The sequence below is a fragment of the Lycorma delicatula genome, chromosome 12 (assembly GCF_047948215.1).
Source record: "Lycorma delicatula isolate Av1 chromosome 12, ASM4794821v1, whole genome shotgun sequence".
Taxonomy (NCBI): Eukaryota; Metazoa; Arthropoda; class Insecta; order Hemiptera; family Fulgoridae; genus Lycorma; species Lycorma delicatula.
In genome coordinates, this window is record NC_134466.1 from 61,662,458 (window position 1) to 61,734,546 (window position 72,089).

The window sequence follows — 72,089 nt, forward strand, 5'->3', positions numbered from 1 at the left end:
GAGGAAAGTTTTGATAAAGAACCTCTTTAGTACTTTTTTCTACGAATAAAACTAAGGGAGCTAGCTAACGGGAGACTTTAAATAAAATAGTTTTAAAATCGCGCTACAGCTATCATACACATGTATCATAGCTCGAGGACACACAATAAATAAACTTTCATAACTCGATTTCTATTAGAGATAATCAAAAAATTCTAAAAGATACGGATTCACAAGACTGAAGGCTATAAATTAGCAAACTTTTCAAAGTATTTTTACTTTCTTATTGCCCGATTATCCGGATCTGCTGTAAAAATTTGTAATTTGTTGATAAAACGGCTAAAACAATAAAAAAGTTGCCAAAAATGAAAAAGTCAAAATAGCATTCTTTTCTTGAGCTTGCTACCTACTCGTTCCTTAAGGTATATCTCTAAATCTTATTTAATTGTACATTTACCAACATTAGAAAATTGATTTTTTTGTAGAAACAGCATGTTTCGGTACCTTGGTTAACCCTCAAAACCGCATTATTAATTCTGTTTTTTTTTTTAATTATTATTATTATTTTTCTGTCTACGAAGTTGATTAAAAAGATCTGTATTCATTAATTTTTTATAACAATTCGATTGTAGCGCCTTTTTCATGTATTTATGAAGTTTATTAATATTTAATTTCTAAAACTTATTGAAAAATTAAAGGGTACTTTTTCGTTTTACGGTCCCCCACTTTTTTTTTGTATTTTTTCACGTAAAAATTACTTAATGTAACATATATTTAATAATCCTACTCTATTAAAGGACATTTGTATGTGTCTGTCTGTGTGTGCATCCTCCTTAGCTTAGCACCGGAATGTACCGATCACTAGCGGAAATTCCCGATTCGTTAGTACATGTCTCGTGGTGGTTAGGTGTATACTTGTGATATTATAAATCGATATATATATCGAAGTATTGGTCAAATTTATTACTTTTTAAAAGGATCCGAAGTTTTGGACTGAAATCGCAAATATCTCGAAAACAGTCGGAAGAAGCGTTTTGAACATTTTTTTCGATCCCCTCACTCGTCAAATTATAATACAGGGTTATCATAAAAGAACGGTGCGGTTTCAGTAATTCATAGGAAGATTGTAGGGAAATTTCTAGATGTTATATTGGTATCCCTGAAAGCCTCCAACCCAAAAGTTTGTTTATCAGCAGTTATAACCACAACGTCAATTCTTGTATTCTTGTTGCGGTGAGTTTAGTAAGTTACTATGTTCTCTGTTAAAGACAAAGCAAAGTGTGTTTTATTGATGGCTGAATTAACATCCGTAATTTTAGTTCAATTCGAAGAAACTGGATCGGTTAAGAAACAGAAATCAACCGGCAGACGAAGTGTACCAGACGAAACGGTTGAACTGATTAGACAATCGGCAAATAGAAGTACTGGGAAGTCCATCCCCCGTCGAAGCGTCGAATTAGGTATTCCAAAATCAACAGTTCACAAAGTTTTACATAAAAAACTGAAATTACACGCTTATAAAATCCAGATACTGCAGGAATTGAAACCCGATGATGGTGTAAAACGTTACAATTTCGCTGTTGAAATGTGGGACAGAATAAGTGAAAACGAATCATTTTTAGATGATATAATTTTTACAGACGAAGCTACATTCCATGTAAATGGATGTCTGACACAATTCACGAATATGGGGCTTTGAAAACCCAAACACAATTATTGAAAAACAACGCGATTCGCCTAAAGTTAATGTTTAGTGTGGTGTGATGAAAAATTGTGTAATAGGGCCTTTGTTCTTTGCTGAAAAAACAATTAATGGAGTTGCGTATCTTGACATGTTAACTGATTATCGCTTTCCTCAGCCGGATGAACACGAAAACATTCATCGACTTCATTTCCAATAAGATGGTGCTCCCCTGCACTTCAATGCATCGGTCACGGACATTTTGAACGAAAAATTTGGAGATCGATGGATAGGCCGGCAAGGACCCGTACTTTGGCCTCCAAGGAGTCCAGACCTGACCCCTTGCGATTTTTTCTTGTGAAGGTACATCAAAAGCGTTGTTTGTACACAAAAAATTCGCGACCTAAACCACTTAAAAATCAGGATTAATGAAGCAATGACAACCATTAACGATGAAATGTTAACTAATGTTTGGAGAGAAGTTGAGTATCTTTTGGGCATTTATCGAGCGACTAAGGGCGCACATATTGAAATTTATTAATTATGTAAAAATATGTTTGAGACGACAAATTTGAAAAATAAAAAACATAAACTGTAAGTAATTCTGTTTTAATTTAAACCATGTTCAAAACCGCACCATTCTTTTGTGATAACTCTGTATTTCTAAGTGCCCCTGCGGCGCCGTTCGGAAATTTGAGAGCGGGTGCGATGTGGTGCCAACGTAATATCTCCGCAACCGCTAATCCGATTTTCACGATTCAAGTGGCATTTGTATCATCAATAGGTCAAGCGCTAACTGTTTAATGAATTGGGTATACTCTTGATCGACCGGATCTTGATTATCCAGAAATTAGATTGTTTAGCTCTATATTTTGTTTGCACTCACCCACCGTAAAAGTTATCGATCTGATCTTTCGCTAAATACGCTCAAACCTGTACAACAGCGCAGCTGTAAAGTACTTTAAAGACTAAAAATATAAAATAAAAAATTTATTGAAAACACTTTTTAAAAACCACTCTTATATTAAATTCACTAAAAAGTAGAAGATAAAAAATGTGTAAAACCAATTTTTAAAACACTACTCTTAAATTAAAGGCACTAAAATGTAAAAAATAATTTTAGGACGGTATCTCAGAATGGATTTGATAAGCTTTGATGGTGATATGTAAGATTATGTGAAAGTCATAGCTTCAAATTAAAAATTTGATGTTTTTGCCAATTTCTTTATATGCGTGATAAATGGCCTAAGAGTGGGGTGCGGCAGTACTCCTCACTGCACAGTGCTTCTGGAAAACGTTCAAGAAAAGTATTAATAGTGTGACAGTTATCAGACAGCAACAAGCAGGCTCAAAACCGAAAGTGCACCACTTATTGCATATAAAAACCTATATGACGAGTACGGCCTGACACCTGTAGATGTAGCGTCACTTAAAACCTATCAAGATTCTTTCGACCACCTGCCGCAAGCCAAATATAACTTAAAATATTATCATCTGCCAAAACACGCCATGAATGATTTGGCGCTCCAAATCATTCATGAAGATTATACCGAACAGGATAATCTCTATGTTAATTTTATTTCGAGGCAAGATGGTTATCACGCGGGAAATGTTTTCAACGTGTTTTTTTTTTTAATTGAGAGATAAGATCGTCATTTTTCTAGAAGAGGAAAACCAACCGGAAGCCGAGAAGTTTCTTGATGGTTTATTTGTGATGGAATTGAACTACTTGGTCGACGTATTCGAGAAATTTAATAGCTTTTATCTTTAATTCCAAAGAGCAAATACCCGTATGCTGGATACGAGTGATAAAGTTAATTACAACGATCCGTTACAACCGTCTTTAGCAGAACATTCAGACCAGGATTCATTTTGTTGGAAGCCAGAGCTTCTCTGTGGATCATGAAATTTGTGTCTCCACACACCGTGGAGAGTTTTGTTTCAGAAGTGCTTGTATACTTTGGAATCTTCTAGACATTGAACGAGCACCATCGGTTCATATTCTGATGGAATTTTTCCACTCTATATTTGCCTCGTTTATAAAATTACTTAAAATAGCAAATAATGCGAGTTCAGTTGCTTCGAGTTCTATTGGTTTGCAGAAAAGTAGTTCTTTTTCTGCTGACATACCATCACAAAATCGAACATAGGCATTGAAATGAACATTCTTATTGCTATCCGTTGCCTCATCTAGCTGAATTGAAAATAATTTGTCACACAATTTCCCGAAAAGCTGATTTCAAACATCTTCAGCTATACCACCGATTCGACGGGCAACAGTATCATTTGATAGAGGTATGGACTACAATTATTTTGCAAAAATATCTCGAAACATAGTTTCTACAATCTCAATTGCAGTTGGCAAAATAAGCTCTTCACCAATGGTCTGAGGCTTTTTACATGTGGCTATTTTGTATGTAACTTTGTAACAGGCAAGTAAAGCTTTTTCATTCACAAACTTTTTTAAAAATAATGCTTGCTTTTCATATGATTTTAATTTTAATTCGAAGAATTCTCGGGGTTTGTTAAAGTAGTCACTATGACGCGTTACCAAAAGTCATTTAACTTTATTATGTAGTTCAAGTTTATTATATAGTTTATTAGATTTCATGCTGTTTGCTGCCAAAAGGTTTGGGCAAATGACACGCAGGGACCTTTCTTTTTCATTTACTTCATTTCACTATCGTCTAATGCTCGCTTAAAAATTTATCCACGATTCTGTATAAATCGACTGTCGTTTATATTTAACCGTAAATTGTAATTAACACACAAATTATGTAATAAACATTCACGATAGATTCGATAGCGATAGAAGGATCGACTCGAATGAGACTGGAAGGAATAGAACGAGGTGAAGCATTTATACACACGTTTACGCAAACGTTTCAGAATGTCCGAGACAAATCGGTACTTCTCGCAAAGCCGCAAGAATGTCCGATATGGAGGACGTAAGACAGAAAGCAATAGAGAGGCATAGATTCTGATTTTGTCAGTGCAGCGAATCGGTGTTGCCAAATATCAATAAATTTTATCATTGGTAATTTGTAAGGTTCGTAATTAAGGTAGTAGTTGTTGCTTTAAGGTCAAAATACATTAGTATTGTATACATTTTTATTGATTTTGAGGGGGGGGCGCGATAAAAATTATGATTGAAAATTGGGTAGGCAAATACTGAAAGGTTGAGAAACGCTGCTTTAACTAAAGACTTTAAAGGCTTAAAGGTTTTAAATTAAATCGAACTAATTGTACAACTTTATTTTATTTGTAAGCGGATGTAAAGATGAAATTCTTCTATTTTATTGGTTGTGAAATACCGTAATATAGACAAACCATAAAAACATTACAAAATGTTACAGAAGCGTTGTAATATATCATCGTAAAAAACCAAATTTTTTAACAATGTCATACAATAAACAGGAATAACATTGTCAAAGGACTCCATAAACAGACGAGTTAATAAAAACAGGAATACAAATTTATCATCCAGAAATATGAACTACTAAAAATAAAAAACGAAACAGTTAGCAATATTATAGTTATCTAACTATAAATCTGTATGTTTAGATCTGCGCGCACACGTTTGTGTGTGTGTGTGTGTGTGTGTGTGTGTGTGTGTGTGTGTAATGTAAATAATTGAGGTGGGAGTGTAAAAGAATTCTATCAAAGCTGAACAACTAAATTTTAACGAAAACTCAAGCCAAAATCTAATCGATATATAACCCAATGACGTAATATTACATTTTTAGTTTTTATTTGGGTTTTAGTTTTGCATCTGTCGGAATCAGTGGCGCCTCATAGCTAAAAATAGTGGGGGTTCTGCTCCAGAATATATTTTCTGGGCCTTTTCAAGGCCTAGTTTAAAGTTTTTTGTAAAATAAAAGAACAGAAAAAAATGAATCAAATTTATTACCTGGAACCAGGTTAAATTTCTATTTCTACACTTTACCATATTCAAGAATATGGTAAACGGATTTTAAGCACATAATTCTTAACCGGATTCGGTTTAACCGAATAAATAATAAAATGTCAATACAGTTAACATGTTTTAGTATTATTAGATAATAAAATGACCGGCTAAAAACTATAGTCTATAGTTCAGCCGTTGAGCGGCTACGATGGAAAAAAACATAAATAAATATATACATTACACTCATTTTTGGGTAGTCGTGTAATAAAATCAATAGAAAAAAAGATTCTTTTTCACAGGCTACAATATTTTGCCGGGTAATGAAAGAAAAACCACAATTATATTAATTATTCGTAAAGTAATTAAGGTAAAAAGATGTAATTAAAGGAATAAATATGGTAAATGGGAACGTGAAGAAGTATTATAAATGTTTGAAGCGAAGCAATAGAACAAGAAGAAGAAGAAATTTAATAAATGTAGAGAGAAGTTTAGAAAAAAAAATGTGAAGTGTTTGAAATGGTAGTAAAAATAAAAAAGTAAAAGAAAAAATTTCAACGTAAACAAAAAGAGCAATTTTTAAAGTCGGTCTCTTACACTTACTGTTGTTATTTTATTGATTGTAATTGTGTGTGGTTTTGTTTTTGTTTTTAGTGTGTAACTCCTTACTATAACTATAAAAAAAGCATGCACTCTTTTAGTTTATTGACTACACAGAAAGAAAAATATACTGAACTATAAGGTACTTTAAGACATTAAAAAAAACGTAGGTTCTAAATATTTTTTTATACGTTCAAAACTCGTCAGTTAATTTATTTTTTCTTCTTGTATTTACACCCTTATATTTTATACCCTTAATTATATAAGAGTTAATATTTAAAAATTAAAATAATAATAAAAGTTTCAGAAATAGGAGAGAAGTAACAAAGATGCCGATAAATAGAACAGAATTTTATTAAAAATAACTCTAGAGAATTTTTAGTTTTTATTTTTGAAAATTTTCATTTTTAACCCGATCAGTACAAACTTTAAAAATTAATAATGAACAAAACGAAAATTTAAGAAAATTAGCCAATTATTTCGAAAAGAAAAATATTAAATTACTTTGAACCCAAAAAAAACCTTTAATTATATTAAAAATAACGCAAAAAACTTAAAATTCGCAACCTCTAAATTTAAAAGAAATCATTAAAATCTTTAAAGAATAACAAAAGTTGTGGAGAAGTTTATATAGTAACAAAAATGCTACGCCATGAATTAGCCTTTGAATTGGAAACCATTCTAAAAGAAATCTGGAAAAAAGATAAAAACCAGACAGAATGGAAAAAGGGTTTAATAAATCCAGTCCATAAAAAAGTAAATATAATCTCTTTAAAGTAAAGGGATCTCGCTTCATTTTATATCAGTTCCGTATAAGATTCTGTCCAAATCCTTGCTAATTAGAGTACAGCCGATAACAGATAAAGAGAGAGGCGAATGCCATGGAGGATTTAGACCCAAAAGAAGTTTCGGGGAACAAATGTTTAATTTAAAACAAATTTTACAGTACCAGAAAATTAAAAACCCAAAATTAATACGATATTTATAGATTTTTCAAAAATTCTACGATTCCGTACATTGCAAATCTTTATTTAAAATACTGAAAGAATTTAAAATAGACACAAAAACAATTAACATTAAAAAAAGAAACATATACAAATACAAAATCTAAAGTTAAATTTCTAGGAGATCTTTCTAAACAGTTTGAAATAAATCCAGGTGTCAGAAAAGGAGACGGACTTCCGAACCTCATTAACTGCACTTTGATAAAAGTAATTACAGAATGGAAGAAAGGACTCGAAAACTAAATGTTCCAGAAAATGTTAAAACGATAAGTAGACTTTATGGGCAACCTGTATATATGCTCCTGTATCTTTTCTTTTTCCTGTTTAGCCTCCGGGAATTACCGTTCAGGAGGATGATATGTATGAGTGTAAATGAAGTGTAGTCTTGTACAGTCTCAGTTCGACCGTTCCTGAGATGTGTGGTTAATTGAAACCCAACCACCAAAGAACGCCGGTATCCACGATCTAGTATTCAAATCCGTGTTAAAATAATTGACTTTACTAGGACTTGAACGCTGGAACTCTCGACTTCCAAATCAGCTGATTTGGGAAGACGCGTTCACCACGAGACCAACCCGGTCTCAGAATCAACAAAGTTCATTGTATGATTGACCGTTAAAAAAAAGTATTTTTTCGTCCTGTAAACAACTGTACAATTTTCAAGTCTTGTACTTTCAATTAAAATTTACTTCTTAAAATGGAAGGAAATAGTTTCTTTTGAAAGAATTTTTCAAAATTTTGAAACATAACCAACCCAACTTTATATTAAGTTAAGTACATGCGTATATACTTATGTTACCATTTTAAAAAACATTTCCTTTTCCCAGAAAATTGAAAAAATTTATTGCATATAAGGTAAAGTCGATAGATGGGTGGAATATATTGAAGAGTTATACGGAGGAAATGAATTAGAAAATGGTTTTATAGAGGAAGAAGAGGAAGTTGAGGAGGATAAAATGGGAGAAACAATACTGAGATCTGAATTTAAGAGAGCATTAAAATATTTAAATGGCAGAAAGGCTCCTGGAATAGACGGAATACCTGTAGAATTACTGCGCAGTGCAGGTGAGGAAGCGATTGATAGATTATACAAACTGGTGTGTAATATTTATGAAAAAGGGGAATTTCCGTCAGACTTCAAAAAAAGTGTTATAGTTATGATACCAAAGAAAGCAGGGGCAGATAAATGTGAAGAATATAGAACAATTAGTTTAACTAGTCATGCATCAAAAATCTTAACTAGAATTTTATACAGAAGAATTGAGAGGAGAGTGGAAGAAGTGTTAGGAGAAGACCAATTTGTTTTCAGGAAAAGTATAGGGACAAGGGAAGCAATTTTAGGCCTCAGATTAATAGTAGAAGTAAGATTAAAGAAAAACAAACCAACATACTTGGCGTTTATAGACCTAGAAAAGGCTTTCGATAACGTAGATTGGAATAAAATGTTCAGCATTTTAAAAAAATTAGGGTTCAAATACAGAGATAGAAGAACAATTGCTAACATGTACAGGAACCAAACTGCAACAATAACAATTGAAGAACATAAGAAAGAAGCCCTAATAAGAAAGGGAGTCCGACAAGGATGTTCCCTATCTCCGTTACTTTTTAATCTTTACATGGAACTAGCAGTTAATGATGTTAAAGAACAATTTAGATTCGGAGTAACGGTACAAGGTGAAAAGATAAAGATGCTACGATTTGCTGATGATATAGTAATTCTAGCCGGGAGTAAAAAGGATTTAGAAGAAACAATGAACGGCATAGATGAAGTCCTACGCAAGAACTATCGCATGAAAATAAACAAGAACAAAATAAAAGTAATGAAATGTAGTAGAAATAACAAAGATGGACCACTGAATGTGAAAATAGGAGGAGAAAAGATTATGGAGGTAGAAGAATTTTGTTATTTGGGAAGTAAAATTACTAAAGATGGACGAAGCAGGAGCGATATAAAATGCACAAGCTAAACGAGCCTTCAGTAAGAAATATAATTTGTTTACATCAAAAATTAATTTAAATGTCAGGAAAAGATTTTTGAAAGTGTATGTTTGGAGTGTCGCTTTATATGGAAGTGAAACTTGGACAATCGGAGTATCTGAGAAGAAAAGATTAGAAGCTTTTGAAATGCGGTGCTATAGGGGAATGTTAAAAATCAGATGGGTGGATAAAGTGACAAATGAAGAGGTATTGCGGCAAATAGATGAAGGAAGAAGCATTTGGAAAAATATAGTTAAAAGAAGAGACAGACATATAGGCCACATTCTAAGGCATCCTGGAATAGTCGCTTTAATATTGGAAGGACAGGTAGAAGGGAAAAATTGTGTAGGCAGGCCACGTTTGGAGTATGTAAAACAAATTGTTGGGGATGTAGGATGTAGAGGGTATACTGAAATGAAACGACTAGCACTAGATAGGGAATCTTGGAGAGCTGCATCAAACCAGTCAAATGACTGAAGACAAAAAAAAAAAAAAAAAAAAAAATTGCATTGTTTTCAATTAATTTTTTTATGTATTTCTGAGCGTAGTAGTAGTGCAAATGGTCCCCAAAAAAATGCTTTGGGGGTGGGAGAACCGATGAAAGTTTAAAAATATCGATTTTTGAGTTATTACAGATTACAAATAGGTATTACAGTAGGATTTCATAATAATTCACCCTCATCTCCAAAACAAAATGATTGGTTACACATTTTTCAGTGGAATTATTTAACTCTTTCATTTAACATAGTATACGTGGAAAAATCAAAAAAATTTCTTGGGAATTAATTTTGGGGTTGGGGGAGCCAATGAAAATGAAAAATATCGATTTTTTTCTTTTTGAAATATTTTTCATGTATAATTTTTTTTAAATCTTGTATAATACATAATCATTTAAAATTTTTCCGGATAAATAATCAATGCCAGGAAAGTATTACAATTATTTTTGGCTTGATGATATCATCACCACATAAACTTGAAGGTTATTCTTGGGATACAAAAGCGATTTTTTTTAGCGTATGAAAAATGCCATGCTGACCGGGATTCGAACCTGGGACCTTCAGATGAAAGGCCGAGACGCTACCACTACTCCACGGAGATCGATATTACTTATAAGACAAAATTTCAAGTAGTCCTATATTAATGACATTTTTACATCATATAAATTCTAACTTTATCTGATCAATTAAAAAAAAGACTTATTAATCACCCAAATAGTCAACAAAAGGATCTGAAATTTGATATCTGTAAACATAAATGTTTATAATATTAAATGTTTTATACATATTTTATGGAATTATATTTTCGAAGTTACAAAGGTCTAAAATGTTGTATACTCTATGCGTGAGTGGTAGTGCTCGGCGTCTAATCCGGATACATCCGGGATTCGAATCCCGGTAATGTATGCCATTTTTGGCACCCTAAAAAATTAATTTATTATTCATCGTTAACTGTAAAATGGGCGTAAGCCTTGTTACTATATAAAGAAATAATTTAAACCAAAATTGAGTCCTTAATTTTATTTTTACTTTCGCATCTAGACAGAGCAATAGCTCTAAAAGAGAAAGTATTGTAATCGGTCCAATTTGGGCATATGTGGTTTACACCGGATCTTCACGTTTTGACACTTAAGGAACCCAAAAAACCGGAGGGAAATTTTCCGGATGTTCGTATGTACGTGTGTATATTGGGTGTCACTCACTAAATCACCTTTTATTTCCAGAACTACTGAACCGATTTTGACCAAACAGTCAGATTACATCTCTCTACGTGGAGCATTGATGCCATTAAATTTTCAAATTAAAAGCTCAACGGGGTGAAGCTGTAGAGCAAGGTCACCCTCAGTATCTCAACGTCATGACTAATTAAGGTTATATTTTTCTTAGACACATTGGTTAACAGTTAAAAAATAACAATATTTGCACAAAAAAAGATTTGAAATATCGCATCTCCACCATAAAAAAATTCTCTAAACTAGTGGCTAAATGGGCATATTGCGTCAGTAATATCCTCTATCACCACCTTGAGCCCTATATTGCACTTCACCATCTGGAAATATCCCTTTTTCCCCTGCGAGAAATTTTCTTTTCTCTCATCCTTTTGAACCAGGAAATTTGAAATCAAATTATTTTATACACTTTAAATATTAATTATTTGTTTTAGTTAGTTAATATTTCAAAAGTTGGCAACACTGACGTATAGCTGTTGTAGTCGACTCTATGTTGTAACGTCAGGTGAATAACAATATTTGCACAAAAAATATTTGTATATCGCATCCTCTCCCTAATAAAATTCTCTAGACAAGTGGCCAAGTGCGAATACTGCGTCAGTAATACCCCCTTCGCCAAAATATGAGCTAGTATTTCACTTCATCATCTTGCAATTTCCCTTTTTCCCATGTAAGAATCTTCTTTTTCCTCATCCTCTTGGACCGGGAAATTTGAAATTGCACATGGTTGCCAACCAAATTACTTTATACACTATAAATATTAATTATCTACTTTATTTAGTTATTATTTCAAAAGTTGGTAGCACTGACGTATAGGTGTTGTAGTCGACTGATATGTTGTGACGTCACAAGTGAGCGATCGAATTAAATAAACGAATAATAATATTTATTTTATAAAAAAAACTCGATCTGGCTGCTTCCCGAACTCGATTGCCCTGTTGACTCGGTAATTAGTGCGTTAAGCCTCTCGGCTACTCCATTCTGCCGACCGTATAAGCGAAAACTTTTCTATGTAAGTTGTAAAATTATATTATTTTAGTTAGGAACGAACGTTCCCGCTAATACCACCACAGCTGCGCGAATTAAATACCGCTATGCACGCGCGCTTTAGTTAAAATCATTGAGCCGGCCTCTGCGACGCGAGTGGTAGCGTCTCGGCCTTTCACCCGGAGGTCCTAGGTTCGAATCTCGGTCAGGCATGGCATTTTTCACACACGCTACAAAACACTCAACTCATCTAATGCAGAAACAACTGCGTGACTGCGGACCCGGAGGTCAAAAAAAAAAAAGTTAAAATCATTGAATTAAATAAACGAAAAAAATAATTTATTTCTTTAAAATGATAAATATTTTAAATTGTGTGTGTAAATCGTGCATCAGAAACAACTCACAATTGTGCGAAGTTTTCGTAATTCAGCTACAACTGTGTTGTCAGTCCTTTTCGTGTAACCCACCGGGTTGGTCTAGTGGTTAACGCGTCTTCCCAAATCAGCTGATTTGGAAGTCGAGAGTTACAGCGTTCAAGTACTAGTAAAGCCAGTTATTTTTACACGGATTTGAATACTAGATCGTGGATACCGGTGTTCTTTGGTGGTTGGGTTTCAATTAACTACACATCTCAGGAATGGTCAAACTGAGAATGTACAAGACTACACTTTATTTACACTCATACATATCATCCTCATTCATCCTCTGAAGTATTATCTAAACGGTAGTTACCAGAGGCTAAACAGGAAAAAGAAAGAAAGTCCTTTTCGTGTGGCAGATGCAATATCATAAATTAATTAAACGTAGTGTGTCATTAAATGTTACGGAGATAGTTTAAAAGAATGGTATTTTTGTACACTTCGTACCTCAAAATGTAAAGAAAATCCATTTTCACTTTTCACTCTCACTTTCCAATTAAAATTAATATTTTACTTTCCTTCGAAAAGTCGATAGAATAAATTAAAGGAATATGCCTATAAAATTTTGTAAGGACCTCCTGAAACACCAAAAAAACTTAATGTAGATTTTATTTTTAAAACGGATTAATTTGTTTAAAATTATATTCTAATTTTGACAAAAGGAAAAAAAAATACGATCTAATATTATTAATATATATATATTTTATTATACTATTATACTATTTATGAATAATAAAAAGCAAATGTAACTAAGATTTGTTTAAAAATAAAATCTTCTCCCTTATTACGTGTTTTAATTTTTCTTCATCGTACTTAATTTCAGTGGTAAGGTTGTAGGTCACGTTTAAAAGGCTGACTACGTAATATTTGTGCAACAAAAAAGAACTGTTATAGAGATTATACCATCTAAAGCTCTTGTAGATGAAAAAAAAAGGGTAAAAATCAGAGATACTTATTATATCTTATATTACTAAAATTACAGTTTTTTTTTTTACTACAGCATTTATGAAAAACTTTTATTATTTTATATAATTTTATTTCATCCAAACTCAACCATCTTCACTTTATAATTTATTTTTATTTTTTTTAATTCCTTATTAATTATTTTCAACTTTTATTTATTTTTTTAAACTGTATACTTTTTTATTTTTTTATAACATTTCCATTTAAGTAATATAAAAAAATAGACTGCAAAATATGCGTTTGTAAGCCGTTCATTAGAAACATCCCACAGTTGTCAGAATTTTTTTTTCTGTTCATTATCAGAGATGTTCGATGTTTTGTTATTTTTAAATACTTAAATTTTATCAATCTAGAATTTTCTGTTATGCATAAATAAATAAATAATTAAATATATATACAATAACAAGACATATTTTACTTATAAATTAAATTCACTATTATTAAATTCACGTTTCGCTTAGAATTATCTAAGCTCCTCAGATGACAATACATACATCATAAAGGATTCTCTTGCATACTAAAAAATGAACAGCCGACATACCCATCCTAGATAACAATATTTTGTTCCCACAAATATTATAATAGATCCTCCCTTACTCACACATGATTCATTTTATCTTTAGATAATTATATGTATCTCTCTCGTTATATAAGCTGATTGCTATTTCCTATATATTGAAACTTTTACAATGCACATATTTTTATCAACAATTATAAACATTAAACATTATTTTCCTAAAAACTAAATTTGTAATATAAATATAATTTTTTTTAAATTAATTAACATATATGTTATAAGAAAGGGAGTCCGACAAGGATGTTTCCTATCCCCGCTACTTTTTAATCTTTACATGGAAATAGCAGTTAATGATGTAAAAGAACAGTTTAGATGCGGAGTAATAATACAAGGTGAAAAGATAAAGATTCTACGATTTGCTAATGATATAGTAATTCTAGCTGAGAGTAAATAGGATTTAGAAGGTACAATGAACGGCATAGATGAAGTCCTACGCAAGAACTACGGCATGAAAATAAACAAGAACAAAACAAAAGTAATGAAATATAGTAGAAATAACGAAGATGGACCACTGAATAGTAGAAATAGGAAGAGAAAATATTACGGAGGTAGAAGAATTTTGTTATTTGGTAAGTAGAATTACTAAAGATGAATGAAGCAGAACCGATATAAAATGTCGATTAGCATATGCGAAACGAGCCTTTAGAGTGAGAAATATAATTTGTTTACCTCAAAAATTAATATAAACGTCAGGAAAAGATTTTTGAAAGTATATGTTTGGAGCGCAGCTTTATATAGAACTGAAACTTGGACGATCGGAGAACCTGAGAAGGAAAGATTAGAAGTTTTTGAAATGCGGTGCTATGGGACAATGTTAAAAAAAAGACGGGTAGATAAACTGACGAATGAAGAGGTGTTAAGGCAAATCGTTGAATAAAGAATCATTTGGAAAAATATAGTTAAAAGAACAGAGTTATAGACCAATATTAAGGTATCCTGGAATATTCTCTTTAATATTTGAGGGATAGGTAGAAGGAACATAATTGTGCAGACAGGCAACATTTGGAATATGTAAAACAAATTTCTAGGGATGTAGGATGTAGGGACATTGCCTAATATTTTGGTGCCGTTGAAATCAAACGAGTTTTTATATTCTATTGTATGTTTTGTGAGCGGTGTCACTTTTTTTTCTATATTAATTCTTTTTTTAAGGTGATGTTTGTTTACGGTACACCGCATTACAAACTTTACACGGTATGATGGTTTGTTAATTTTTTTTCTATCGGCGATTTTAGTTTAGAAAACATACTATTCAGATTGTTGTAATTTTGATGGGCTGTTACGAAATCCTTTTGTAGCAATTTTTTAATCTTTTCAGATAAATCTGTGACATATGAGAATGCAACATTGTTTTTACTCTTCTTATTTTTATTGGTGTGGTTGGCCGGTATATTATTGTAGTGTTTATGAATTTTATTTTTAAATATATTATTTATGATATTTTCCGGATAATTTATTAATAGATCTTTTGATTTTTTATATATATTCTAGTCTATTTTCGGGGTTTGTAAATTTTATTACTCTGTTTGCACGTTTATTGACTACTGATTTTTTTTATATTAAAATATGTAATTAAAAATAATGTTTATATTTTAAAGAATGAGTAGTTAAGAAATGGAAATATGATAAAAGTATTAGTTTTCCCCCAACAGTCATCTTTGGAAGTGCTACTATCGGGAGTTGATTCAGAGGTTGTTTCGTCGTTTTTCTTCCTTGTGTAGCTCGCATATAGCTTTAAATATGTAATTAATATTCAGGATACTACCTACAAGAATTGAATTCAGCAATATGACCACTTAAACGGTGTATTATGTTTTCATATATTGGTTCCGCGTATTTCTATCCTTGATTTTTTAATGATTTATAAAGAGTATCTATAAATTCTTTTCTTGATTATAAAAATTTATTACAATAAAATTATTACAGTTAAATCTATGCGGTTTGTGGCAAAAATAAGCAAAATTATCAATTTTTTTTTACCATGTCAATAAACTTCAACATGTCGTGTAGAATGTCCAGTAGCCCAGCAGAGAAGCACCGTGAAGGGCAGCCATCGAAGAAGTAGATGAAGACCTTCTCCTTTATCCATACCTTAAAAAATTTCAATACTTACAATTAATTAAATTAATTTCTCTCCTTTAATTAAAATTTCGACTCTCTCCGGAGAAGGGGACGCATTGCTCCCTAAAAACAATTAGGGTCCCGTTGTGGCGTATTCCTATGAAGCGTTAGCACCGAAAGGACTTCAGTGGACGGTCTGAAGGGGAATTACGTCGGGAGCACAGGTTTTAAAAGCCTAGTCTCCCGCGGTAGGACCCAGAAATGGGTTGAAGAACGCTGGTCCAAACGGATATGGAACGCTATTCACAAATCCGTCCATAAAATATAACAAAATTTGAAACTTAACCCGAAATTAAAATAAATCCTTGAAACACGCCCGATTACAGAATCATACAACATCAAGGGACACTGTCCAGGCTCTGCGATTAGAAGGGAGAATTTGTGATATTCCCGCCACTTTTGCGTTCCGTTCCGAATGTCCAGCCGATAATCAATTTCACGTCATGTGTTGATCAATATTTCTTCGGTAAATTATAATATTATTTATTAATAAAAATTTTGCTTTTTTTATATATATTTTCTATCGCATGAAAATAAACAAGAACAAAACAAAAGTAATGAAATGTAGTAGAAATAACAAAGATGGACCGCTGAATGTGAAAATAGGAGTAGAAAAGATTATGGAGGTAGAAGAATTTTGTTATTTGGGAAGTAAAATTACTAAAGATGGACGAAGCAGGAGCGATATAAAATGCCGAATAGCACAAGCTAAACGAGCCTTCAGTAAGATATATAATTTGTTTACATCAAAAATTAATTTAAATCTCAGGAAAAGATTTTTGAAAGTGTATGTTTGGAGTGTCGCTTTATATGGAAGTGAAACTTGGACGATCGGAGTATCTGAGAAAAAAAGATTAGAAGCTTTTGAAATGCGGTGCTATAGGAGAATGTTAAAAATCAGACGGGTGGATAAAGTGACAAATGAAGAGGTATTGCGGCAAATAGATGAAGAAAGAAGCATTTGGAAAAATATAGTTAAAAGAAGAGACAGACTTATAGGCCACATACTAAGGCATCCTGGAATAGTCGCTTTAATATTGGAAGGACAGGTAGAAGGGAAAAATTGTGTAGGCAGGCCACGTTTGGAATATGTAAAACAAATTGTTAGGGATGTAGGATGTAGAGGGTATACTGAAATGAAACGACTAGCACTAGATAGGGAATCTTGGAGAGCTGCATCAAAACAGTCAAATGACTGAAGACACAAAAAAAAAATATATATTCTGGTCTATCTTCGGGGTTTGTAAATTTTATTCTGCAAGATTCTTGACTACTGATTTTTTATGTGGTATTGATTTTTTTTTATAGGAAATTTAGGACACGAAGATGTTGGTTTTATATACTATTTTGTTGATATTTTCTTTTCGAAATGTGTTATCGTTAAATCCAAAAAAAGTTTATACTATTGTTAATCTGAACTTCCTTTTTAAATTGTATATCTTCATTAAATAGATTAAATTCTTTTAATATTAAATCAATATCTTGTTCATATTCACACATTAGAATGTGTGAATCTTTTATAGAATGAGACCTTAGTATTTAATTTTTCTAATACTTTATTTTTTAAATATTCTATAGTTAGATTTACTAAGCAGATCGGTTAATTTCTTAATGCGCAATAGAATTCTGTATGATGCGTGTATATATATATATATATATATATATATATATATATGTATCGTCACCTGAGGAAGCTTAGAGAGAATTCAAAAATGAAACGTAGTGAATTTAATTTATAAGTTTATATAGTCGATTGGTTAACTCAAGAGATTAACAAAGATAATATTTTTAAGTAAAATATGTCTTGTTATTGTATTTAATTCTATCCAAACAAAAGGAAAATAAATTAAATTTAAGTTAATATACGCATACGGAAAGATAAATATACGCGGATGATGTTTGATTTGAAAGGTATGATAAGGGAATAGTGCCCGTGGTAATTTACTTCATCAAAGTAATCCTTTAATCAGGCATCTTGCTTAAGTATGAAAATCCATTGTTTTTTTTCCTTTTTTTTTTTATCTGTCATTTTTTTTTTTACGGTACATTATTTGCTTATTTGGGTTCCTTTAATTTTTTTGCAATTTTTTGCAATTTTTTTGCAATTTTTTTGCAATTTTTTGCAATTTTTTGCAATTTTTTTGCAATTTTTTGCAATTTTTGATTTTTAAGTTTAATTTTTCAACAAAAATTTTTTTGTTATAATAAGATATTTATATTATATCATTTAATTGATTAATTATTATATTACAAAAAAGAAAAAAGATAATTATATTATAATATATATATTATATATAGTAATATATTTATTTAAATATATCTATTTCTCCCTTTAATATTTAATCTTATAAAATATAATATTTTAATAAATAAGAGTTATATAAATTAAAAAATTTATTATATAATAAATAACCTCTTATATTTAATTATGAATTTTAATATAATATAGATTTTTATTTGAATGTAAAATAGTTTTTGTAAAGATAATCATCTAAAATAAATTATTTAATTAAATGCATCAATTAGATATTTAATAAAAATCATTCTTATTTTTAATTAAATAATTAGTTTATAAGGATCTAATTAAAAACAACTTTTAATTAAATTAAATAGGATTTTATTAAAAATAATTTTATTCATTTTAATAAATTTTAAAGTTTAAAAAACCTAAGGAATATAATTACATTATAATAAGTATATATAAATACATAATTATTAAAAAAAAAAAAAAAAAAAAAAACCTCATGGTCTAATTTTTATTCTTGTTGTTACGGGTGTACATACAAAATATGATTAATTAATCATGCATCATATAATAATGTTAATAACAATCATTATATTAGTAATAAATGACGTTATACTTTTTAGTATATGTCAATACATAATTGGTATACGTATATTGTCTTATTAGACGGTTGTATTACTTTTTTTTTTGTTTTTAATAGAAAATTATATTATTTATTCATTTTTTTTTAACTTTTGGAAGAAAATAATGAAAGATTAGCTGCAAATTTGAGAGTGGAAACATATTTATTCATAGATTTCCAATTCTGAAATCATTAGTACATTTTCACAAATAACAGTATTAATCAGTCATTCGATTTTATTTTCTAAAGTTCAGTATTTCTATGGAGAATTATTTAAGAAAAAAAAACCTGCCAATAAAGTTGTAATACTTTAATGACATTGAATTATTTTTGTTTTTATATAATCGAAAAATAATGATACATGAAAAAAGTTACCTAGAGTTAATTTTTGGGGTGCAGGAAATTTATGATGGAGTATTATTGTAATATTATTATTTTCAGTTTAAATAGACAAAAAAAAAAAAACGTTGTAAAAATCATAAAATCATGGGTTTTTTTTAAAAATTTTTTCCTTCTCCCATTCTTCGAAAATTACCTTCCAAGAAATGTTTTTGATTTTTCTATATTTACTACGTTAAATGGAAGAAATAAACAATATTCCACTGAAACATGTACAACCAATAAAAAATGTAACTTAGGATTTCTTTTTTTGATGGGTGCGGGGTGAGTTATTCAGAGTTTATATAAATCAAAGAAAAAATTATATAAAATTCAAAAAATCTGTTTTTTTTTCAAATTTGATCGGCTCCTTCATCTCCAATACTGACCCCAAAGTAGTTTATTTTTATTTTTTGTTACCTACTATAACTACTATCTCTTTTGAGGTGGAGGAACCTCATTTACGGGCGCCGAAGCAGTGTCGAATTCGCTAACAGGTTGCGCAAGCTGTTACAAATAAAATTATATGTATTCCTGCGCACTACCATCTAAACCTCCACCTCCTGGGAAACCGCTAATAAAGTATTACTACAGGAGGAAGGGTAAGCGTTCACACACTCATTCGGTCTCCACAAGCAAACATCATCTATACCAGACCACTACAAACACATACACACACTGCACACCACAAATACCTAAAAGAGGGAAAAATCCAGAAATAACAGAACCACCTAACATGTACTAAGACGTAACATACACATTTATACATTCATACAATCAAGCTCTTTCCTTTCTTTTTCCTGTTTAACCTCCGGTAACTACCGTTTAGATAATACTTCAGAGGATGAATGAGGATGATATGTATGAGTGAATGAAGTGTAGTCTTGTACATTCTCAGTTCGACCATACCTGAGATGTGTGGTTAATTGAAACCCAACCACCAAAGAACACCGGTATCCACGATCTAACATTCAAATCCATGTAAAAATAACTGGCTTTACTAGGACTTGAACGCTGGAACTCTCGACTTCCAAATCAGTTGATTTGGAAAGACGTGTTCACCACTAGATCAGCCCGGGGGATTACACACCCACCATCTAACAGATACACACACACACACACACACACAACTCAGCTACTTACCAACTTATCACTTACCCACACGACTGTCAGCCATAATCACTAAAAACGCTAATAATAATCCGCCATAATCACTAAAAAGCTATAACCGGCTTCGGTTATAGCTGGAGTACCGCCCAGACTTGCAAGCGCAAATGAGAGCTGCAATAGTGAATGGAGGGGACAGAAAGGAGGCAATTGACGGTCTCTACATGGCTTGGCGTGACAGATGGCGAGAGTCAGACAAAGGAAGGTTATGGGCTAATACGAGACGTCAGGAACTGGGTGGAACGAAAGCACGGTAATACAGGCTACGAATTCACTCAGTTCCTGTCTGGACATGGATGTTTTCGAGACTACATGTACAGGATGGGCAGATGCCATACAAGTCGCTGTCACGATTGCGGCGGACTGGATACAGCAGAGCATGTAGTATTTTTTTGCCCTAGATGGCGCTACTTCCTCGTAGTGCTCGAGGGCAGGGTGTGGAGGAGGCCAACAATATAATCGAGATAATGCTCAGCGATAGCAATAAGTGGGACTGTGTCTCGGCTACGATCGCACAATGATACGAGAGAAGGCCGATGAAGAGAGGCGACGGCAGGCTGAGTTGATGCGAATCTATGGAGGCTTGGTGTTCGATGACGGGTGATCAATGGAGGCCAGCTTTTGGGGGTGGGCGGCGAGGTCTTCTCGGAGTCGTCGCTCGTCGATCGCCTCCTGGGGACGCCTTCCGGTCACACGGATTCGGATAGTGGAGTGCCTGGTTGATCATGCAGGAGCTGTACATACCATATTGCTTAGATCCGGCTCCTGCATGGTAGAAGGGTAGGTTTTTTAACGGGTGAGAGCCCCGCACTGCCGTCAGTACGGGACTGACGGCGGCTGGCAAAGCTTTTTCCTCCGCTACTGTAAAAATCAAAATCAGAAGTTATTAGTGAAATAAAATTTTATGTACTTTTAAAAATGTGTAAATTAATATAACAGGCATTGCATATATGTATATGAAATATATTTGGTAGTCGGCCTCTATGACGCGAGTGGTGGCATCTCAGCATTTCATACGTAGGTTCCGAGTTCGAATCCCGGTTAGGCATGGTATTTTCACACACGTACAAATTATTCATCTTGTCCTCTGAAGCAATACTTAACGGTAGACCCGGAGGTTAAAGAAAACAAATATATATATATATATATATATATATATATATATATATATATATATATATATATATATATTTGGGGAAACATCTGATTATTAATTGAAAATTATAATTTAGAATCGTTATTATTTTTGAATTTTCAAAAATTCAAATTCTTATAAAAATTGTATATTTATTTTTTTTAAATCTTTTTTCTAATTATTTGACAGAAAAATAAAATACATTATTGAGTTGTATTCAATTTAAAGCGATTGTTAACTATCTTTTTTCATTTGTGCTTAATATGCACAAGATTTCTTCTGGTGTGTCGTATAAATAAAAGTTAATAATAATTAAACTACTCCGTTTAGTGTACTCCTGTATAATGGTTACAAATATTAATTTTGACTTTACGGTGTACAATAATCAGTTTTTGTTAAAGGATTATTTGATAAATTTATTTAAAGAATAATCAAGGGAATTTTATTCCAACCTAATATTTCAGGTAACATTGTTCAATTAATAATTGTATAAATATTTGATGTTAATAAAAACTAATATTTTAGCAATTGTGTAACTGTCCACTTTATTAAACAACTGGAGGATCGTATCTCACTTTCAAATGAAATAAATTTAAATGAAGTGCAGAAAAGAATGTTTATATGTAATTTAATAGACGTACAAGGAAGTTATACGGTGTCCACATCAGATTTTTATTAAAAAAACACAGTAAATTTAAATTGTAACCTCGATAGATAGTTATTGTGTTAGCAAAAAAAAGTAAAGAAACGTTATTAAAATAAAAATTGATAAAATGTAAAAAAAAGAAATTTCTATTCCTTTAAAAGTTGTATTCTAGTTGCATCGCTCCAAAGCTCTGGCTTTTCTGGCTGGTGGATCAGTGTATTCTCCATTAGGTAACCAAATTAATAATATCTTATAAAGGGAGTTCAGGTCACGAACTCAGAGAGTAGTTTCCAGGTGACTGGAATAATAATAGCTGATTATTATTATTATTACTATATAATATTAATAATAATTATAATACTAATATACGAGAAAGTTTATTTACGAACACGGTTAATAAATGTAATAAAAAACAATTATAATTCATTTTGTCATAATAAAGAAATTTAAAAAATAATATCAAAAATAATAAAGGAAAAAATCAATCGATTAAATCTAGATATATACATTAAACATAGAAAAAAGTATACATATAAATAAATGAATGAAAATAAAACATATAATCGGTTAAAAATAAAAACAAAGTCAAAAAACAAGAAGGTTATTCTGTAGAAATCAAACTGAATCGCAAGGGCTTTTTCTGAACCAACGTAACTCATACATATATAATTAAATTAAACCATTCAACCTTACTTAAAATAAAATTCTCCAACCGTCGTTTTCAAAATCTTATAAAATGACTCACGCACCCATAAAATGTTTCTAGCTATATCTTTTTTTGTCTTCAGTCATTTGACTGGTTTGATGCAGCTCTCCAACTAGTGCTAGTCGTTTCATTTCAATATACCCTCTACATCCTACACCCCTAACAATTTGTTTTACATATTCCAAACGTGGCCTGCCTACACAATTTTTTCCTTCTACCTGTCCTTCCAATATTAAAGTGACTATTCCAGGATGCCAGAATATGTGGCCTATAAGTCTGTCTCTTCTTTTAACTATATTTTTCCAAATGCTTCTTTCTTCATCTATTTGCCACAATACCTCTTCATTTGTCACTTTATCCACCCGTCTGATTTTTAACATTCTCCTATAGCACTGCATTTCAAAAGCTTCTAATCTTTTCTTCTCAGATACTCCGATTGTCCAACTTTCACTTCCATATAAAGCGACACTCCAAACATATACTTTCAAAAATCTTTTCCGGACATTTACATTAATTTTTGATGTAAACAAATTATATTTCTTACTGAAGGCTCGTTTAGCTTGTGCTATTCGGCATTTTATATCGCTCCTGCTTCGTCCATCTTTAGTAATTTTACAACCCACATAACAAAATTCTTCTACCTCCATAATCTTTTCTCCTCCTATTTTCACATTCAGCGGTCCATCTTTGTTATTTCTACTACATTTCATTACTTTTGTTTTGTTCTTGTTTATTTTCATGCGATAGTTCTTGCGTAGGACGTTTTCTATGCCGTTCATTGTTTCTTCTAAATCCTTTTTACTCTCGGCTAGAATTACTATATCATCAGCAAATCGTAGCATCTTTATCTTTTCACCTTGTACTGTTACTCCAAATCTAAATTATTCTTTAACATCATTAACTGCTAGATCCATGTAAAGATTAAAAGGTAACGGAGATAGGGAACATCCTTGTCGGACTCCCTTTCTTATTGCGGCTTCTTTCTTATGTTCTTCGATTGTTACTGTTGCTGTTTGGTTCCTGTACATGTTAGCAATTGTTCTTCTATCTTTGTATTTGAACCCTAACTTTTTTAAAATGGTGAACATTTTATTACAGTCTACGTTATCGAATGCCTTTTCTAGCTATAATCTCTTGTAAACTAATAATTTTATTTATTTTTTAATGAAGTGATGGGAATTAAAAAAAAATGTTTTATCTTCAATACTTTCATTTACATAAGAGCATTTACTATTAAAACAAACTATAGTATATTTTCTTTTAAATTTTATTATTTCAAGTACATTATTATTTTGTGCGCTACCTAGTACTATTAAGTATTGCTACCTAGCGGCACGATTCGTAAAGCACCTTTTTGAGTAAAAAGTGACATATTCGAGTCCCGCGGTTCATCAAATGGAAGAAAAAAAACGTTTTTTCAAAATTCGAAGTATTTTTTGAAAGTATTCTTTATTACTAGAGAGAGACCAGATTATATGAAACATAAAAAACTTGAAATATGCATGCAAATATGCCTTAAAAATGCTTAAAATATGCATGAAAAATATAATAAGTTCAACTTTAAAAAATATTAATTTTTGGTTTTTTTATTTCAAAATTAGCATACAATTAGTAAGTAGTTGAATAACATATCAATAAATTCGATAATTAACAATTATTTAACATTTTGTTACTTTTTTAATATAAACATACAGGTGTACTGCTCCGCGGCTGCTAAGTGCGCTCTAAGAGCCGTACAGCTAATAGATTTGGCCGACTACAACGTAAACTTTCATTTATTAACAAGGTACTCTACCGAAAAATATTGTAAATAAAGCGAAAATACGCATCATTACTGTCGGAATGAAGTTAAGTCATTTTGTGGTTTCATATATGATTCAAATTCTATTTTTTTTTAATCTGAATATTCATATGATCAGTATAAGGAAAATATGCAATAACCGGTGAGAACGGGCTTAATATGCAAATGCATATATCCGGTCTCTATTTATTACAAATCTAATTGAATTGAAATATAATGTTTTCATCCTTTTTTTTTCTTTTTTTTCCAATTTTCATTTCACTTTTAGGTTTAGGTTAGTTTATATTTAGAACTATAAACATAGTTCGTTGACTTTGCGGTGCCGTCCAGTTCTGCGGACTCTTACTGGCGAAGTTAGAACGAACTTGTTAAATATTATATGAAAAACGTGGTTCAAAACAGTTGGGTAATATCCCATCGCGTTCCTACCACGTTCGCGTCTTATTCCCGTCCACATTTTTAATAAATATATAAAATTTAGTTATCTAGACAGTTTTAAGTACATTTTATATATGATATTCGAATTTTTTAAACTATATTTTGTTTATATTGTTTCAGAAATCATTATCCTGAAGAAAAAATGGATTCTTTCATGATTCTTAAAATATAAATAATTCCGTGTGAGTAATTTATTTTTTATAACTTTATTTAAATAAATATACGAGGGTCATTTAATAATTAAAGAGGTAAGTAATAGTAGAAAAATTAATTATTTATTCAGTGACAATGAAAGTCACACCACTTATCAACATTTTCACTCTAATTATCATTCTTATTCAAGTAGTAAATAATCGTTTACTTTAGTGCCTGAACAATTATTGTACTGTATTTTTAACAATTTCATTGTTGTTGAACTCGGTTCATTGTAATATTTTTTAAAATAATCAAATAAAAAGAAAATTGTGCATGATCAAAACTATAAGTTAGACGTAACACCTCCCGACATGACTTTCAAATAGCTTCTGATTTGTAAGGAAGCGGGTGTTAACCTACAGAAAAATTACGTATTTTAACAAATAAACAGGAAGTTTCCTCTATATTGTGGGTTCCATTTTATTTTCTAACATATCACAATACTACTCACTGATGATGAGAGAATTTTTATTCCAGATAATCACAATTAATTGACCCAAAACACCGTTAGCACCGAATTTTCCCTGGCGGAAAAACACGGATGTTTCCATTCCTTATTCTGACATATCGATTTCAGCTTAAAATGATGAATCCAACCTTCATCACAAGTTATTATGCGATCTAATGAAAAAAAAACCTTCCGTTAAAAACGGTTTTTAAGTTCCGTAAAAATTTGAATTCTTGTGTTTTTAAATCGGCTATTTTTGAAAAGATTTGCGGTAATTCATGTTATCATGTTATCATTGATAGCGGAATAGACACTGCCGAAACTTGCACTAAAAATTTCAGCATTTTTTCAAATGATTATACGTTTATCTCCCCGAATAAGATTATTAATACGATTATGGGAAAATTCAATCTAAACCGGTCTGCAGTTACGAAAATAATCGGTGCCAATCGTTCCGCCCGATGAAACCAATTTATCTTCTTTTAAAAATTTCTTGATTAATACACATTTTACCGTACTGTTTTAACATTCGCAGGTGAAATTTTACAAACCCTACTAAAGGGAGTTACGTTTATAAGGATTTGAATACTATATTGTGGGTCCGGTGTTCTTTGGTGGTTGGGTTTCAATTAACCAGACATCTCTGGAATGGTCAACCGGACTCTGTACTAGATTATATTTCATGTACATTCACACATATCATCCTTATTCATTTTCTTAAGTAATACCTTACGGTGGTTCCGGATGCTAAACAGAAAAAGAAAGAGTGAGAGGTGAAATTTTACCATTAAGAAAATAGAACTCTTATTACAAGACTTAGGCGGAATAAAGAGAACCGGTAGAAAACCTTGGGATTCAGACGATATATTGCAGCTGATGGATGATCGTAGAAAATATAAGAATGCTAGTGATGAAGAAAGTAAAAGGAACTATCGGCAATTAAGAAATGCTATAAACAGGAAGTGCAAACTGGCGAAAGAAGAGTGGATTAAAGAAAAGTGATCAGAAGTGGAAAGAGAAATGAACATTGGTAAAATAGACGGAGCATACAGAAGAGTTAAGAAAAATTTTGGGGTACATAAATGAAAATCTAATAATGTGTTAAACAAAGATGGTACACCAATATATAATACGAAAGGTAAAGTCGATAGATGGGTAGAATATATTGAAGAGTTATACGGAGGAAATGAATTAGAAAATGGTGTTATAGAGGAAGAAGAGGAAGTTGAGGAGGATGAAATGGGAGAAACAATACTGAGATCTGAATTTAAGAGAGCATTAAAAGATTTAAATGGCAGAAAGGCTCCTGGAATAGACGGAATACCTGTAGAATTACTGCGCAGTGCAGGTGAGGAAGCGATTGATAGATTATACAAACTGGTGTGTAATATTTATGAAAATGGGGAATTTCCGTCAGACTTCAAAAAAAGTGTTATAGTTATGATACCAAAGAAACCAGGGGCAGATAAATGTGAAGAATACAGAACAATTAGTTTAACTAGTCATGCATCAAAAATCTTAACTAGAATTTTATACAGAAGAATTGAGAGGAGAGTGGAAGAAGTGTTAGGAGAAGACCAATTTGGTTTCAGGAAAAGTATAGGGACAAGGGAAGCAATTTTAGGCCTCAGATTAATAGTAGAAGGAAGATTAAAGAAAAACAAATCAACATACTTGGCGTTTATAGACCTAGAAAAGGCTTTCGATAACGTAGACTGGAATAAAATGTTCAGCATTTTAAAAAAATTAGGGTTCAAATACAGAGATAGAAGAACAATTGCTAACATGTACAGGAACCAAACAGCAACAATAACAATTGAAGAACATAAGAAAGAAGCCCTAATAAGAAAGGGAGTCCGACAAGGATGTTCCCTATCGCCGTTACTTTTTAATCTTTACATGGAACTAGCAGTTAATGATGTTAAAGAACAATTTAGATTCGGAGTAACAGTACAAGGTGAAAAGATAAAGATGCTAAGATTTGCTGATGATATAGTAATTCTAGCCGAGAGTAAAAAGGATTTAGAAGAAACAATGAACGGCATAGATGAAGTCCTACGCAAGAACTATCGCATGAAAATAAACAAGAACAAAACAAAAGTAATGAAATGTAGTAGAAATAACAAAGATGGACCGCTGAATGTGAAAATAGGAGGAGAAAAGATTACGGAGGTAGAAGAATTTTGTTATTTGGGAAGTAAAATTACTAAAGATGGACGAAGCAGGAGCGATATAAAATGCCGAATAGCACAAGCTAAACGAGCCTTCAGTAAGAAATATAATTTGTTTACATCAAAAATGAATTTAAATGTCAGGAAAAGATTTTTGAAAGTGTTTGTTTGGAGTGTCGCTTTATATGGAAGTGAAACTTGGACAATCGGAGTATACGAGAAGAAAAGATTAGAAGCTTTTGAAATGCGGTGCTATAGGAGAATGTTAATAATCAGATGGGTGGATAAAGTGACAAATGAAGAGGTATTGCGGCAAATAAATGAAGAAAGAAGCATTTGGAAAAATATAGTTAAAAGAAGAGACAGACTTATAGGCCACATACTAAGGCATCCTGGAATAGTCGCTTTAATATTGGAAGGACAGGTAGAAGGAAAAAATTGTGTAGGCAGGCCACGTTTGGAATATGTAAAACAAATTGTTAGGGATGTAGGATGTAGAGGGTATACTGAAATGAAACGACTAGCACTAGATAGGGAATCTTGGAGAGCTGCATCAAACCAGTCAAATGACTGAAGAAAAAAAAAAAAAATTACAAGACGGTGTTCTTCCACGCTAAAAATGGAGCAGATATTTTGAAGTAAATAAAATAGGTTATAATAAAGTGCCGCCGAATGGATTCGACGGCTTTATGTAATTTATAACCTTCTAATAGCCCTGAAAAGGCCCGTTTTTTGCGTTAGCTCCGGCAAAATCGGGGAGTTACAGCTAGTCCATTGAAATCAAACCGGACTTCCCCTAAGTGGCAGTTGGATCCCCATTACAGAGCGGTAGTAGTGGACGCTATCTTCCCGCCGTGCCGGGCTTCAATCAACCTGGCCGGTGGACTCTGCAACAGTTGCCGGCCCAGCGTAGAATGGCTCGGGGAGAACCGCCTCGGCCGCGCCGCCGAAGGACGACCGACGCCGACCCGACACTGCGGGGTTCTGGGGACCACCACTGCCATGCTGCAGTCGGGACCCAACTGCCGCTGAGGGGAAACCCGGTCTGAAACCAATGGAAGAGCCGCAACTTCCCGACTTCGCCGAAGACCAGCTTCCCGACCCAACAGCTCTTCTCAGAACTAACGCAAAAAACGCCCTTTTTTAGGGCCACCACAATGTTAGAAATTACAAGCCGTCGAAGCCATTTAACGACAACAGCCCTTCTCAGTGCTACCATAAGGTTAGTAAGTGCCATGTGCCGTTGAACCCGCTCGGCGACAGTATATACAGAGTGTTTCTAAAATGCTGGGCTGACTATACTTTTTCCGATTGTACTAGTAAAACTAAACAAAAAATATCATTAGGAAAAATGGGAATTTTTCCCCTTCGTTCTCTCCCTGACCGCCATTTTGTTATTTTTATATAAAAACTTATATCTCAACTTCGGATAGACGAATCACATTAATATTTTGTAAGCGTCTTGGAAATAAAGTTTTAAAATTAACAAAAAATCAGGACTTAAAACTTTCGCAAATTATAAAACGGCGGCCATGTTTATTTTTCAGTCTGTTATATCTCCATAGTCGAAATTTATGTTTTGTAAAATATTAAGCCTTTTATTTTGAATAAATTGACATTTTATTTTTTTAAATCGGGTAACAAATAGCCGATTTATGATAAAAAATGATGTAATTTTGTGTCTGTTTTCATTTCATTCATTTGACGTTCAATTCGATTAAATATTAATTGTTTTTATTTATTGATAATTCTAGAATTGTAAATTAGTAACAAATAATTTTTTTCACAATAGTAGACCTAATAATTATGACACAAAATTACATTTATTTCTCCCATAACTTTTCAACTCCCATTAAATTTTCAACTTAAAGGGTCAAGGCGGTGAAACTGTGGGGAACAAGGATATCCTTAGTATCTTGACATTTCGCCTAATTATGTTAATATTTTTCTTAGGCACATTAGTAGTTAACGATTAAAAAAATAACAATATTTGTAAAATCGTACCATCCAAGAACAAAAAATTTTCTATGCTACTAGTATATTGTGACGTCTATAAAAGTGAGCGATAGAATTAAATAAATGAACAATATTTAAAGTGTATAAAAGTAACTCGGTCTGGTAGGACTAAAACACGATCGCTCGGTTAACTCGGAACCTGGTGCGTTAAGCTTCGCGACTATACTAGTCTGCTGACCGTACAATCAAAATTTGTTCTATGTAAGTTTTGAAATTACATTGGTTTAGTTTGTGCCGAACGCCGTGTCCCCGATAATACCGTCAAACCCACGCGAATTAAATTCGGTATGTGCGTGCGTTTTAGTTAGAATCATTGAATTAAATGATGGGAAAAATATTATATTTAAATAAAATTATAAATATTTTTATTTAAGTTGTGTGTGTCAGAAACAACACATAGTTGTAGGACTTTCCCGGAACGCGGGTTTAGTCGTGTGACAGGAATATCCTAAAATTGTGTTATGAGCTTTTTTTATATTTGTTGCTTTGTTAATTGTACTGCTTTTTAGAAATTTTCTAAAAAAATTTCTCATTTCATAGGATGTAATAAAATTTAGTGTTTTTTTCAGATTATTGTATTACATGCCTAAATATTTTTGATCGAATACCTTTAATGTTTCTTCAATGGTTTTAAAGGGACGTAAAGGGAAGACATAAAAAAAAGAAGATAAATAAATAGATAATCATTAGTACAAAGAGAACTTTAAAGCTGAGGGGTTAAATCGAGTGATCAATGTATAACCTTTACTTACAGAATAAGAGTTACTTCCTAAAATGCTTTTTGCCGATGTCTTAAAGGATGCTGTTGAGTCATACCGTACTCTAAAACGGACGCACCTGGGACTGGAATCTCAGTACCAGGTGTAAGAAACAGAGAATAAAATAAAAATAAAACAGAGATTCTTAATTAATTCCCTCATAAGTTATAAAATTAGAATTATATAAAAGGTAAAATAAATTTTAAGAAATAATGAAATACAAGTCGAAAAACTAAAAAAAGAATATTGGTATTTTAAACTTCATTTTTAATTTACGATTTTTATAAATTGGTGGGAAATTAATTATCAAATATTTACAATTTTTTTGACACGGAAAAGTCAAAATTTAATTGATTTTTATTTTATTATAGTCTAATCGGTCGGGGCTCTAACCCCTTGACCCCCAGGGCCCAGACAAACCTTGGAGCCAACCCAGAGGCTTCCCGGATCCAACCTTTTTTCTCAGGAGACCCCCGAACCCTGAATCCCCGCATAGCTCGCTTCGGTCACCGTAATCGTCTAGTCAAAGGGCTTCGCTCGCTGGGTCCTCGCATTGTTTCTTACCCTCATGATTTTGAGAATAAAATTGATAAATAACAAATTGTTCTGGATTTATTTTTACATTTATTTTATTATTCTGAATTTTCTTAACTGCAGTAATAAGCTTTCATTGAGAGCTAATCAGCGATATATCACAAGTGGTACTTATTTTCAATGGTTCCAGATTTATAGCCAAATGAAATTTTAATTAATGAAATATTTGGATCTTATAAGGACCAAATATATATCTTATAAGGGCCCGATAGCACATCGGTTTGAATCAGATTTAATCTCCTTTTTTTATTAATTTATATACATTGATTCATTAATAATTATTAACCTCCGATTGTAAAAAAAAATTTTCGTTAAATAATAATTTAATAATAACAATAAAAAATGTCAGAAGTTATTAAGAAAATAATATTTTATGTACTTTTCGTTTTAAAAGAATGTGTATGTGTAATTTAATAGGCGTACAAGGAAGTCGTATGGTGTCCACATCAGAATTTTTAAGAATAATCTGTAGGTATATTATTTATTACATATAATTTTAGTTAATGTATTTCATAAGATATTAAATGATACTACTAAAAACAACGGGTCTACGTTTTTTTTTTCTTCAGTCATTTAACTGGTTTGAGCAGCTATCTAAGATTCCCTATCTAGTGCTAGTCGTTTCATTTCAGTATACCCTCTACATCCTACATCCCTAACAATTTGTTATACATATTCCAAACGTTGCCTGCCTAAACAATTTTTTTTTTCTACCTGTTCCTTCAATATTAAAGCGACTATCCCAGGATGCCTTAATATGTGGCCTATAAGTCTGTCTCTTCTTAGCTATATTTTTCGAAATGCCTCTTTCTTCATCTATTTGCTGCAACACCTTCTTTTCATTTGTCACTTTATCTACCTGTCTGATTTTTAAAAATCTTCTATAGCACCGCATTTTAAAAGCTTCTAATCTTCTTTTCTCAGATACTCCGATCGTCTAAGTTTCAGTTCTATATAAAGCTGCGCTCCAAACATATACTTTCAAAAATCTTTTCCTGACGTTTAAATTAATTTTTGATGTAACAAATTATATTTCTTACTGAAGGCTCGTTTCGCCTGTGCTATTCGGCATTTTATATCGCTCCTGCTTCGTCCAACTTTAGTAATTCTACTTCCCAAATAACAAAATTCTTCTACCTCTATAATCTTTTCTCTTCCTATTTTTACATTCAGTGGTCCATCTTCGTTATTTTTATTACATTTCATTACTTTTCGTTTCGTTTCGTTTTTCTTAGCTTCTTTCTTTTAAAAGCCTTTTCAAAGGCTTTTAAAACCTGTGCCCCCGACGTAATTTCCCTTCAGACCGTCCGCTGAAGTCCTTTTGGTGCTGGCGCTTCATAGGCTAGCAGGAATACGCCACAAAGGGGCCCTAGTTTTGGAGGGAGCAATGCTCCCCTTTGTCCGAAGGGAATCGGAATTGTCGGTATGAATTAATTGTAAGTATTAAGATATTTTATGGTATGGATAAGGAGAAGTTCTTCATCTACTTCTTACATGGCGTCACGGTGCTTCTCTGCTGAAATAAAAAAGAAGTACGCCGAATCATTCGGTTTTCCGTTATTTTTACAAAATTCCCTCATATCTTCGGAACGGTAAAACCAATTTTAAAAATTCAAACAGTGTATTTGACAGCAGTACAAGGGCTAACGTTAAAATTATGAAAACGAAATGAATAATTAAATTACCGGAAAAACAAGTAATAAAAACTTTTAATTACAGTAATTTTTCATAATACATAGTTAATGTGGGGAACGCAAAAATTAATCGTTTCTCGAAAAAATTTTCAAGACTATAAAAAAAACAAAAAAAAAAAAAACGCACATTTGTCTGTACTTCAGGTTGTCTGGAAAACAGTTACAATTATTTTATAAAATTTCAGTGAATTTTATAACTAAAGTTAAAGTTATGTATTTTTATACAATTACGATAAATAAATCAGTTTTCAAAAACTGAATCTCCTTTTACGCCCCAAAGAGCAGAGTAAACCGATACCTGACTTCACAGTCAAGCGTCGTTTCGTGAGCAGCTATTATTATATAAAATCACAGCACGAAAAGGAATTGACCAACCGGAATGCACTAAATTTTGACCAATCACAGTAACTAAATCCTCTGATAAATTGCCAATACTGTTAACACCATATCCCATTCAACCGACCAACACCCTTCAATTTATTTATTAGATGACAATTTTCCTTAGAATAAACAAATTTATTTCGTTTCTAACAGAATTAAACGTACTGTTTTTCTTTGAAGCGTGTTAATAAAACTCTAAATTTCTTATTATTATTAAATATTTATTATACTTATGTATAAAATATAATATCATCCCTAGGGACTTACTTAAAATGTCAGAACGAGTTTTCAAAACACAAGTTATGTGAACTTGTACATGATACCACTACGGGAATTGCAAGTTTTAACCAACCACAATACGAAATTATATTTTCTGTCACAGTATTAAGTTTCCGATAAAATAAATAATAAATTTAAATACTCTCAAAATTTACCAGTTCAACGTTTATTATAATTTCTTGTTTGTGGTAAGATTTTATTTTAACATATGAAAGGATACACTTCTTTGGATTAATTAGAAATAGATGCTTTATTGTATTTGATATCTATCTACATTTAATTATTAATAAATACGTCATGTTTTATTATGGCGAAGTTCGTCAGAACTTTTCCGGTAAGAGTCGTTAGAACTGGACCGCGCGGCAAAGTCGGCGAACTATATTTCAGTTCAATTAGATTTGTAATAAAATATACTTTCAAAAAATACTTCGAATTTTTTTAGACAACGTTTTCTTCTTCCATTTCATAAACCGAATATGTCACTTTTTCATCAAAAAAGGTGGGTTTACGAATCGCGCCGCTAGATAGCAGTATTTGATAGTAATAACTAGCGTACAAAAACTTGATAATGTACTTTTTGAAATAATAAAATTTAAAAGAAAATTCTTTCTTTAGTAAAGAAAAGTAAAGAGGATTAAGTCGATAGATGGGTGGAATATATTGAAGAGTTATACGGAGGAAATGAATTAGAAAATGGTGTTATAGAGGAAGAAGATACTGAGGAATACTGAGATCTGAATTTAAGAGAGCATTGAAAAATTTAAATGGCAGAAAGGCTCCTGGAATAGACAGAATACCTGTAGAATTACTGCGCAGTGCAGGTAAGGAAGCGATTGATAAATTATACAAACTGGTATGTAATATTTATGAAAAAGGGGAAGTACCGTCAGGCTTCAAAAAAAGTGTTGATAAAAAAAGTCATGATAACAAAGAAAGCAGGGGCAGATAAATGTGAAGAATACAGAACACTTAGTTTAACTAGTCATGCATCAAAAATCTTAACTAGAATTCTATACAGAAGAATTGAGAGGAGAGTGGAAGAAGTGTTAGGAGAAGACCAATTTGGTTTCAGGAAAAGTATAGGGTCAAGGGAAACAATTTTAGGCCTCAGATTAATAGTAGAAGGAAGATTAAAGAAAAACAAACCAACATACTTGGCGTTTATAGACCTAGAAAAGGCATTCGATGACGTAGACTGGAATAAAATGTTCAGCATTTTAAAAAAAATAGGGTTCAAATACAGAGATAGAAGAACAATTGCTAACATGTACAGGAACCAAACAGCAACAGTAACAATTGAAGAACATAAGAAAGAAGCCCTAATAAGAAAGGGAGTCCGACAAGGATGTTCCCTATCTCCGTTACTTTTTAATCTTTACATGGAACTAGCAGTTAATGATGTTAAAGAACAATTTAGATTCGGAGTAACAGTACAAGGTGAAAAGATAAAGATGCTACGATTTGCTGATGATATAGTAATTCTAGCCGAGAGTAAAAAGGATTTAGAAGAAACAATGAACGGCATGGATGAAGTCCAAAAGTAGGACAGGTAGAAGGATAAAAATTGTGTAGGCAGGTAACGTTTGGAATATGTAAAACAAATTGTTAGGGATGTAGGATGTAGAGGGTATACTGAAATGAAACGACTAGATACGGATCGTGGAGAGCTGCATCAAACCAGTCAAATGACTGAAGACAAAAAAAAAAGAAAGTGTTCCATATAAAATAAGCAAAGAATACAGAAATTTGTTACAAAATCGTAACCGACCCGATTTCATTTATATGTAATACACATCATATTTACAGAAATAAATACAATTCTTATGATTATTCGTTGTTTTACACATGAAATCGGGGCCGGTAAGAGTTTTGTAACAATTTTGTTTCTATTTTTTGCATATTATATGGATCGTTTAAACATTTTGTATTATTTTATTGCATATCTGTTGTTTATTACGTATATTTCAGGTGTTTTTTTGTTTTTTAATCAAAATTCTAAATTAATAACATATTTTGATAATAGAAATATAGTGTCTTACCTTTTTTTATATCAATATCATTTTTTAAAACCAGTTTTATTTATGTTACACAATTTTTTGTTTTTTGAACGGATGATATCTGCGAGACTCTTACCGTATAATTTACAATTTCATTTTAATTTGTTTGGATCCGTTTTAATATTATTCTAGAAGAGAATATTCTCTCATGGTTCTTTATTGATTTTCTTCCAAATAAATGCTATATATAAATGAAAGTGCATGGTTTAAAATGAATCCAAAAAATATTCACATAGGATACAAAAGAGATAACTTAAATTTAAATCGACTAGGATTTGCCGACGACTTAGCTTTATTAGCTAATAGTATCGCAGAAGCCAGAATACAAATAACAAGTATAGAAGAACTTGCGAATAAAATTGTAATTTCTTACAAAAAGACTAAAATGATGGCTATAGATCCTTTAGTTATTAATTCTGTGAATATTAATGGAAACAAAGTAGAACTTGTAGAAAAATTTAAATATCTTGGAGAGATTGTTACTTGTAATTTGTAACGAAAAACAAAATTGGACTGAAGACTTAATAAATTATTTAAAGTGCTACAAGTAACCAAAAATACTTACAACAAAAAATCGCTCTCGATTAACACTAAAATTAGACATTACAAAACTGCGGTTAAACCAGTAATTACTTACGCGAGCGAGACTTTATTTAGATTAAATCAGAAAAATAGGACTAAACCTTTGCTTAAAGTTGAATTCAGGATTCTTAGAACCTGCATAAATAAAAAATATAAACACGAAAATCAGTACAGATTATCGCCTAATAAATTTCTGTACGAAAACTTGGAATCCTTAATCGATACTATGAAAAAGAAGCGAATTTCTTTCTGCGCACACTTGTTAAGATTACCGCAGGATAGGATTACTAACAGAATTATCAATCGATTTTGGTCTTCAAAAAATCCGCCTTTATGGATCAAAGAAATTGAAGAAGACATGCAAGAATTAAATTTGACTTACGAAGATTTACTTAATAAATCCAAAATATTAAAATTTGTTATTAAAGATCCGAATACCGACTTTAAAGTAAGAACTTTTAATTATACAAAAAGGGTTTATTCAGAAGAGGATCGTAAAGCAAGATCATTAAGAATGACTAAATATTGGGAGAAAGTAAAAGCTAAGATCATAAAGGCCAAAAGATCGGCAAAAAGACTTCGATTTTTCTAACTAAAGTGGTCCTTTGCGGCCTTAAAGTAAAAAAAAAGTGAAAGCACAAACATAATATACCCAGACGATTTAAAAATTTCGTTTTTGATGCTATTTAATTGCTACATTGGAATGATTTTAGCACGAAATAATTTGTTATTGAAAAATAAAGAAAATTTAGAATAAAAGTACAAGAATATTTCTGGAATTCCAATCAGCTTTGATTTATATTTGATAGCACTTGTTTTTATTTGTTTAAATTCTTCTGTTTTTATCAAAAACCAGGTTTCTCAACTTATAGTCAATCGTGAACGATTTTATTTCGTAGAAATAGAGTTTATCATAGGCTTATCTTTGTTTTCAAATAAAACTAACAAATAATACTGACGTCTCCGTTTCGAAGTGGTAGCCTCTCGGCCTTTCATCCTGAGGTCCTGGGTTTAAATCTCTGTCAGGCATAGTACGCTACTATAATTTTGAATGCTACCATAGAATAATATTCAAATATATATATATATATTTTTTTTTTAAATTGGCTAACTTTTTTAAATATTATGAAACAAATTGCCGATAAGGAAATATTTTTTTTATCAGTAAAATAATAATATATATGTTATATTTTTTTATTTAATTTGTTTTTATCTTAAGTTTAATACATTCAATAAAACATTAAACTAACATAAGTTAGATAACTTATTTTGGTAGAAATAAAATAAGTAAAAGTAACTGTAAACAGGAAAAGGAAAAGGTTTTCTTGTAAAACGGAAATGAATGGAATGATAGAGTTACGGTTGGAATGGATTGAATTAAAGTTGTGATGGTGCAGTTACGTCAAATTTACTATTTTTTTTTTCTGTTTTTATACAGTATAAGTATAAATTTTTGATTCAAATTTTTTTCTAATATCGTTTAGTTCTTGCTATTATTAGATTATTTTGCTCGCTATTTTTATTAATATTATTAATTCAGTATTACAACGTGTTGGTACTAATTTCCTTAAATATTTTATTTCATTGTTAATTAAAATCAAATATTTTTGATTCTATTTTCTAATAAATCTATCAAATCATTAAATTAGAATTTATATACAGAGTATAACAAGAAGTCCTCCCAGGATTTTCATAATCTATTCTGTTTTTTTTTTGTCTTCAGTCATTTGACTGGTTTGATGCAGCTCTCCAAGATTCCCTATCTAGTGCTAGTCGTTTCATTTCAGTATACTCTCTACATCCTACATCCCTAACAATTTGTTTTACATATTCCAAACGTGGCCTGCCTACACAATTTTTCCCTTCTACCTGTCCCTCCAATATTAAAGCGACTATTCCAGGATGCCTTAGTATGTGGCCTATAAGTCTGTCTCTTCTTTTAACTATATTTTTCCAAATGCTTCTTTCTTCATCTATTTGTCGCAATACCTGTTCATTACCTGTTCAATACCTGTCAATACCTGTTCATCTTTTCTTCTCAGATACTCCGATTGTCCAAGTTTATCTATTCTACTCGTGAAAATAGTAGAAAAGCAAGTAGTAGTATAAACATATGTTCTAAAATGCTTCGTTTACGAGTTACGGGTAATGAAAGATTTCGCTCGGATTTCACCTGAAATACGAGAGAATCTTTTTCATGCATAATTATTTTTTATCTTTAATTCCTTTTTGGATCTGTTTGTACCAATTTATTTTTGTCTTTTTTTTTCTTAATTAGATTAAAAATGTTCGTTATCATTCCGTTAGTGTTAATTCTATATAACACAGAACAATTATAATTACAAAAACCTACATCTACGTATATATATATATGTTTATGTGTTTATATATATATATATATATATATATATATATATATATATATATATATATATATGGGATGTTTCATTTAAATCGCCCAAGGTGATTTTCTCGTAACCTACGCCCAATACAGAAATGACCTAAACAAAAGTTACTCAGATTGGAAGAGGACAGCTTATGGTGATCATTGATTTGACCTTGAACTTGATTTCGGCTTATTTCAAGATTAACACGATTTCTTTTTCAAATGGAATGACCTATTTTTGATCCCACCATGAAAAGATCAAAGAATTTTACTTTGGAATACGTGGTCATATATATGGCGTTTGATCTTTTTTTAAATATCATACGGCTAATCGTCATAGATAGTGTTTGGTTTGCATGGCATTTCTCCCTCCACCACCCTATTCGGTCGCCCAAAAGCATAACATCGAATGTCTGTGCTACAAACAGCTACTGAGCCTCGAATCAGTTAACCGACCAGTCTTAAGTAGCTCCTAGAGCTAACCTAATTGTGTGAGCGAACTAAGCTTGGTACCACACACCACTCGCTTTGTGTCCCACCACTCACTTGTCATATATTACTATAAATGGGTAGGCGCACCCCGACAACTAATAAAATATATATGACACTCAATAAATTAAATTTACTTCGTCAAGACAGCAATTCGCTGCCACGCCTTCGTCGCTGAATGCCAGCAAGTGCCTGTCCACCAATATTGAAGCGCTTGGAGGTTTACTTGGCTGGTGGCTAACCATTACTCTCGAGTAGCTTCCCACAGCAGTACTGTAGTAATCTTTTCCCTGAATAAACTACTGATGCCGATTGAGCAATACAATGGCATCAAGGGACATCAACACGGTCCGACAATAAGGCTCTCCCCCACGTTGTTTCGCTGCTTATGAGTGGCCAATCTTCTTCTAGAGATAGTATTTTACTAGTTACACGTTTTTGAAGGTCACATAATAATTCTGGAATACTTATATTCCAGGCCATTTATGTCACAAACTATGGGAAAGAACATCATAAAAATTACTTTAAAGAAGTTATGTGAGTAGGAGGGGATATCCGGCGGTGACCTTAAGCATGACTTTGAGGAGGACCCCTTTGGTGCTCGTCCCAAGGTCAGGTCACTGAAGTTTTTGAACTAGAATTTCATTTTTCGATAGCACCAATGCAAAGAGCGGAAAATGTCATGTCGACATACTTTAATTTAGTCACGACGTTTTATGATTGTTTTTCATTTTCTTCAGCTTCTTGAAGTTCGTCAGTTTAGAAGTTAATCACATACGGTATCCGATTAACACAATTTGCATAGTCAAGGCACTACCAGATAACAATTCTCTTCTCACAACTTAGAAAGCATTGACTATATATATATTTGCGAAAAGAATGCAGCACCCGTATAACACTATTTCTGATGGTTAGTCGTATGACCTTCAAAAAATGTCCAAGGTCATATGTGTGACCACATATTCTAATATAAAATATATCGCTCTTTTCATTGGTAGGGTCAAAAATAGATCATTCCATTTGGAAAGATCGTGTTAACCTTGAAACAATAGTAAAAGTCAAATCCAATATCATCATAAGGTGTACCCCTCTAATCAGAGTAACTTGTGTTTAGGTCATTTTATTATATTGTGCGTAGTTTACGATTGAATAATCGCCCCAGGCGATTAAAATGAAACAGCCGGTATATTTATAGGTTTACCACAAAGAAAATGGAGAAACCTTTAAGACATGTTCTGCTGGTGAAAATAATGAAAAAAATGTCATACAAATATAGCTCTGGAAACACTTTGTTTTCAAGTTACTAAAGAAATATTTCTCCCGGATTTCAGCTCTTTTAATGAAAAGAAGCCCTACTATACTTTTTGGAATCCAAATGAAGGAGTAAAGTCGGTGGTTTCTTGTTTAATTTGAGCTAGAAAAGTGGATAAAACAGGTCCAAGAATTGTTTTAAAATAAGAACCCCCAGTAGTTATCCGATGTAAAACACAAAATTTGGTGTGAAAAAACAAGTTTTTTACTTCCTTGTACGAATTAAAGTAATTTTAATAATTTATTATGATCGCGGAAAATATCCGTTTTCAGATTTCAAAGGAAATATACATTTTGTCTATCCGTGAATCCATTTTGATTAGTTTTGGCGTACCGTCTGTTCGTACGTATGTATCTCGCATAACTCAAAACGATTAGCCGTCCAGCGCCAAATTAAACACCTTTCTACATGAACTACAAGAAACTGAGATAAAACATATTCCAGACTGACATTTTGTGCTTTATATATATATATATATATATATATATATATATATATATATATACACAGAGTTATTCAGGAGGATAGGGCAATACTTTGACAACTCATTCTAGAGGCTAAAAATAAGAAAAAAGTTCATATAAACCTAAGTCCGAAAACGCTTAGTTAGCGAGTTACACATGGTGAAAGATTTCGCCCAAGTTTCAGTACCTCTAGGTAAATTAAGGCTTTCTGAAATTCTGGGAAGGTTAATTAAGGGGCAAATTCAATTGTTTCTTATGGGATTTGAGCTGGGAAATCGAAAAAAATAGTCCCAGAACTGTATCTTTCTTAGTTTCTAAGATATCCCATGTAAAACGCCAAAAATAGAGTCAAAAAACAGAAAAGAAATAAAATTTTAAACATGTCGACTCTTATTAACAACAAAACCGACGAAAACTTAAAATAAAATGTACACAAAAAAAGAAAACAGATGTGTCTAGTAGGTACAGTAATTTTAGACCTACGAAAAACAATTTGGCAAAACTGATTTTTTCATCACAATTTGTTTAAATACATTGTTGTCAGTTAATTGTGGTAATGTGTTAAATAAAATAACCTTTCGCTGGTCAATCGTGTTTGCAGTATTACGTCGAATTCTTATCGTAAAAATTTCAGAAAACTGTTAAGAAGTATAATTTTGTATTCATTTTACAGCGCATAAAAATCAAGTCTGAAAAATGCCGCGTGTCTTCACTAATGCCGAATATGTCGTCATGATTTTCATCTATGGATTTTGCAATGGAAGTGCTGCGGCAGCGGTTGCGGAATATCGACATAGGTATCCCGGTCGTGTTGTACCAAATCGTAAAGTATTTATTAGAATTTTTAATAATCTTCATGCGAACAGTACACTTCCCGGCGCTCATATTTCATCTGAACGACAAGAATTCATGCTGATGAAGCTGAAAACATTCTGTAGATGGTTCAACGTAGTCCGGCAACGACCACACGATTAATTGCAACACGCTTCAATATTTCACAAAGTAGAGTATGGAGGACATTAAATAATAATGGATTGCATCCTTTTCATATTGAGAAAGTGCACCATCTCCAGCCTGGTGACTACGCCAACCGGCTGGAGTTTTATCCATGGGTTAATAGGAATCAACATTTAATTCCATTTATACTATTTTCGGATTAAGCTACTTTCACTCGTAACGTAATAAACAACACACGGAATGCGCGTCGGTGGTGTGAAGAAAACCCACATGCTACAGTGGAAAAAAATTTCCAACAACGATTTTCAGTGAGTGTTTGGTGTAGTATCATAGATGACCAATTAATTGGTTCTTTCATACTACAACATCGTGTCACAGGGAGAAATTATCTGGAATTTTTACGTAATGAATTTATTATATTGCTGGAAAATATCCCCTTAGCAAAACGAATTGAAATGTATTACCACCAACTTGATGGAACTCCTACACATTTCACATTTCTTTTTTTGTAACATTTTCTTCTAAATTTTCGTCGGTTTTGTTGTTAATAAGAGTCGACATGTTTAAAATTTTATTTGTTTTCTGTTTACATTATTTGCATCAATCTTCTTATAATTAAATTCTCTACAATCTATGTTTATAAAATGTATGATTTATTGCCAATTTAACAACTTTATTGTACGTCAAACGTAAAAAAATGTGTTTTTTGACCCTATTTTTGGCGTTTTACATGGGATATCTTAGAAACTAAGAGAGATACAGTTCTGGGACTATTTTTTTCGATTTCCCAGCTCACAAACCATAAAAAAAAATTGAATTTGCTCCTTAATTCACTTTCCTAGAATTTCAAAAAGCCTTAATTTACCCGGAGGAACTGAAACTCGGGCGAAATCTTTCATCCTGTATAACTCGCTAACGAATTGTTTTTGGACCTATATTTATATGAATATTTTCCTTATTTTTAGCCTCTAGAATTGGTTGTCAAAGTATTGCCCTATCCTCCTGAATCACTCTGTATAAATGCGTGAGCTTTTCAACGATATATCATAAGTGGTACTTATTTTCATTGGTTCCAATAATTGCACAGTCATTCCGGCCGCGGTGTAAAACGTTGGTTGTGGTAATAGCATACACTAAGTAATTGCCGGATAAATAAATTATGAATAATTTACACTTCTTTTACTTACTTTTAAATTTACATTGAATTAATTTAATTAATACATTAAATCATAATAGTTTCATACTTTATTTAATACAAAATATATATTATAGCTAAAACAGTCATAAAATTAGTAAAGTAAAGTTGACAGTTTAAAGGAAAGTGATGTCATAAGTTTATAATACTTAAGCTCAGGTGGTTGATTATGAAAAAATAAGAAATAATGAAATAACAGGATATTTACATTTATCAAACGTATGAAGAAAACACATGAATCTGAACAGTTATAGCCAAATAACGTTTTAATTAATGAAATATTTGGATCTTACAAAGGGATTGCACATCGGTCCAAACCAGACTTTATCTTTTGTTTAAATTGTTTTATTTTAATTTAAATATATTGATTTATTAATAATTATTAACCTGTGATTATAAAAAAAAAAATACGATAAATAATAATTCAGTAATAACAATAAAAAAAGAAAAATAGCAGTAGTTATTAATGAAATAAAATTTTATGAACTTTTCATTTTAAAAAAATTGTGTTCATGATATTTAATAGGCATACAACACGCGTAATGTGAACGTAATTTTCTGTGTTTTTATGCATGAATTTAAGATGGAATTTTGAAGTAAGTTTCCACTTATTCTTCTTCATACTGTGTTATCTCTTTCACACGAATTCATGCAGCAGAATAATTAATTTAATCTGTTTTTTTTTGTTTTTTTTTTTTTTAAACTATATTATTATTTGTATTTTTCTTCTTTTCTCACCGTTTTATATTTTATTTTTCCACAGTTTTTATTATATTTGTTTTCATTTTACTATTTATCTTTCGTTTAAATAATTGTTTAATTTTAAATATATATTACAGAATAATTCTAAATTACAGGATGTTTATCTTAAAACACAATTTTTTTTAAAGAAAATAATGTTATATATTTATTACGATTAGTTATTATAAATTTTGCAATTATTTGTGTAAAACAATATTGAGATGAAACTTTTTTTATAACAAATGTTGAAAAGTGTCCACAATTTTCATCAGTGCAAGGCTTTACCCTTTTTTTTTTTTATAATTCTTTTTTATTCTTCTTTTTGAAGTGTAGCTTTTCCAATTTTAGTAAATCTTGAATTACGTTGGCTTTCAGTTCTTCATTGATGTGTGGATTATTTTTGAATACACAAACTTTCATAAAAAATATGCTGGAGAAAAACCAGGTGACCTAGCTGGCTATAAGCCTGTCCACATTACTCCTTTCATCGAAGAAATTTCTTAAAAGATCTATTGTTAATCTTGCCGTGCGACATGTGACCCATCTTGTAAGATTTCTATCACTTAATTCAAAATCTTATATATTTATATATATAAATAATGTTATTTTTTTTGTGGTTTTGTCGCGTATACGTTCCTATAACAATCATCTGATTCGGTTGCGATGAAATTTTGATGAGTTGTTGTGTGCACCCGCTTGGTGGCGCTGGGGTCAAGATATTTGGAAAAAAATTGCATTTATTGTTCGATTTGGTTCATATTTAGAATATTTATTAGTTACGTGAAAGAACAATTTTTTCAAAATCTATACCTGTTAGGCGGCGCCCGGGTCCAGATATTTACGAAACAAACAAATATACAATCGGACTTTTTTCTTCTACATTTATCAAAGGTAATATTTGTATGTGCCCCCGCTAGAGACTAAAAACTACTGGACCGATTTACGAATGGGAAAAAGGGAAAACTGGAAAATGGGATAAAGGGGGAAAAGGAAAAGGGGAAATAGGGAAAAAAGGAAATATTAAATTTTATCGATTTTTTGTTGAAATTTTGAAAATTCTGTAATGTTCAGTTTTTTATATTTTACTAAACTTTCAATTGTGTTAATTTAATCTATTACACAAATCTAGCAATAACCAAGCATTACCAGGCCTGCTAGTTTGTAATAAATTTCATTATAACAAATTTTTTGGTAAACATCTGCATTAAGAGTGTTTTCAAAAAGTATGGGGCCAATTAATCTTCACCTTTTCTTTGTTTTTCCTGTTTAGCCTCCGGTAATTACCGTTCAGATAATACTTCAGAGGATGAATGAAGATTATATGTATGATTATAAATGAAGTGTAGTCTTGTACAATCTCAGTTTGACCATTCCTGAGATGTTTGGTTAATCGAAACTCAACTACCAAAGAACACCGTTATCCACGATCTAGTAATCAAATAACTGTAAAAGTAGCTGCCTTTACTGGGACTTGAACGATGGAACTCTCGACTTCCAAATCAGCTGATTTGGTAAGGTGTTCACCACTAGACCAACCCACCGGGTTAATTAATCTTCACCTGAAAGTTGCACACCATACACTATTTTTCTGTAGATGTAGTGGTCGTGAATCGATGATATGAGGATTTTTGGAGCTCCAGAAGTAATGATTCCAACTATCAACGTAAATCCTGAAATAAAACCAAGCTTCATTTGTAAAAAAGTACATTATGCAACACTTTAATGCTCTCCTGAGCAAACTGATTAAACCATTGGCAGTTGTGGAGCCTAGCAGTATAATCCATCGGTTGTCATTTTATGATACATGAATATAATTTAAGTAGCCGGGTAGCTTTAAAGGCCCTATAGTGAGATATTCCTTTTTTTGCCCAAGTTTTCGTAATGATCTGTTATGTGAGTTTAAAAAGGTTACCGTAATATCTTCCTATGTTTCGTCATTAAATACTAAACGTTTCCGGCTATGGCTCTGATACAGAACCAGTCCCTTTATATTTCTTTATCAAACGATGAATTTAAGATTTATTTTGCACATTCTTACTCGTCAACTGCAATTGAAAAGCTTCCTAGCTTAAAAAAAAATTTAGTAGTTAAATAATTTTCTACCATAACAATCCTTTCTTCCGTGTTCAAAATTTTATTTCAATGAAAATTTAGATAACCAAAAATAATTAACTGTTCACAAAAAAGAAATCAAAAATTATATCAGCTGGTTATAATAATACAATATCAACAGGTCGTGCTGCCAACTTTGTCCAAAATTATTGTATTAACTTTTCTAAAAAAAATACGTAGTTTGGGTTGCGTTTTAAAGCTCAATATTTGGTATTCATAACTAATAAAGATGATATAAACTCAAATATAAATTTGAAAAAAATACATGCATACATTAAACTTTATATGTAAAGTAATAAACGCTTTACGCTTTCGGCTTTAAGCCATCTTCAGTTAAAATACTTACTTTTTTATAAAGTTAACATAAAACAATTGAAATAATATTGTTATGATAAATTTAGATTCAACAAAATGATTTAATGGTAGATACGTATTTCTAATTTTAAACAATCATCAAGAACAATCGCTAACATGTACAGGAACCAAACAGCAACAATAACAATTGAAGTACATAAGAAAGAAGCCGTAATAAGAAAGGGAGTCCGACAAGGATGTTCCCTATCTCCGTTACTTTTTAATCTTTGCATGGAACTAGCAGTTAATGATGTTAAAGAACAATTTAGATTCGGAGTAACAGTACAAGGTGAAAAGATAAAGATGCTACGATTTGCTGATGATATAGTAATTCTAGCCGAGAGTAAAAAGGATTTAGAAGAAACAATGAACGGCATAGATGAAGTCCTACGCAAGAACTATCGCGTGAAAATAAACAAGAACAAAACAAAAGTAATGAAATGTAGTAGAAATAACAAAGATGGACCACTGAATGTGAAAATAGGAGGAGAAAAGATTATGGAGGTAGAAGAATTTTGTTATTTGGGAAGTAAAATTACTAAAGATGGACGAAGCAGGAGCGATATAAAATGCCGTATAGCACAAGCTAAACGAGCCTTCAGTAAGAAATATAATTTGTTTACCTCAAAAATTAATATAAACGTCAGGAAAAGATTTTTGAAAGTGCATGTTTGGAGTGTCGCTTTATATGGAAGTGAAACTTGGACGATCGGAATATCTGAGAAGAAAAGATTAGAAGCTTTTGAAATGCGGTGCTATAGGAGAATGTTAAAAATCAGATGGGTGGATAAAGTGACAAATGAAGAGGTATTGCGGCAAATAGATGAAGAAAGAAGCATTTGGAAAAATATAGTTAAAAGAAGAGACAGACTTATAGGCCACATACTAAGGCATCCTGGAATAGTCGCTTTAATATTGGAAGGACAGGTAGAAGGGAAAAATTGTGTAGGCAGGCCACGTTTGGAGTATGTAAAACAAATTGTTGGGGATCTAGGATGTAGAGGGTATACTGAAATGAAACGACTAGCACTAGATAGGGAATCTTGGAGAGCTGCATCAAACCAGTCAAATGACTGAAGACAAAAAAAAAAAAAAAAAAAAACAATCATCATTTATTTTAAGGGCATTATTAAAATTAACCATAAAAAAACGTAACTGAAAACAACGGAAGAATATAAAACAATGTTGAAAATAAAAAATAATAATAATGATTAATAAAAAGTCGATACAGCGTATGTTCAAAAAAGAAATTAAAATAAATCAAAATTGATTTTTTTTTTTTTTTTTTTTAATTTTGAGTGTATTTAAAACAATAATGAATTGTATTATTAATGTAAAGAAATAATGTTAACATTTATTTTACAGCCTTCTGTTTATTTAAAATTTTTTTAATATATAATTTATGCTTATTTCCAGTAATAGCCATGGTATTACGGTTCCGAAGATTTACTGAAAATGCTTATTTAAAAATTGAAACGCCGGTATTCACTGTCTAGTTTTTTTTTTTGTTTGACCTCCGGTCCACCGTTACGCATGCTTTTTAGAGCAGAGGTTCCCAAACTTATTTTTCTCATAGAACACTTTCAAAATTTTGCTGGTTCCGGTGGACCCCCTGCAGCTACATTTCTACCATATTTCCAGTCGACGGAAAATGTGAAGATTAGATCTAACTATGAAAATTTGCGTTACGGCTGAGTTCCACGAACTAACAGCTTCGGAAAAAAAAGTGAATATGGAATATGCAAGTTTTTACAAGTAACAGTCGCTGCGCTGAGCCTCTCAAAACATTATCTGCCTACATTGATACGCAAAGTCAAGCCAAAATTTTAGTTCTTCACTATCGAAACCAGATGAATTTTCGTGGACCCCCGCTTACGAATTGTGAACCCCCATTTTTTTGTCACGCCAACGTAGATCCCTGTCGAGTTTCCCGTGGACCCCTGGGACCACTTTGGGAATTAATGCTTTAGAGGATGAGATGAATGATTTGTAGCGTGTGTGAAAATTCCATGCCTGACCGGGATTCGAACCCGGGACCTACCTTTCGAATGAATGGCCGAGACGCTACCACTCGCCCCACGGAGGCCAGCCACTGTCTAGTATTTAAATCCGTATAAAGAAACCATAAAATCAACTAACGTTTTCTAGGATTTGAACCCCAGAACCTTTGAAAATCAGTTGTTAAATTGATTTGCGACGATGAGTTAATTACAGAGTGATACACAATAAGTTAACACATTTGGAACGGAACGGAACGCAAGAATGGCGGGAGTTTCAATATTTCTCCCTACAGATCGCTGAGCCTGGACAATATCCCTTGCTGCTTTATCTTTCTATTATCGGGCAGCTTTCATGGGTTATTTAGTGGCGGGTATAAATTTTTAGTTTTATTTATGGACGGATCTGGTGATTTGCGTTCCTATTCGTATGGATCAGCGTGAAATTTATTTACTGGTTCTGACCGTGAGAGACTAAGCTTTTGACCGTAGTAATCTCAGCGTGATTCCCCTTCAGTCCACCGCTGAAGTCCTTTCGGTTCTAGCACTTTACGGGCTACCAGGAATACATCCACAGGGCCGTAGGTATTTGGAGGGAGCAATGCGTTCCCTTCTCCGGAGGGAGTCGCATATGCTGATTGAATTAAATCGTGGTATTTCGTGGGACGGTGTGGGGGTGTTTTTATAGTTTTAACAAAATTTAATTGTGAAAACGGTCAATTTCGCGGCCGGAATTTTCGCGCGGTTTCCATTTATAGATTACGCGATATACAGGCTTCTAAGCCGGTTTGTCATTTTTTGACTCCCGTACCTCCTCTTCACGGTGGTTCGTATAATACGGCTTGAGGCCGTTTTCTTATACCCTGTGGAGTAGGGTCTTCTCGGCAGATGTCCCGGAGTTGGCCATGATGGGACACGGCCGCTCTCCCGTACAATCTGCGTGCCTGCGCCACCCCCACACCTCGAATATGGTGTGTAGTCCCGCATCGTGGTGAAGAGTGGCGTTTCTGACGAATTAACACATTTAAATTTTGGATTACATATTTATTTTTTAATTTAATATGATTACAAATTTGCATATCATATTCAGTGTTTGTGGAAAGTTCTTTTACTTCATGACAAGTTCAATATGGCCGTTATATCTTCAACCTCTTCAAGGCGAATGTGTACGTTTCTGATGACTCTCTGATAAAAATCCTCTTGAATTTCTTCACAGAAATGAACTTGTGACGCTTCCTAACGCTACCCTTCTCCCCCGTTCATAGCCCTGATGAGCTTTAATGGGATCACACAAATGAACTACAGAAGAATGTAGAATATGCAGCTTGTATGTCATTCAACGTTTTGAATCATCTGCCACATTACCTGTCTTTTGGAACTTGTCGTACCCCCGATTGATGGAGAACGTTATTGATACATTCACCCAGCATAATTTTGTATGACGGCATTATGGGTCTGGGTATAACTGGCACATCTAATGTATGGGAAACAATTAATGTTTTCTGCCTCAATTTTTAACACATTTTTCCTCAATTAAATCTGCAACAAAAAAAAGAAACATTCTTTCGTAAGGTTACGTCACTTTTTGAGCACTGTACGTTTAATTTTTTTTATTATATTATTCTTTCTTAAAGGTAAAGAGGACAACAGTATTCAGGCAAGCATAAATTACATCACTACTTTAATGAAAAGAAAACATTTGTTATTTAATCATAATCTTTCTTTGCTCTTATGTATGATTATATTCAAAATTTGTCGGATTTACTGTTAAAGAGGAATTTTTACTCGTAAATATTTTTTTAGTATCAAAATTTAAAAAAAAAAATATTTTTTTTAATTGATCTATATGATTTTTTAAAAAGTATATATATATATATATATTCGCTTACTCTTTTGCTTTATTGAAAAATAATTTATTATTCAAAGGTTAACTTACAGTAATGATTGTAAATCTAGAAAACTAGTGAAGCATAGAGTAGAGAAATGTAACTACTAGTTATTCCCTCCCGCGGCTTTTGCTAGCTTTATCTCCGGAACACTTGTGTCATCCCTCACCATCCTGTATTTTCTATCCCTACCACACTATTACGTACCATACTTCTTCCGCTCCATATCCTTCACCAAACCTTCCTCGAAACCATCCGCTTCGGTAGAAACCATTCCAACTTAACTCATCCTAATTTTCTTCAGTATTCATCCTGTTCTATTTTCAAAATTATGTTTCCTTCACAGTTTACAAATTACCATAACTTATAATTAAATTGTTAACTTCATTATTATTAAAAGCAGTTTCTCTCTCTCTCTCTCTCTCTCTCTGTATATATATATATATATATATATATATATATATATATATATATATATATGTATATTTCCACAGGATATTAATAATACACTGAGTTATTATTTAAAATTTATGTTTTGTCAATGGTAATATTGAAAACAAGATCTTACTGATATGATTTAGGTATTATTTTGATCTTTAATATAATATTCATTGACCTGTTAATAATTAATTGTTAACTATTTAATCTAAATTTAAATAGTTTCGCATCATTTTGCGTACATATTTATGATAAATTAAATAGGACAATGATGTGGATCGAACGAGTCTTGTACAAGGATTTTACAGGAGTGCTGTACAAAGACACAATTATTCTTTACTCTTGATGCAACTGCATTGCATTCCATTCCATCACACGGTGGATTTCTTAGTAAATTAATGATATGAAGCACACGTGACCTATGGGCCTAGGGAATGTAATGCGTCAGGATTTTACTGTAACATAACTCCTACTTCCTAAAAAAAAACTACTTATTTTTTTCTAATTATAACGTCGATATAAAATGCCGAATAGCACAAGCTAAACGAGCCTTCAGTAAGAAATATAATTTGTTTACATCAAAAATTAATTTAAATATCAGGAAAAGATTTTTGAAGTGTATGTTTGGAGTGTCGCTTTTATGGAAGTGAAACTTGGACGATCCTCGTATGCCTATTAAATTTCATGTACACAATTTTTTTTTAAATGAAAAGTACATAAAATTTTATTTCATTAATAACTTCTGATATTTTTTTATTATTATTATTATTATTATTGAATTATAATTTATCGTAATTTTTTTTTTTTTCATTCATATCCAACCTATTCGCCCAAACAGGCGCCACGTACGAGATTATGCTATCGAAGACACCTCGGTACACCATGTACAAATGACGGCCGACAGCTCGTAATCCTTCCGAGCAATTCTCCTAAGCTTGTGCATCACAGAGACGGCGTCCGCCGCTACATGTCTGATGTTGTTGCTAAATAGCAACTTATCATCAAACAAAACATCTAGGTACTATGTAATCGGACTCGACTGATTACACAGCCTTTATACTTAATACGGGGGGTTACGACTGTATGATAATTGTCTGCACCCTTGAGAAGCATAAACTTCGTCTTGGGCACAGAAATCCTTAAATTTTGAATGTCCGTCCAGCCTTCTGCGATTGACAAATCCGCCTGAGCTCAGTCTTCTAATTGCGGTCGTGAATTACCAGTTATCAGCGAAAGCCTGGGCGGTGACCCCTTCCGGGAATGTCAGTTCCAAAAATCCGTCGAATACCAGGTTCCACAGCAAGGGACGGAGAATGGAGCCCTGCGAGCTTCCCCTATTGACGGTTTTTCCACAACATGGTGTGCATCCCTAAACAGAGCCGTGCAATCCCAAAAATAGTCACGGACTACGGCCTGCAGGGCTACGGGAACATTGCGGCGTTCTAATAACTAACGTATCAGAAGGAATATATTTAAGGGATTCAAGTAATAGTAAAATATTGTACAAAGATAGCCCACTGCAGTACAAGAGCATAAGCTATTGATTGATGTAAATTGATTAAGTACGGACGAAGTGCAGCATTCAGAATTATCAATAGATCTTACGACGTTTTTTTTGTCTTCAGTCATTTGACTGGTTTGATGCAGCTCTCCAAGATTCCCTATCTAGTGCTAGTCGTTTCATTTCAGTATACCCTCTACATCCTACATCTCTAACAATTTGTTTTACATATTCCAAACGTGGCCTGCCTACACAATTTTTTCCTTCTACCTGTCCATCCAATATCAAAGCGACTATTCCAGGATGCCTTAGTATGTGGCCTATAAGTCTGCCTCTTCTTTTAACTATATTTTTCCAAACGCTTCTTTTGTCATCTATTTGCCGCAATACCTCTTCATTTGTCACTTTATCCACCCATCTGATTTTTAACATTCTCCTATAGCACCGCATTTCAAAAGCTTCTAATCTTTTCTTCTCAGATACTCCGATCGTCCAAGTTTCACTTCCATATAAAGCGACACTCCAAATATACACTTTAAAAAATCTTTTCCTGACATTTAAATTAATTTTTGATGTAAACAAATTATATTTCTTACTGAAGACTCGTTTCGCCTGTGCTATTCGGCATTTGATATCGCTCCTGCTTCGTCCATCTTTAGTAATTCTACTTCCCAAATAACAAAATTTTTCTACCTCCATAATCTTTTCTCCTCCTATTTTCACATTCAGCGGTCCATCTTTGTTATTTCTACTGCATTTCATTACTTTTGTTTTGTTCTTGTTTATTTTTATGCGATAGTTTTTGCGTAGGACTTCATCTATGCCGTTCATTGTTTCTTCTAAATTATTTTTACTCTCGGCTAGAATTACTATATCATCAGCAAATCGTAGCATCTTTTTTTTTTCACCTTGTACTGTACTCCGAATCTAAATTGTTCTTTAATATCATTAACTGCTAGTTCCATGTAAAGATTAAAAAGTAACGGAGATAGGGAACATCCTTGTCGGACTCCCTTTCTTATTACGGCTTCTTTCTTATGTTCTTCGATTATTACTGTTGCTGTTTGGTTCCTGTACATGTTAGCAATTTCATGTACTTTTAAAAATTTGTATATGTAATTTAATGGGCGTACAAGGAAGTGATTGTGGTGTCCACATCTAAATTTTTCTGATCGGTACGGTAAGAATATTTTAGTAGTATTTAGTAGTATAAGGAAAGTTATCTGATGTACATTACAGTTTGAGTGGGAAGTATTTTATGTAATTTTAAAAATCATTACCGTTTTTGTTATTATAAACAAAACCGATTAGTTCTGATTAATATTTAAACATATTTGAATTAGAAAACTATTGGAGTGTATCGTTTAGCGTATTACAAAATAACGATTAAATAAATAAATAAAAATGATTACCCATCCTGCCACTGTATAAAAACACACACACAAAGTTACGAAGAAAATTACATCTTGTAATATCTTCTGTCCCGGCGGGATTAAACTCTGTTGAAGTTTGTATGAAAGGTTAACAACCTTACGATAATCTCTGTTAATACACAGTAGTGATAAAAATTAATTTGCTATTTTGGACGTACTGAAGTGGGAATTTACTTTATTAAAAGATCAAAATAATAAAACAAACTTTGGCTGGCTTAAGGCTAAATGTTATTTATTAAAAAAAAATAATAATGTTAAAAAGTTAATTTATATTCGAAAATTCATGTTTGTAATTATTTTTAACCCACTTTATTTTTACTTTCCCGTCTAGATAGCGCTAAAATTTTAGAAGAGAAAGTATTGTAATCGGTCGAATTTAGGCATATACCACTTTCACCGGATCATTTACCCGGAAAATTCTTTCGTCCGGAAAACCAGAAGGAAATTTTCCGGGTATTAATGTTCGTATGTTGAAGTGGGAATTTACTTTATTAAAAGATCAATGTTCGTATATATATATATATATGTGTGTGTGTGTGTGTGTGTGTGTGTGTGTGTGTGTGTGTGTGTGTATGTGTGGGTGTTCGGTATAGGCCTCTATATCACCTTATATTTTCAGAACTACTGGACCGATTTGAACCAAACTTGGTCAGATTACTTCTATATATGTGCTATTGATGACATTAAATTTTCTACTTTAAAAGATCAAAGGGGTGAGGTCGTAGAGCAAGGTCATCATCAGTATCTCGAGATTTCGCCTAGTTAAAGTTTTCTTAGGCATATTTGTTAAAAATTAAAAGATAATATTTGCAAAAATAATTTTTTTTCAAAATCACACCCCTACCCCAAAATAAATACTCTAAAGTATTGCTATGTTGTGACGTCAGAGTTTAGCGGTAGAATTAAATTAAAGGAATATTATTTAAAGTGTAAAAAAGTAACTCGGTCTGGCTGGGTCTGGTACTCGATCTCCCGATCGACTGGGTATCTGGTGCGTTAAGCCTCATAACTATAGGTCTACCGACTCTGACCACCGGGTTGGTCTAGTGGTGAACCCGTCTTCTCAAATCAGCTGATTTGGAAGTCGAGAGTTACAGCGTTCAAGTCCTAGTAAATCCAGTTATTTTTACAAGGATTTGAATACAAGATCGTGGATACCGGTGTTCTTTGGTGGTTGGGTTTCAATTAACCACACATCTCAGAAATGGTCGAACTAAGAATGTACAAGACTGCACTTCATTTACACTCATACATATCATCCTCATTCATCCTCTGAAGTATTATCTAAATGGTAGTTACCGGAGGCTAAACAGGAAAAGAAAAAGGTCTACCGACTCTAACCCACCGGTTTGGTCTAGTGGTGAACGCGTCTTCCCAAATCAGCTGATTTGTAAGTCGAGAGTTCTAGCCTTCAAGTCCTAGTAAAGGCAATACTTACTTTTATATGGATTTCAATACTAGATCGTGGATATCGGTGTTCTTTGGTGATTGGGTTTCAATAAACCACAAATCTCAGAAACGTACAGGATTATACTTCATTTACACTCATACATATCATCCACTGAAGTAATACCTGAACGGTAATTCCCGTAGGCTAAACAGGAAAATAAAGATCTGCCGATCCTGCTAGCGAAATTTATTTTATCTAAGTTGTTACGTTAGTTTAGTTAGTGATGACTGTCGCCGGTAGTACCGTCACACCCGCGCGATTTAGTTAGAATCATTGAATTAAATAAACGAAAAAATATTTATTTTAATAAAATGATAAACAGTTAAAATTATGTTGAGTGTGTTTGTGTTTGTAAGTTGTGCGTCTGAAAAAAATGTGTTTTCAACTTTTTTCATTAACTATTAATTGGATATTTTATTGTGTTTTAAAATGATTATTTTTTATTTAAATTTATTGTACTGTTTCTCGCTCCCACTCTCTCTTACACTGTCTCTCTCTCCCCCACTCTCTCTCTCTCTCTCTCTCTCTCTCTCTCTCTCTCTCTCACTGAAATAAAAATTAATTAGTATTATTCTAAAATCCAGTAAAAACGGAATTAATTGGTATTGAAGCAATCAATATACCTTACCAATATATCTACTTACATTTCAGTGTAATAGTTTTTATTTTAAAAATAAATATCAATTTCACTCACAAATAATCTAATTATTTGTAACTAAATATAGTTGCTATTAATTAAAAAGATAATTATATCCCTTGTTAAAAATATATATAAATTTTATTTTATTAAAAAAAATCATGTAGCAGCTATTTAATAAATAAATTAAAATTTACTTATTGAAATCTCTTATTTAGAAATATAACACATATCATTGTCAAATAGATCTTCCTTAATCACGTTTTCCTAAAAATTTAACATTACTTTCGATTATTTTCAAAATAAAATGTTTGTTTTATACATACTTCTTAAGTATAGAAGTTTTACTTAGAAATTTATTTTACCTTTAAGTATTGTTTCCAATCTTATTATTTCTATATACCAGTTTGAAGGAGTTCCTGAAGGATCTACTTTTAAGTCCTATTCTTTATAGTACTTATACCCATGACTTCTCCAGACGCAATAAAATATTCTTCCAAAGATAATTTTACAATTTTTCCCTTAATACAAACTGAATTCAGTAATGAGTTAGGGTCTAAAAAATATAAATTGTTAAAGAAATAAGAAGTAGCGAATTATATTTATTTGTCGATTGTCGATTTCAAGAGCGTCAAATTAAAACTGCTAACCAATCAATTTGATAAAAAAAGGAAGCGATAACTCGCATAAACCTGAACAAGAATGGATTTAATAAAAGGAGGAACTTTTTTACTTCTAATAAACTCAAAAAAGATCTTAGAAAAAGACTGTTGAATATCTTTGTATGAAGTGTGTCTTCAGACGTAATGGGGCTTGAAGAGAAAATGAAGGCCGAAACTTTTAAAATATGGTACTACGGTAGATTGATGAAAGTCCGATAAGCGGATACAGTGCCTGATGTGGAGATATTTAGGAGATCGATGTAGCAAAACTTTGTCTTCTAGATATTTTAATGCAAAGACGAGACAAATGAGTTGGTCATTAATTAACCCAGCTAATTAATGAGCTGGGTTTATTAAAACAATCATAGAAGGTACTATGGAAGGGAAAAACACTAGGGGTATGCAATGACTGAGTTACATCTATCAGGTTATGGATCATATGGATTGTGAAACTTACATGGAGTAGAAGGTTGAAGGGACTTGTGGAGAATCGTGATGTGTGGAAATCAGCTGCAAAAAAATCGTGGGATTAACAACAAAAGAAGAAAAAGATACCAAATATTATTCTAAAATTTCAATTGTAATTTCTAAAATTTATGGTTTTTTTTTGTCTTCAGTCATTTGACTTGTTTGATGCAGCTCTCCAAGATTCCCTATCTAGTGCTAGTCGTTTCATTTCAGTATACCCTCTACATCCTACATCCCCAACAATTTGTTTTACGTATTACAAACGTGGCCTGCCTACACAATTTTTTCCTTCTACCTGTCATTCCAATATCAAAGCGACTATTCCAGGATGCCTTAGTATGTGGCCTATAAGTCTTTCTTTTAACTATATTTTTCCAAATGGTTCTTTCTTCATCTATTTGCCGCAATACCTCTTCATTTGTCACTTTATCCACCCGTCTGATTTTTAACATTCTTCTATAGCATCACATTTCAAAAGCTTCTAATCTTTTCTTCTCAGATACTCCGATCGTCCAAGTTTCATTTCCATATAAAGCGACGCTATAAACACATACTTTCAAAAATCTTTTCCTGACATTTAAATTAATTTTTGATGTAAACAAATTATATTTCTTACTGAAGGCTCTTTTAGCTTGTGCTATTCGGCATTTTATATCGCTCCTGCTTCGTTCATCTATTAAGTTATTACGTAATAATGCTAAAAAATATTATCTGTATTAACATTTCATTATTTATTTCGTTAAACCGAATACGGTTTTTAAGGGCAGTGTGCTTAAAAACCGTGTATCATATTGTTGTATATGATAAAACTGTAGAATTATATTATTATCCTGTTTACAGCTATTCTGTTTGATTCATTTTTTCAGTCCTTTTATTTTACAGAAAAATTTAACCGTAGGCCCAGAAAAAATTTCTGGAGTACCACCCCCAGTAATTTTAGCTACGAGCCACCACTGGACTTGACACCGTTGGACTTTTTTTCTTTGGAGTTATCTTAAGAATAAAGTTTTGTTCATCAATAAACCACTAGAAGAAGAAATTTGGCACAATATTGCCGACATTTCCCAGCAATTATCTCAATGTTTTTTTTGAAAATTTTTCCCAAAAAAGTGAACGTGTAGCCAACGCCCGGGATGCTCATAAGTCAGATGTTTTTTAAAACAATTAATCTTCATTCCACTATTTTCTAATAAAGTAAAGTTATTATTAATTATCAAATAGAAAATTTGTTTTAAAAAAAAATTATAATATCTCATTTTTCGGTTATAATCATAAATACTGAAAATATGTCAGGAAAAAGAAGAAGAAATAAGCTTCACCGTATAAAAATTATATTTTATAAAATATTTTTATGGAATAATTTTTACCGCATTAATATTTTCATCAAACATAGAATATTCGTAATCTGGTGGAGAGGTGATCAGCATTAAACATTTCACAGGCAGGGTTATAACAGTAGTTAATTCCCTGGCATATATACGTAATTGATAGCTATTGGCTGTCAGATATAGCCTTCATTTACACTGCATTGCAATATAATATTCTCGCAATAATATACTCACTTTGCATATTCGTAATTAAACAAATATCATATGGAAAGAGTGAGACATTGAGAACAAAGAAATTTTGTTGTACGAATTATTTTTTTTTTTAATTCAATCTACAAATGAAAAAATGGATTCTCTTTTTACTCACGATGGAACAGAGACATGCAGTTGTGGTTAGAGGTTTTGTGTGTGTGTGTGTGTGTGGTTTACCATTTTTCTCAAAAACAACTGGACCGATTTCGATGCGGGTTTTTCCATTACATAGGCATCACTTCAGAGCAGAAGTATAGACTTGTTTTACGGTTATAGATCACCAGGGGGCAATGAAGCGGATGTATTTCTCTAAAAGGGCTGGGCCGACCGATTTTAATGTGGTTTTTTTGCATTACCTTATATATAGGTATCAGTTTAGAGCAGATTTTTTGACATTTTTGGTTATAAGCCACCGGGGGGCGCTGCAGTAGATATCTTTCTCGAAAACGGTTGGGCCAATTTTGATGCGTTTTTTTTTCTTTACATAGGTATGACCTCGGAACCCACGGGGTTGGTCTAGTGGTGAACGCATCTTCCCAAATAAGCTGATTTGGAAGTCGAGAGTTCCAGCGTTCAAGTCCTAGTAAAGGCAGCTATTTTTACACGCATATGAATACTAGATCGTGGATACCGGTGTTCTTTGGTGGTTGGGTTTCAATTAACCACACATCTCAGGAATGGTCGAACTAAGAATGTACAAGACTATTCTTCATTTACACTCATACATATCATCATCCTCATTCATCCTCTGAAGAATTATCTAAACGGTAGTTACCGGAGGTTAAACAGGATAAAGAAAGAAAGGTATGACCTTGGAACAGGTTTTTAGATTAAATTTACGGTTATAAACCGCCAGGGAGCGTTACAATAGATAGTTTCTACAAAACGGCTTCGTGGGTTTTAAAAATTTTTAACTTTATAACTTGTTCTATGTATAATTAACAAACATCAATAAAATAAACTAAAATTTATATCAATGTAATTTAAAAAAAAATATATATATATATATATAGCCTACGTAATTGAAAAAATTCTTTTCGGCACGCTGGATGGCAGTGGTAGATTTCACGGAAGATAAGTAAAGTTAAGAAAAATTTCAAATTTACTCAATACGACAATCGTTGCATGTGAAAAAATGTTTCTGTATAGTGAAACATTATGTGTACATTTCTAATCAAATTTTCTATATCCTGCATAATAGATACATTTTTTCATGCATCATCGAATCCTAGATCTTTCCTATGAGCTAAACAGTTTTTTCAGTTAATGTGACATTTCTCTCTTGAGAATTGCTGCTACCTCATTTTTCTTCCCGAGCAAAAAACTGGTTCCATCACTCGTAAACATTACACTTTTTTGTGTGATGAACTGCCGTTAACTGAATAGAATGTTTTTATTGTGAATAGCAATTATAAACTCCCGGTATATGCTACTTTCTTTTCTTTTTCCTGTTTAGCCTCCGGTAACTACCGTTCAGATAATCCTTCAGAGGATGATATGTATGAGTATAAATGAAGTGTAGTCTTGTACAGTCTCAGTTCGACTATTCCTGAGATGTGTATAATGTGTTAATCGAAACCCAACTGTCAAAGAACACCGATATCCACAATCTAGTACTCAAATTCGTGTAAAAATAACTGACTTAAATAGGACTTAAACGCTGGAACTCTCGACTTCCAAATTAGCTGATTTGGGAAGACGCGTACGATGTATGCTGCTACGTAGTCTCAACTAAACCTGTAATCGAGCATACTGTACATATATACAATAGCTAATTTTAGATGCGCGGGAAATAAATTTCACTGTGCAATTTATTCCAATTCCTCTAAAATCACTGTGCGGTCGCGCACTCGCGCAGTTTACAGGGAACTACGATTACGTCCCTCGTAATTTATAGTACCCTCATCAAAAATTTCGTAATTCAGCACTGAATAAGTGTAATATACATTACTTTCGGACTAAACAATTTGTTTTCAGTGAAATTACGTTAAGAATGAAATTAGATTTTCTTAAAACTAAATCTACTTACATTCAGCTAGAGGGGCGTAGTCTACCATACAACAAACAAAATTGCTGGAGCGGTGAGCTCCTCATCGCAAATCTGATTTCAAACTCGATAGTTGTAAGGTTTAAAAACTAATAAAGGCAATTACTTTTATACAGATTTGAATTTAAGAGATCTGAATTTAAGTGAGCATTAAAAGATTTAAATGGCAGAAAAGCTCCTGGAATAGACGGAATACCTGTAGAATTACTGCGCAGTGCAGGTGAGGAAGCGATTGATAGATTATACAAACTGGTGTGTAACATTTATGAAAATGGGGAATTTCCATCAGACTTCAAAAAAAGTGTTATAGTTATGATACCAAAGAAAGCAGGGGCAGATAAATGTGAAGAATACAGAACAATTAGTTTAACTAGTCATGCATCAAAAATCTTAACTAGAATTTTATACAGAAGAATTGAGAGGAGAGTGGAAGAAGTGTTAGGAGAAGACCAATTTGGTTTCAGGAAAAGTATAGGGACAAGGGAAGCAATTTTAGGCCTCAGATTAATAGTAGAAGAAAGATTAAAGAAAAACAAATCAACATACTTGGCGTTTATAGACCTAGAAAAGGCTTTCGATAATGTAGACTGGAATAAATTGTTCAGCAATTTAAAAAAATTAGGGTTCAAATACAGAGATAGAAGAACAACTGCTAACATGTACAGGAACCAAACAGCAACAATAACAATTGAAGAACATAAGAAAGAAGCCCTAATAAGAAAGGGAGTCCGACAAGGATGTTCCCTATCTCCGTTACTTTTTAATCTTTACATGGAACTAGCAGTTAATGATGTTAAAGAACAATTTAGATTCGGAGTAACAGTACAAGGTGAAAAGATAAAAATGCTACGATTTGCTGATGATATAGTAATTCTAGCCGATAGTAAAAAGGATTTAGAAGAAACAATGAACGGCATAGATGAAGTCCTACGCAAGAACTATCGCATGAAAATAAACAAGAACAAAACAAAAGTAATGAAATGTAGTAGAAATAACAAAGATGGACCACTGAATGTGAAAATAGGAGGAGAAAAGATTATGGAGGTAGAAGAATTTTGTTATTTGGGAAGTAAAATTACTAAAGATGGACGAAGCAGGAGCGATATAAAATGCCGAATAGCACAAGCTAAACGAGCCTTCAGTAAGAAATATAATTTGTTTACATCAAAAATGAATTTAAATGTCAGGAAAAGATTTTTGAAAGTGTATGTTTGGAGTGTCGCTTTATATGGAAGTGAAAGTTGGACAATCGGAGTATCTGAGAAGAAAAGATTAGAAGCTTTTGAAATGTGGTGCTATAGGAGAATGTTAAAAATCAGATGGGTGGATAAAGTGACAAATGAAGAGGTATTGCGGCAAATAGATGAAGAAAGAAGCATTTGGAAAAATATAGTTAAAAGAAGAGACAGACTTATAGGCCACATACTAAGGCATCCTGGAATAGTCGCTTTAATATTGGAAGGACAGGTAGAAGGAAAAAATTGTGTAGGCAGGCCACGTTTGGAATATGTAAAACAAATTGTTGGGGATGTAGGATGTAGAGGGTATACTGAAATGAAACGACTAGCACTAGATAGGGAATCTTGGAGAGCTGCATCAAACCAGTCAAATGACTGAAGACAAAAAAAAAAACAGATTTGAATAGTAGATCTTGATGAATAGCGATGTTCTTTGGTGGTTGGGTTTCAATTAACTACACATTTCAGGAACGGTTGACCTTTCTCTTTTTCTGTTTAATCAGCTGTACCACCGTAAGGTATTACTTCAGTGGATGAATGAGGATGATATGTATGAGTGTAAATGAAGTCTTGTATGGTCTTAGGTCGAACATTTCTGAGATGTGTGGTTAATTGAAACCCAACCACCAAAGAACATCGGTTTTCATCAAGAACTAGTATTCAAATCTGTATAAAAGTAATTGCCTTTATTAGTTTTTAAACCTTACAACTATCGAGTTTGAAATCAGATTTGCGATGACGAGCTCATCGCTCTACCAATTTTGTTTGTTGTATGGTAGACAGTACTAAAGAACACCGGTATCCGCGATCTAGTATTCAAATCCGTTTAAAAGTAACCGACATTACTAGGATTTGAACATTACAACTGTCGACATCATTCTTTTAATTTTTTTTAAATTTCTATTTCTCTTATAATTGTTTCACTTATCTTCAGTTATTTTTTTTCTTGGACTTGTGTGAACCGTTTGTCCTTAGTGTTTTTAATTTAGAAGAAATCAAAATTTTTTGTCGATTTATTCATCTAAATAAACGGGGGTAAAATGCAATTAGTCTTTTCCTTACCGTATCGGACAGTTTTGCAGTTTTAGTATAAATTTTTTAATTGTAATTAATTTTACCTGATTATTTTGAATTTTTTAACCTAAAGTTTTCATTATAATTTTTTCTTCTTTTTTCTACTAGACCTTTGTTGAACAGTTTTAGGGTTTCTACCGCATAAAGTTCCTCCAGCTTTATCACAGTTTTACAATGTCAACATTTTGAGTACACGCTAAGACTGTTTGTATGTGTTTTTCTTCAACTGGAAAGCTAATTCCATTTTATTAGTTCTAACTGTTAACGATTTTATCTAAAGAATTTCAACTGATACTTTCTCCTAGATATTTGAAATTATCCACTTTCTCGATTTTTTAAAATTATTTATACTAAGAGATTATTATAATAATAATAATAATAATAATAATAATAATAATAATAATAATAATAAGCATGGATTTATTTAAGGTCGTTCAACAGCTTCTAATTTGGCCGCCTTTTTGCAGGATTCAGTTAATGCAATTGAGTATAGTGGTCAAGTAGATGTGATATATTTTGATTTTACCAAAGCTTTTGACAAGATGCCCCATCATTTGTTGTTAGCAAAGACTAAGGGCTTCGGCTTCAGCGATCGTTTTAATGATTGGCTGTCCTCGTATCTTCGTGACGGACGTTTTTCGGTTCGTTTTGGTGGTCAGATGTCTGAAAAATCCTTCTTGGCTAAGTCTGGAGTGCCCCAGGGCTCTGTTTTGGGTCCCCTTCTTTTTATTATTTTTATAAATGATATCGGGGATCTTTTGACGTGCAATTTTCAGATGTTTGCGGATGACGTCAAAATATATTGTCCGATCAGAAATAGTATGGATCACCTGTTGCTACAATTGAATATTAACAAGGTTGTTGAGTGGGCTGACCGCAATTGTATGCCCTTGAATTTTCGGAAGACCAAACATTTGACTTTGTCTCGTAAGACGTCGAGCTCTGTTTTCAGCTATAGGATTGGTGCGCACGCTATTGTCGCTGAGACATTGGTTGAGGACCTCGGGATTTTATTTGACACGAAGTTGTATTTTCACGAATATGTTGCTCGGATTGTCAATAAAGCACGCCGGGACCTTGGTCTTGTCCTTTGGATTTGTGGACGGTTTAACAATATTTCCACTTGTAACCTGCTGTACAAATCTTTGGTGAGGAGTCGCTTGGAGTACTCGACTGTGGTGTGGAATAGTACACGACGTTTTTGCCTCTGATCTGGTTGAGGGTGTTCAGAATAGGTTCTTGAACTGGATGCGTTTTAAGTTTGGAGATTGTTTTGTTGGCGCTAGTAGAGAGGATATGTTGAGGCGATTGAACCTTTCCAGGTTATCTGATAGAAGAACGTACTTTGACTTGGTTTTCTTTTATAAAGCTCTGCACAACAAACTTCCGACGCGTTACCATGTTGTCTTGCGGAAGCAGGCCAGGTCAGTGAGGTCTTTTAGGCAATTTGTGACGCCGGTTGGTTCCACCGTGTCTCCGATTGAGCGGTGTACCAGTGTTGCGGTGGAGTTCCAGAATAAGCTAAGCTTTTGGGGTGATGAGGCAACCTTCATTAAAAATTTGAGAGGGTTACGTGGCGATGGATTATTGTCCTTGGTGTAATGCTCACTTTCATGATTTTAGAATTGTTGTTGTTTTTTTAAGGATTATTGCTTATAACTTGTTTTATTTGGAATGTATTAGTAATATTGTGTTTTTGTTTTTGTATGTTTTCATCTATGTGTTTTTATTATCACTTCATAGCTACCGTTTTTGAAGTTCTAATTATTTTTTTGTATTTGACTTGTTAATTGTTATTATTATTATTGTGTTTTGAATATTGTATTTTTAATTTATATGTGGGTTGTTGACTTATGGCTGTTCTTTTTTGACTTTATGTGATATTGTGCAGCATACAAAGGTTTTGTAACTGTTCTGTTGCACAAACAAAGCAAATAAAAATAAATAAAAAATAAAAAAAAAAGATTATTATTATTATTATAACTAAGATTTTAATACTAGATTAAATTCGTATAAAAGTAACTACATTTACTAGGATTTGAACCTTAGAACTCTCGACTTTGAAATCAGCTGATTTGCGATATGTTTAACCACTAGACCAACCCGGTGGAATGGAACGGTTGACCTGAGACTGCACTACACTTCATTCACATTCATACATATCATCCTTTGAAGTATTACCTTACGGTGGTTCCGGAGGCTAAACAGAAAAAGATAGAGTCTATGCATAAATAGTATCTGCTGACCACGCACATAAGCGTGGTCAGAGGCAGCTTGGTGGGAGTCAAAAAGATGCTGTGCACTCGATATTGAATGTTTCCGCATCCACAAATCTAGGTCTTACTTTTTATTTCCTTTTACGAAGTAAAGGAAGTATTGTGATAGCGAAAAATGTCGGTTTTCAGATCTCAACGGAGATATCCATTTTGATCATTGCTGAATCCATTTTGACTGATTTCGGCGTGATGTCTGTACTCAGACTCAAAAATGATTAGCCATAGAATGTTGAAATTTTAGATTTAGGACATTTGTATCATCTAGTTATGTACCTCCCCTTTTAATTGCAATTGACTGGACCAAAAGTGTCAAAAAAGCCCAAAATCCATAAAATTTGGATTTCTAACTTTTTCTTAACTGCAGTACTAAACCCTCATTGAGTGATTTTCAACGATATATAATAAGTTGTATTTATTTTCATTGGTTCCAGAGTTATAGTCAAATTAAATATTGATTAATGAAATATTTGATTCTTACAAGGGGAAGCCACATCCATTCAAATCCGTCTTCATATACATATATTTTTTAAACTTTTTTTTTAACATAAATTTATTGCTTTATTAATAATTATTAACCTCTGAGTGTAAGAAAAATTTACAATAAATAATAATTCAATAATAACAATAAAAAAATGAAAAAAAAGCAGAAGGTATTAGTGAAATAAAATTTATGTACGTTTTATTTTAATTCAAAAATTTTTACAGAGGTTTGTAATTATTAATAAAACAACATATTTAAGTTACACAAAAAAGTTAAAAAATAATATACGTATATGAATTCGGATTCGAACCGATGTGTCCATGGTTACGGATCCGACACTTTCTCACTTACAACACAACTACTTGAGCGACGAGAAATAAAAGTAATATATAAACGAATATAAAATGCTAATACGGACACCACAAAAAAATGTGATGTAATGTGGTATCTACGATAATGCAATTGTGTAATTGCCCACTTTATTAAAGAATTGGAGGATCGTATCCCACTTTCAAATGAAATGAATTTAAATGAAGTGCAGCAAAGATTTGTATATGTAATTTAATAGGTGTACAAGGAAATTACGTGGTGTCCACATCAGTATTTTCATAAAACAAAGAAATAAATTACTTTTATCTAATTAAAAGACTATAAGATTAGTTAACATAGATTGCCAGTCTGAACAAGTAAGAAGTTTAATTATGATATGCTTTTTTTTTTTTTTTAACCTCCGGATCCACTGTTAAGCATTCATCAGAGGATGAAGATGAATGATTTGTAGCGTGTGTGAGAATGCCATGCCTGAGCGGAATTCGAACCCGGGACCTCCGGATGAAGGTATATCGGACCTCCGTTATGCTTAACCATGCCCAAGTTCCAGAACGGACGGTATAAATCCAGTTTTTGTCTCCCGTGCGCACGATACACTGGTGCGTCGTCGTTTTTACAAACGTTTTATATTCGAAGACATATAAAAATGATTGTAACCAGTATACTAAAGTGCGTTAAAAACAAAAAAATAATTAACGAAGAGTTAATACATACATGAAAAGCCAGGAGTGAATGAGTGCTTCAGGTGTGGGTTTTGGTAAATACATTATTTATTCAGTAAATAATTTGGTTTAAGTGAAATTTAAATGGATTTAGTTAGCTTTAGGTCAAGGTTAGGTTAGATTTTGGTTAGTTAACTAACGATTCCATGTACTGAACTTCGTATAATATAAGCAAAATATAACCTCACGCTGGTTTCGCTCGCTAACCTCGTCTAATTAAATTTAAATATTACATTGGCCAGTTGTTAGGCTGAACCCATAATTGTATACAATAAATTATTTACTCAGAAAATAATGTGTATTATATTTGTACAGTGCTGATTTTTATGAAATTTTTGATGGTGGTATTTTGTAAATTACGGGATACGTAACTTGATAGGTATTTTTCACAAATATTTTCAATTATATCGCATAACTTAGGTCCTAAAGAAGATATATTTCAAATCTCATCAAAATCAGAAGTGAATCCGTAATTGTATATGATTACAAAATTATTGAATAATTATAAGAAATAAAACTTAAAAAAAAAATATAATTTAATAAAGATTATTCATTTTCTTCCAATTTTAAAGAAAAATTGCAAATCCACAAATAATTTTCTTGAAAACAAAACTATTTTTACTTCCTTGTACGAAGTAAAGGAAGTATTGTAATCGCGAAAAATTTCGGTTTCTAGATTTCAGCAGAAATATCCTTTTGACCACCCATAAATCCATTTTGACTAGTTTCAGCGTGACGACTAGTATGTATTGTATGCACCTTGCATAACTGAAAAATGATTAGCGGTAGGATGTTGAAATATTGGATTTATGACTGTAGTAACATTTATCTAGTTGTGCACCTCCCTTTTGGTTGAAACACTTTTGGTCCAGTCGACCAAAAGTGTCAAAAAAAGCCCAGAATCCTAAAGATTTGCATTTAGGACTTTTTCTTAACTGCAGTATTAAACGCTCATTGAGAGCTTTTCAACGATGTATCACAACTGGTACTTATTTTCATTGGTTCCAGAGTTATACCCTAATGAAATATGTGGATCTTACAAGGGGAAGGCAGATCGGTTCGAATCAGACTTCATTTCCTTATTTTTAACTTATTTTTTTAAAAATTTAAATAATTGATATATTAATAATTGTTAACCTCTGAATGTAAAAAGAAACTTTTAGGAAAAATAATAATTCAGTAACAAAATAAAAAATATATATATCAAAAGTTAATAATGAAATAAAATTTTATGTAATTTTCATTTAAAAAAAAAAGTGTATATGTAATTTAATAAGCATACAAGGAAGTTATGTGGTGTCCACATCAGATTTTTTATTTTTACTTTCCAGTATAGATTGCGCTGTAGCGGAGGTAAAGTAGTATTGTAATCGATCCAATTTGAGTATGTTTGCTTTTTACCGGACCTTGACGTTTTGACACATTAGCAGCCGGATAAAAACCGGATGGTAATTTCCCGGATGCTCGTATATACGTGTGTCTGTTCAGTGTTGGCCTTTAAATCATCTTATATCACCTGTACCACTGGACCGATTTTTACTTATCGTAGTTAGATTACTTCTATATATGGTGCATTGATGCTATTAAATTTTCAAATTAAAAGGTCAAGGAGTTGAGACTGTAGTGCAAGGTCACCCTCAGTATTAAGAAATCTTGTCTAATTAAGGTCATACATTTTTTAGCCATATTCGTTTACATTTAAAAATAACAATATCTGCAAAAAAAAACTGTTGCAAAATTGCCCCCCCACATCACAAAAGATGCTGTTGTAATCGCCTACTATATTTGACGTCACAGGTGAGTGGTAGAATTAAACAAACGAATAATATTTAAAGTGTAAAAAAGTAACTCAATCTGGCTGGGTCTCGAATTATCGCCTGGTCGACTTGGTACCTCGTGCGTTAAGCCTCACGAATACACTAGTTTGCCGACCGTATAAGCGAAATTTGTTCTATATAAGTTGTGGATTTTCATTAGTTTAGTTAGTGCCGACCGTCGCCGCCAGCACCGCCACACCCGCGTGAATTAAATACAGTATCCGCGCATGCTCTCTCTCTCGCTCTCTCTCTCTCTCTCTGTCTGTGTGTGTGTGTGTGTGTGTGTATGTGTGTGTGTGCGCACGTGTGTATGTAATCTGTCCATCAGAAAATTCTACAGTTGGAGGACTTTCCCGGATCGCGGCTTTAACTGCGTGACGGAAAATCCTCTAACTTTGTTGTCAGCTTTTTCGGTACTTACCGGTTATAGGGACCCCTACAGAACAAGAATAATCGGTTTAGTTTATCGTTTTATAGTATGTTGTGCATTCGATTTATCTTTACATGTAGTGTTGTACAGGGTCGTTCATGGGAACCGGATGTTTTTAAAATAATCATAAAAAATTGAATATTTACTTTAAAAAAGTTTTATTGGTACTGAAACACGTGTTAAATCAAAGCATTTGTTACTTACTCATGAACGAAAAATTATGTCCGGCAAGTGATATCCATTTTGGGCAATACATTGTTGTAGCCTTTCACGGTAACTGGCCTCAATTCTTTGCAGCATGTCTACATCAATCTGAGTGACGTGATGACGAATTGCGATCTTTAGGTCTTCCAATGTACGCGGTTTATTGCCGTACACACGCGATTTCAGAAACCCCCGTAGAAAAAAATCACAACTACTCAAGTCGGGGGACCGAGGGGGCCAAGGAATTACGCCGAATCTGGAAACGATTCGGCGGAAGCAAGTTACGGAGAACAGCCATCATTGCCCTCGCTGTGTGCACTGTAGCTCCATCCTGCTGGAATAACACATTTTGAAAATCAATTCCCCGGTTTCGTAACTCGGGGATGAAAAATCGCAATGTAACGATCAGCTGTTACAGTTACGGCAGCGTCATTTTCTTCAAAAATATATGGTCCAATAACACCGATGTTTCCTATTGCATACCAGACCTTTGGGCTATGAAGTGGTCTCTCGTGAAGCCGATGTGGGTTTCTTTCTGCCCAATACCGGCAATTCTATTTGTTGACGAAGCCATTCAGATGAAAACGGTCTTCGTCACTCATTAACAATAACAAATTTTAATTTTCTTCAAAAACGGTAAGCATTTGTCGACAAAATTGTAATCGCTGCGTGAAATCTTGCTCGTTTAACTGTTGCACGACGGCTATCTTGTAAGGATGGAAATGCAGGTCTGTATGCAGAATTCGTCTTACCGTACTTGTGCTCATTTGAAGCGCTGCTGAATGCCTCTGAATAGAGCGACGTGGGCTTCTGACAACGGCTTCCCTTACTCGTTCGATGTTCTCCGGAGTGCTAGCAGTTCGTCGGGGACCCGGTGGTTTTTTCTTCAATATTGAACCCCTTGTTCGAAGGTTGTTTACCCGTCGCGATATTGTGTTACGAGAAGGGACGCTTGCATTACGATGGATAATAAACTGACGGCGGAAATTTCGCTGAACAGCAGTTACGGATTCGTCATTTCGCACAAAATTGTCATACGCGTACAGGCGTTGGTCTAGCGTCCACGGCTCCATCTCAACGACTAAAATGTAAATGCTATGAACAAAGGAAACGTCAGACACCAGCCACGTGCCCCTCCCACCACGAACGCCCGAGTACAACCCACTTCAAAAACATCCGGTTCCCGTGAATGACCTGTATAAAAATATAAAATAAAAATTTTCATTAGGCGAGGTTAGCGAGCGTAGGTTATGTTTGATTAGGTTATATTGATGTACGTGTGCAATACGTCATTACACGGAATCAACAAAATCTAATCAAACATAACCTACGTTCGCTTCTCTCGCTAATCTATTATCTTGCACTTCTAAATTCACATCATAAATAATAAAGTAATAGATATATGATGCAAATTTACTAGAATAAGTAAAACGTAAAAAACAATTGGACAATTGGATTTCAGTACGGGTCCCGTATAATACAAAAGTATTGCTTTTTCTATTTCGTATACTACATAAATTTATATTCTTTGTATTTTTCAGGTTTCCTAGAGTATAATTCCTTTATATAAATCGACCATTTTTATTCAATTAGAAAGATTTCCTTTTTCTTTCGTTATTTTCAGTCACTTTATTTAGTTCTTTTTTTAAATTGTAGTAATCAAATAATTTTTTTCTTAATTAACGAATCATTTCAACTGTATACTATTTTACCTAATTATTTCATCGTCTTGTTTATAACAATTAAGTTAATATCGATTAAATTTTAAGCGTAATAAAACTAAAAGAGAGGTGCAACCAAGTTGAAAGAAGTGGTAGAGTTCTGCTGTTGATGTTATTTAAGTAAATATATACAGTTTCCTAGTTGGACTTGTGTGTACTCTTATTTAGTAAAGAGAAGAAAGTATGTTTTAGTAAAACAGTTTTCTTCTGTCTGGCCTTTATACGTAGTGTATGTGCATGTCATTTTGTATATTATTTTCATCCGGAAAGTTTGCATCGCTAAAACTTGTGTAACAGTTCAAAGTTTGTCAACACATCTGTTACGGTTTTAAAGCCTAAATTATATTTACTTATCGTCTAACTAAACTTAAATACTTTTTTACTAAATTAGTTTTCATAAATATCGTCTGCGAAAAGTATTTTTCTAAATAATATTTCATTTATTCTCTCACTTTATGTTAATTTATACCTCGTATCGTTTTATCATATGTATTATATTTCATTCCTTATTTTTTATTATTCATCCTTCTATGTTTATGTCAATTGTTATTATTTTTTTCTCTTTTTATTTATCTCCTCCTTCGAAATTATCCTTTTTGTTTTCTAGTTTGTATTTATTTATCTATTCTTTATTTTCAATGTGTATGTGTATATATTAGTAATTTCTGTTAAAGTTGTTAATTACATTTTGTACAAAAATTTGGTTCGGGAACGTCGTTCCAGGTGTACGAATCAATTGATATGATTTGTGGGAGAGTTACTCCTGCTGTAAAGGGATTAAGAGGATTATTTTAAAACCACGGCACACCTAAAATGGTTATTCGAAGATTGATAACCGCGGCTATCACTTCGGCGGTACTGTATGCGGCTCCCATATGGGGGGCGGCAATGAACATACAGCGAAATAAAAAGAAGTTGAGAAGTGTCCATAGACTGGCATTGCTGCGTGTAGCTGCTAGTTACTGTACGGTATCGTATTACGCGCTGTGCGTACTGACCGGGGTCCTACCCGTAGACCTTCAGATAAAAGCCAGAACCTTCAGACACAGCGGTATGTCGAAAGAAGAGATGGAAGGGATTATAAAACAAGAATGGCAAGAAGAGTGGGCAGGGTCCAGAGTGGGAGAATGGACCAGACGCCTAATCCCTAATATTAAAACCTGGAATAACAATAGACTCGGAGATGTCAATTTTTACATGACACAATTACTGACGGGGCACGGCCCTTTCGGTCAATATCTGTATAGGATCGGGAAGAGAGCCACCTCGCAGTGCATCTATTGTCCAGAGAACGACGATGCCGAACATACGTTGTTCATATGTCCAAGATGGGCCGTTAACAGAGGTCAAAGAGTAATTACTGGTCTTACACCAGAAAATCTCATAAACCGGTCGGGGTACAACAATGAGAACTGGGAATGGTTCCGCAGGTTCGC